General features: G+C 41.4%; 3 protein-coding genes across 6 annotated transcripts; 1 reads left to right on the top strand and 2 right to left on the bottom strand.

The window, feature by feature from the left end:
- The first annotated feature begins 2,860 nt into the window (after positions 1 to 2,860).
- LOC109907925 (serine/threonine-protein kinase 38-like) lies at positions 2,861 to 19,702 on the top strand. Of its 4 annotated transcripts, none has more exons than XM_020506227.2 (13): positions 2,861 to 3,099; positions 5,418 to 5,554; positions 6,909 to 6,960; positions 8,158 to 8,280; positions 8,385 to 8,468; positions 8,611 to 8,734; positions 9,117 to 9,271; positions 9,496 to 9,607; positions 11,448 to 11,509; positions 11,638 to 11,755; positions 14,828 to 15,047; positions 15,603 to 15,697; positions 15,956 to 19,702. In XM_020506227.2, exons 2-13 carry the CDS (start codon positions 5,424 to 5,426, stop codon positions 16,093 to 16,095), a joined length of 1,416 nt encoding a protein of 471 aa, XP_020361816.1. In that variant the 5' UTR covers positions 2,861 to 3,099; positions 5,418 to 5,423; the 3' UTR covers positions 16,096 to 19,702. The 4 variants fall into 4 exon arrangements, with proteins under 4 accessions (XP_020361816.1, XP_020361817.1, XP_031649963.1 ...); XM_020506228.2 differs by having other exon boundaries at positions 2,961 to 3,099; positions 5,392 to 5,554; XM_031794103.1 differs by having other exon boundaries at positions 2,961 to 3,099; positions 5,392 to 5,554; positions 9,496 to 9,598; positions 15,956 to 18,205.
- Positions 19,703 to 22,213: 2,511 nt separating this feature from the next.
- LOC109907924 (BTB/POZ domain-containing protein KCTD20) lies at positions 22,214 to 28,637 on the bottom strand. The gene is made up of 7 exons (XM_020506226.2): positions 28,435 to 28,637; positions 25,130 to 25,357; positions 24,877 to 24,979; positions 24,235 to 24,355; positions 23,673 to 23,870; positions 23,257 to 23,367; positions 22,214 to 23,167 (listed from the first exon to the last, which is right to left on the bottom strand). The coding sequence occupies exons 2-7, from the start codon at positions 25,261 to 25,263 to the stop codon at positions 22,866 to 22,868; spliced, it is 969 nt and encodes a 322-aa protein (XP_020361815.1). The 5' UTR covers positions 25,264 to 25,357; positions 28,435 to 28,637; the 3' UTR covers positions 22,214 to 22,865.
- A 609-nt stretch (positions 28,638 to 29,246) lies between these two features.
- LOC109907923 (mitochondrial carrier homolog 1-like) lies at positions 29,247 to 51,243 on the bottom strand. The gene is made up of 12 exons (XM_020506225.2): positions 50,866 to 51,243; positions 48,938 to 49,022; positions 48,741 to 48,847; positions 48,401 to 48,478; positions 47,928 to 47,985; positions 46,441 to 46,492; positions 45,035 to 45,094; positions 44,628 to 44,721; positions 42,859 to 42,906; positions 42,580 to 42,647; positions 31,460 to 31,535; positions 29,247 to 31,335 (listed from the first exon to the last, which is right to left on the bottom strand). The coding sequence occupies exons 1-12, from the start codon at positions 51,025 to 51,027 to the stop codon at positions 31,261 to 31,263; spliced, it is 963 nt and encodes a 320-aa protein (XP_020361814.1). The 5' UTR covers positions 51,028 to 51,243; the 3' UTR covers positions 29,247 to 31,260.
- Between the last annotated feature and the right edge of the window lie 1,443 nt (positions 51,244 to 52,686).

The raw sequence follows: 52,686 nt of genomic DNA, 5'->3' as shown, positions 1-52,686 counted from the left end.
GATAAGCCCTGCCTTATCTCATCTCACTGGTCACCATAGAAACACCCACCCTCCAGCATTTCACTGGTCATCCCCAAAGCCAACACTTCCTTTCCTTCCAGTTCTTTGCTGCCAATGACTGGAACGAATTGCAAAAATCACTGGAGCTGGAGTCTTATATCTCCCTCTCTAAATTGAAGCATCAGCTGTCAGAGCAGCTTACTGATCACTGTACCTGTGCACAGCCAATCTGTAAATAGCACACCCAACTACCGCATCCCCATATTATTACTTACCCTCTTGCTCTTTTGCACCCCAGTGTCTCTACATCATCTGCACATCCAGTGTTAATACTAAATAGTAATTATTTCACCTCTATGGCCTATTTATTTCCTTATCTCCCTACTCTTCTACATTTGCACACACTGTACATAGATTTCTCTATTGTGTTATTGACTGTATGTTTATTTATGTGTTACTCTGTGTTGTTGTTTTTGTCACACAGCTTTGCTTTATCTTGGCCAGGTTGCAGTTGTAAATGAGAACTTGTTCTCAACTGGCCTACCTGGTTAAATAAAGGTTTTTTTTTTAATTTTTTTTTTTTACCCCGAACCATGAAAAACAGGCCCAGACCATTATTCTTCCTCCACCAAACTTTACAGTTGGCACTATGCATTGGTGCAGGTAGTGTTCTCCTGGTATCTGCCATACCCAGATTCGTCATTTGGACTGACAGATGGTGAAGCATGATTATTCACTCCAGAGAACGCGTTTCCACTGCTCCAGAGTCCAATGGCAGCGAGCATTACACCACTCCAGCTGATGCTTGGCATTGTGCATAGTGATCTTAGGCTTGTGTGCTGCTGCTCGGCCATGGAAACCCATTTCATGAAGCTTCCGTTGAACAGTTATTTTGCAGACGTTGCTTCCAGAGGCAGTTTGGAACTCGGTAGTGAGTGTTGCAACCGAGGACAGACCATTTTTACGTGCTACGTGCTTCAGCACCTGGTGGTCCTTTTCTGTGAGCTTGTGTGGCCTACTACTTCGCGGCTGAGCCGTTGTTGCTCTTAGACATTTCCACTTGACAATAACACCACTTACAGTTGACCAGGGCAGCTCTTACAAGGCATACATTTGAAGAACTGACTTGTTGGACATTTGTCATCCTATGACGTGCCAATTTGAAAGTCACTGAGCTCTTCAGTAAGACCATTCTATTGCCAATGTTTGTCTGTAGAGATTACATGGATGTGTGCTGGATTTTATATATCTGTCAGCAACAGGTGTGGCTGAAATAGCCGAATCCACTAGTTTCCAACACTTTTGTATATATAATGTATTTCGAAATGAAAGGTTAACTTACAAATGTGTGTGTAATGGAACTGTGTTTTATGTAGGCTACACTTTCAATGAAGTAGCCTCGTAGGCCTATGCTTATTATCGTATGAATGTAGGTCACTAATTGCATGGAGAAGAATTGAGCTTCCTGTCGGGCACAAGGGCTGCCCCCAAACCCCTGTCATGGACCGTGTCACTGAGCAGAGAGCAGGGGTTTGGGTAAAGCCCTATTATTTTAACCTAAAAGCCAACAGGTCTAGCCACTAGTCTCTATAAGGGGGAAAGTGGTGTACTAAATTAACGTTATATCTGAGACAAATAGCCTATAACGTAGACGATGCCCCTGTTTTGGGATAACCTATGAATCCTTCATTCCTCCCATCCATAAAGACCGATAGATGGATAGTGAAGTGAGAAATTACGCTAGGCCACGAACCAAGTCATGTCAGATCAGTTATTATTTATTTATAGCCTATATAGCCTATCATAATTTATCTAATAGGCCTGCAGTATATTTAGATCAATGATTATTTCAAGAAAGGGAGAATGCATCCATGAATATATTGTAATGAAACAATCAAACAGCGCCTCATTTTAGCAGCGCATGCAGGAGTGGTCGTTGAGTTGCCTCTCCTCCCACAGACACATGCGTAAAACCCCTGCTTAATTGTTCATTTCTCCCGCAGCCGTTGGATAGGCCTATAATTTACTTTCACTTTCCCACTGTAATTTACGATATGCCTACAGGTTAAGGTACTCAATCTAGTGGGCCACTATAGTTTTATAATGGGCTGCAAAATAGTGGCGTTGTAGCGAATTTGGAGAGCAGCTTGCTTGACATGGAACATGTATTTTTCCAGGATCGTGTTTTATTTGGTGTGGTCACGTAGTCTACTAGCCTATAGTTGTTAGAAGGACAGTTTCCATAAGAGGGAAATACTACTGTCAGTAAAGCACCATGGACAAGATCGTTAATAGTTGCCATTATGCAAGGTGTTGGCCTTGGCTACACAGCAGAACGTTGTAGCGAATTTGGAGGGCAGACTGACAGGGACTGAACCCCAGTTTTCTTAGCATTCAGTGACAGTTCCAATAACGTTTTTTTGTTTGTTCTCTTAACGCACAATGAAGGTTAGAATAGTGTATGCGTATAGTCTGAAATGTCCAGTTATTAGATTATTCGATTGATAAACGTGAGTGCGCAGTAACGCCTGTTTGAACTAGTGTATTAGATCATTATAGGGATGGGAAATACTTGCTCTTTTAGAACATAATAACCATATTATTAAAAAGTAGGGGCAAAACAATAACATGGTTATTACTACCGAGTTTCCTTCTTAAAAAAGCCAATTCTAAATTATATTTTCACCAGGTCATCTAACTCAGGCATTGAACGTTGAAATGATACCAAGGAATGTGTAGTTTCGGTGGAGAAAGTTGTGTGTTAGTTGTGGGGGTACCCATGGGGCTGGAGATCAGAGGTGTCCGTTGAGAGAAAGTCATGTTGAGGTTGCTATAGGGTCAGGTCGTACAGGATGTGTCGTATGCTGAAGCAGTGTAGAGAGAGGTAGAGGAAGATGGGTACAGGGTGAGGATTAATGTGAGTAGGCAGAGACTAATAGAGAGAGTGACCGGAAGAAGAAGCGGTGTGGCAAATATCAAATCGTTGCGCTTTGCCTTGTTGGCCACCAAGCGTCATGATGAGTTTAAAGCGAAAGGGAAACACAAGGTTGAGCCACACACAGCCGAGCAGATAGAGAGAGGAGAGACGTTCCTGCGAAGGTAAGATAACAGAAGACAAACTTGCTGAGAAACCGAATATAATTTCTATACGATAACACGTCTACTAGTTTTGTGAAATTAAATGTTATGGTCAATAATATCTTCTAGTTGTCTCTTGGGCTAGTTACGTTACAGTAGTACCAGCCAGGCGTCAATGACTAACTATCAGTTGTAGTGTAGCCAGTTATCTAAGTGATATTTTTCCACTTTTACGCTGTGCTATTTTAGCTAGCTACCTTGGTTGAAGCTATGCCATCTAACCTTAGCTAGATTAAGCTAGCTACCTGGCTGTGGTTAGACAATTTTTTAAATGCATATACAATGTACTTTGGTGTGGAATTTAGCTAGTAATGTTAGCTAGCAAACAAACGTACTATGTTACGTTCTGATTGGGTTTGCGGAACTAGTTAACGTTACCTGGCAGCAGTAAACTGCTAGGCTAGATAGCAAGCTGTCTTTAATGCCACAACAACACAGGCTAGTTATATACCGCTAACTATCCAAGCGTGTTCCCTCAACTCCACGATGTAGATGACTACATCACATCAATAGATATACAAACGTGTGCAAAGTCAAATATGGGTTTTGATGGCTTGGTCAAAGATACTGATAACTAGCCGGGTGGACTGGTTGTAGGCTGGTCTCTTAGCTAGCTAACGTTACCTAGCTAGACACGCTTGCCTTGTGACAAGTTTGATAGTGTTGGTTAACTTGGATGGTATTTTACTTCAGCTATTTAGCCAATTGTCATTCATATGTGATGAAGCTCTCCACTTTGTACTTGTCATTGAGCTAGCCAATAACTCTAAACGGCTTGCTGTTACCTAGCTAGCTATTTACATGCAGCTAAAGTTAACGAATGCATCTATCCAGGGCAGACAGTCAACCTAAACCAGACTAGCTAGTTAGCTAGTAGATTCATAGCTATTTCTGGTTTAGCTAGCTACACGACAGACTTGCAGCTAGCTAGCCTATTTTATTTGTATATATTAAGTAGCTATTTGTGAGTAAGGCATGCTTGAGTTGTTTGCATGTCTTGTAGGACTTTCTAAACCGCTTGGACAGACGAGGTGACGTATCCTTTCTGCACAGTTTACACTCCATGATTGTGCGCACACAGCCTACCCGTCTGAGTCACAGTAATGCGCACCAGAGTTGGGTGCACGAAGTTGATTTACACACCATCATTTTAACTGCTCTGTCACAATATTATTGACCAGGCTTTATTGTAGTACTATACACATGGCGACTTTAATTCTCGTTTTATAGGACACCAGTCATTCCTTTTAATGACATTTTTCAGTGCCAAACGGAATGTCTGACAGAATTGAATTACCCTGACCTTCTAGCATCGGCAAGACACAAATCAAGGGCTTTGTATATGCTTGGAGCTCATAGCCAAATGGCAGACTCTTTCCACGTGCCCATCCTCATGCTACCTCAAGGGTACAGTGCCCCTGTTGCTCAGCCATGTAGAATGCGCTGAGTGGACATTGAGTTACAGTACAATGACTGAAAGAGACCAATTGTCTTTAACTCTTCTTAGCACCTTGTTTTAGAAAGAGCTGGTCTCAGCACTTTGAAAATGTTGTAGTGAAAGTTTTTAGAAGCAAAGTTATGACCCAGTGAAAGTGTTTGCAAGGGTATGCCTATAGGCTGGTGTATGTGAATGAAAACCAGCACAATTACAAGGACTATGAAGACTACAACTTCCTTTGGATTTGAAGTTAATCATGCCAGTGTACGCCTATTTGCAGTTCTTTCTGTCTATCATGGTTGGCAACAGGTGGCTGACGGGCTAAAACCGGCCTGCAAGTGAGCCTTTTTGGTTGAGAAAAAAACTAAAATCACCAGGAATTCAGCAAAAATGACCAATTTAGGATTTATTTTCCCAAATATTATCTAAAATAAAATTGTCAATGTAAAAGGTAATCAAAAAAACACATCAGGATATTATTTTTGATGATATAGGTATAGTTTTGACAAGATCACAGTATTGTTTTTGCGCTAGTTGACTGTACCTGCACTAAAACTCAATTTTTTTTTTTTTTCATAGCTTGTTCTCAATCTTTTTTAAGTAGGGAGCCAATTTGTTTTCAGCACTTATTTCCCTGACAAAATTCATTTTCTCATGTTCTCTCATCCTTCTGCAGCAGACATATGGTGATCAATATGTTTGGAACATCAAATCGCAATAAAATCACAGTATCAAATCGCAATAGATATAGAATCGCGATACATTTAGTATCGGCACCTAAGTATTGTGACTCGTATCCTGGGGTCGGGGTAAAGTCCCCCCTTTCCTGTGCATCCCTTAGGTAACCATGGCAATGATGGGCCAGAGTTCCTGCTCCTCGATGAGTAACCACACCAAGGAGCGCGTGACCATGGCCAAAGTAACCCTGGAGAACTTCTACAGCAACCTTATCGCCCAACATGAGGAGAGAGAGATGAGGTAGGCCTCCGACTGCACACGCATGCATCCGTCTGGGTTGAGCCAATGGGCAACGTTCTACCAATGCTTTCCACCGACAGCCATCTTTTCCAATTTCTCTATTGCTACATTCTTCTTATGCCTTATGACATTCAAGGTGGCGGTTGCTAACTTTGGTATTTGTGCTTTATGAATGTGTTGTCTGATGATTTAGACTAAGAAATGGTGGCCACTGCATTATATCTGTAGAAGATATTCACATTTTAACAGTAGCTTTTCCCTCCCCTGTCATTTTTATTTTTTATATTGGGCTGATGACACTTGTCTGTCTTGCTTGGTAGGCCTCTATGCTCTTTCTAATGCAAATTGTCTGCTGTCTTTCATGTTACCCCCCTGGCTCTCTTTGATGGAAACCACACCCTGTCTGTGTGCGCTCTAGCACACTGAGGTCATTTCAGTTTCGAGATAAAACAACTGATGTGTGAAGAATGAATGTGGCACTGACTGGGGCTTTTTTACTTTTTTTAAATGTATAAATTGTGATCTTGGAAAAAGTAGGCAGAGGTTGAGTGCAATAAACCAGAATGTTTCATAAATTCTTGACATGATTTCAAAGTGTATGTAAAGGACCATTTCTGTTCAAACACTGTCACCTGAGTAATTATCAAACAAGCAGCTGATGGTGGAGACATGACAGTTGGCTACTGTCAAGTAGCGGTCTGAGTCGGTTTCGCCCTCATGGCCACAGGAGTACCTTGTTTGTGTCGACTTCAAGAGGAAACTGATAAACAGTGAACATGACACAGTGGCACCAATCCAACCCCTACTAGCACATAGCCCTATTAATATCACTGGCAACCAAAGGTTACGCGGTGGTCTCTTATCTCAGCGGCTTCAGAGCAGAGAAGGAAATGACACTACTAATATGTAAGTCCCTGGGTCGCATTCATTAGTGCACACCGTAGCAAATAATTTTGCAACGGAACACTAAAACAAGCAATTCTTATGTTCTGTGTTTGTTCCTAGTGAATATGACCCTTATGTTGTGGTGATGGGGTTGGTCCATAGAAAGCATGTGGGTATAAGGACCGAACGACACCTGTCTGTTTTTCTGGAAGGATACTACTCAATGGCGCAATAAACTCTTAGTCCCTTAAACATTTTGCTAGATGAGCCAGTGAGGGTTACTCTTTCTCTCAAGGTAGAGATGTGTGGCTGTGTTTATATGGTGCACTTAATTGGTGTTAAAGGAGAATAATTATGTGGCTCAGCTGGAACTAATCTCCACTCTCAAAGCAGTGTCAGTTCTTGAACAAAGTATCAACCCAACACATTAGTTGAATGAAAGTGAATTATTTTTGCATTTCTGTTCCAGGCAGCAAAAGTTGGAAAAGGTGATGGACCAAGAGGGCTTGGTTGATGAAGAGGTGAGGTGTACTCGCGCACACACCCGGTTTCCGTTATGAAAATGTGTTGCCGGACATTTGACCGGGAACATTTAAATAAAATGACAGTACATTTTAAAAATGTACTGGACCCATATGCATTGAGTGCATAACCTTTTATCAGGGCGTCCACCCTCGGTGACAAATCATATTTAAAATATGGGAATTCATATTAACAGAACATGCAAGTCTAGGTTGCAATGGTGTGCAGTCCTTACTGAATTCTGATGTGCACTTTGAACATGTTAGAATGGACTTTTCCTCAGCCAAAAAGATGAGTAACTAACAGCAAAATCACTAGCCAATGTCAATCTACTACAGTACAAAATTTTAGGCTACATATTGTATTGGTCAGCTTATCGAGAAATGGTCTATTCCAAACACACTGGGACAGTCATGTGACGATAGATCCTAAATTCATACAACAAGTAGACCTAGGCTACATTAAAAAAAATAACTTAAAGCTATGAGTCTGATGCAACAGATCAGAACATTTAGCTTAATGTTGAATAACTATTTCTTCACATAAGCGCAGCAATGCGGGCAATGCAGTAGACTCCAGTCGATTGGTAGTTCCATAATGCAATTAGCGGGAAAACAATGAAGTATATGTTTTCAAAATGCATACTTCCTCCAGCTCATTGCAAAGTGATGTGACGTGCTGATGAAGCCTGCCTTCCATTGCCATTTGATGCCGTGTTCAAAACAACTCAAATCAGGCTTCAGTGCATTCAAGACAACTGGGAATAAAAACGAGTTCCGACTGGGGTGGAAATAATTTTGAATGGTCTTCAACTCGTAGTTCCAACTCTGGAATCGGGCCTCTTTCTAGCGCTCCGATTTTCCGACCTGAAGATCACTGACATGATTTGACCACATATTTTCGAGTTCCCAGTTGTCTTGAAAGCACCACAAGATGCTGCGCTTACGCTGTCTGGCAGATTTTCCACTCAAAGGCTCTCTGCTGTACGCATGTGATAAGGTAACGAATATGCTGTACACACGGGCAAAAGACCTATAGACTTTTAAGCATCACCAGTCAAATGTATTTCCATCAATGAATAGGCTAAAAAGCATTATTCTGCTTTCAATATATTTTTCAGACAAAAGCCGGCTAATGGAAACTCTGACAGACAACAAACCTTTTGACACTAACCATTGCCCCCTCTACCTGTGCAGAAGTGTATCCGGCGTTCTCATCACGCCAGGAAAGAGACCGACTTCCTGCGTCTCAAACGAACCCGTCTGGGCCTGGAGGACTTTGAGTCCCTCAAGGTGATTGGCCGAGGAGCTTTTGGAGAGGTAGGCATCATCCCTTTTGTATAAACGTCTTTTATGTAGCCTTGCAGAGTTTCAGCTTATTATTCAATACACTATTGGCACGTTCTGGTCCTCTTTGTCCCCAGGTGCGTCTGGTGCAGAAAAAGGACACTGGCCATGTGTACGCTATGAAGATCCTCCGTAAGGCTGACATGCTGGAGAAGGAACAGGTGAGAAGGAAGGAGTAGGGGAGGTATACATCGATGGCCAGCAATTTCTCTCAAATATCCAAAGCAGTGTCTTTGATACAAACATGAGTGCCTGTCATGCAATTGAGAAAATAAATGTATGGTGCCGTGCGTGTATTCGTAGGTGGGTCACATCCGTGCCGAGCGAGACATTCTGGTGGAGGCAGACAGCCTGTGGGTGGTCAAGATGTTCTACAGCTTCCAGGACAAGATGAACCTCTACCTCATCATGGAGTTCCTGCCTGGCGGTATGACCCCCCCTCCCCGAAAACCTGAACAGTCTCCACACTAAGGCACTATTGTCCAGTGAGCAACTCCCAGATTAGCGAGTCTTGCATGTGTATTTAGACCTTGGGGCTTGTATTCATAGTGTTTCAGAGTAGGCATGCCTACTCCAAAACTCGGCACTCCTAATCTGAGACACTTTGAATAAGATCCCAGTAATGAGAAGCAATGTTGCAGAAAGACCTGTTTTGTATAGAATAAGCAACCTGCCATCGTCCAAAATGCACAGAATTGTTTAACACATTTCTATCTGAAATTCCACCAAAACAAACTAATGCCTCACTGAATACGCCTCAAAGTCCAGTTGCAATGTGGTGATTTTTAACATGCCGCTGCCCTCTACAGGTGACATGATGACCCTGCTCATGAAGAAGGATACTCTGACTGAGGAGTCCACTCAGTTCTACATCGCTGAGACAGTGATAGCCATCGACTCCATCCACCAACTAGGCTTCATCCACAGAGACATCAAACCTGACAACCTGCTACTAGACTCCAGGGTGAGTTTGAGCACGGACTTGGAGAGACACAAATATGAGCTCAGACTGGTGGTTTGGATAAGGTGAATTCGACCCAGTTGTGCACAAGGCACCAAACTGAAGAAAACGGACTAAACTTCTCCAATAAGAAATGCTTGTTTTCATTTTGTGGTGCAGAAAGTTTTTGCTTTGGTGTGCAATAAAGAATATGATCGTGTACTGAAGGTGCCTTTTGCTTGTTCCAGGGCCATGTGAAGCTGTCTGACTTTGGTTTATGCACGGGTCTGAAGAGGGCCCATCGTACGGAGTTCTACAAGAACCTCAACCACAGCCTCCCCAGTGACTTCAGTAAGCAAAGTCAGGCATCTCCAATCAATCCATTACTTTACATACTAACACCCTGTATCACTTTGTTTGCAAACATTCAAATGACAATGATGAAATATTTGGGTTATGATGGAGTAAAACGGATGCACTAAGCTCAAAAGGAATTTATAAATTCTATTAATTAGAAATGTATTTGAACAGTAGGAAATGTCCCAGATTGAGCCTTTTTAATGTTTCTCTACAAACCTGGTTCTGATTTCAAATGTGCTTAAAAAAAAAGAAATTAAGTTAAGAACTTAGATTTGTTTTTAGGTATGTTTTTATATTATATAAAAGGTGTTTAAAAAAAAAAAAAGTATTGTTGCATTTACCAGTGTGTACATATTTGTTGTTGCATGTTTACAATCCTTACTAACAAAGTTATTGAATATATCCTGATTGTAAATCACTGGATTAGAGCTGATAAATGACAAGACAAAAACAGGTTTTTAGAAATGTTTGCAAATGTCAAAAAAAAAATATCTTAAATATCACGTTTTACGTAAGTATTCAGACCCTTTACTCAGTATTTTGTTGAAGCACCTTTTGCAGCGATTACAGCCTTGTCTTTGGAATGGCGCTACAAGCTTGGCACACCTGTATTTGGGAGAAACTTCCCATTCTTCTCTGCAGATCCCCCTCAAGCTCTTTCAGGTTGGATGGGGAGTGTTACTATACCGCTATTTTCAGGTCTCTCCAGAGATGTTCGATCGGGTTCAAGGCCGGTCTCTGGCTGGGCCACTCAAGGACATTCAGAGACTTGTCCCGAAGCCACTCCTACTTTGTCTTGGCTGTATGCTTAGGGTTGTTGTCCTGTTGGAAGGTGACCCTTCACCCCAGTCTGCTGTCCTGAGAGCTCTGAAGCAGGTCTTCATCAAGGATCTCTCTGTACTTTGCTCCGTTCATCTTTGCTTCGATCCTGACTAGTCTCCCAGTCCCTGCCGCTTAAAAACATCCCCTCAGCATGATGCTAGCACCAGGTTTCCTCCAGACATGACGCTTGGCATTCAAGCCAAAGAGGTCAATCTTGGATTCATTAGACCAGAGAATCTTGTTTTTCAAGGTCTGAGAATCCTTTTGGTGATTTTTGGCAAACTCCAAGCGGGCTGTCATGGCTACCGTCTGGCCACTCCAACTTTGGAGCTCGTTCAGTGACCATTGAGTTCTTGGTCACCTCCCTTGCTCAGTTTTGCCGGGCGGCCAGCTCTAGGAAGAGTCTTGGTGGTTCCAAACTTCTTCAATTTTAAGAATGTTGGAGGCAGCTGTGATTTTTGGGGACCTTCAATGCTGCAGAAATGTTTTGGTACCCTTCCCCAGATCTGTGCCTCGACACAATCCTGTCTCGGAGCTCTACGGACAATCCCTTCGACCTCATGGCTTGGTTTTTGCTCTGACATGCGCTGTGAACTGTGGGACCTTTTATATAGACAGGTGTGTGCCTTTCCAAAGCATATCCAATCAATTGAATTCACCTAAGGTGGACTCCAAACAAGTTGTATAAATATCTTAAGGATGATCAATGGAAACAGGATGCACCTGAGCTTAATTTCAGGTCTCATAGCAAAGGGTCTGAATACTTATTTACATAAGGTATTTCTGACTTTTTATACATAATAACAAAGCGAACAGTTCTTTTTATGGGGTATTGTGTAGATTTAGGACGTTTTATAAAAAATAAAAAAATTAAGTTATCCATTTTAGAAAGACTAATGTAAAGTGTAGGTCTGAATACTTTCCGAATGCACTGTATCTTAACCTGAAGGTGAATTAAACCGGTTGAACCACTATGTAAGTTGCGTCATTTTATAGAACTGTTAATTTTTCTTTACAGCATTCAATAACATGAACTCAAAGAGGAAAGCAGAGACATGGAAGAGGAACAGGAGACAGCTGGTGAGAAAATAAAGCTAGATGGGAAGGCAGCATATTCTACAGACACACTTGTATTGGTGTGGTCTTATAGTCACATTTTATACAATACTATGAAGCCTTGAATCAAGTTTTTTGCTCTCTCCCTTTAGGCCTTCTCTACTGTGGGCACCCCTGATTACATCGCCCCAGAAGTCTTCATGCAGAACGGATACAACAAGCTCTGTGATTGGTGGAGCCTGGGAGTCATCATGTATGAGATGCTGATAGGTGAGATCTCATTGACATGTTCTACTTGGAGCCTCCTCAAAGCCATTGATGGTAGTATTTGGAAATTGTCTTTCAAACATACACTATATGACCAAAAATCTGTGTACACCTGCTCGTCGAACATCTCATTCCAAAATCATGGGCATTCATATGGAGTTGGTCCCCCCCCTTTGCTGCTATAACAGCCTCCACTCTTCTGGGAAGGCTTTCCACTGTTTGGGATGGACTCTACCTTTCTTAACTACAAAGAGTCACTCATTGGCCCCATTACTAAGGTCACCAACACATCTATTGGTCTCTGTGTGTTTCCAAGGGTATGGAAGTCGGCCATAATAACGGCCATCTTTAAATCAGGCGACCCTGCTGACGTGAGTAACTACAGGCCCATTACACCTGTGGTGTCAAAGGTTGTTGAAAAGTGTGTAGCAGAACAACTGATTGCCCACCTCAACAACAGCCCCTTCACATTACACTCCATGCAGTTTGGCTTCAGAGCGAAACACTCCACAGAAACGGCCAACTGCTTTCTTCTGGAAAATGTGAAGTCCAAGATGGACAAAGGGGGCGCTGTTGGGGCTGTGTTTCTGGACCTAAGGAAGGCTTTTGATACTGTTAACCATGAGATTCTCATCACAAAATTGTCCAAGTTTAACTTTTCCCCTGATGCCATGAGATGGATGAAATCATATCTTGAAGGCAGAACTCAGTGTGTCAGAGTGAGCAATGAGCTGTCGCCCACTCGTAGCTATGATGTGGGCGTGCCCCAAGGGTCAATACTGGGGCCCCTCCTGTTCAGCCTGTACATTAATGATCTGCCTTCTGTCTGTACTGGGTCTGAAGTTCAAATGTATGCAGATGATACAGTGATATATGTGCATGCAAAGAGCAAACAACAAGCTGCACAAGAACTCACTACTGTAATGGTCCAGGTTACAAAGTGGCTCAGTGACTCGTGTTTGCATCTCAATGTGAAAAAAACTGTTTGCATGTTCTTCACAAAGAGGGCAACAGATGCTACTGAGCCAGATGTCTATGTGTCAGGGGAGAAGCTCCAGGTGGTATCCGATTTTAAGTACCTTGGCATCATACTTGATTCCAACCTCTCTTTTAAAAAGCATGTGAAAAAGGTAATTCAAATAACCAAATTCAACCTACCTAATTTCCGATTTATACGAAATTGTTTGACTACAGAGGTAGCAAAACTGTACTTCAAATCTATGATACTCCCCCGCTTAACATACTGCTTGACTAGTTGGGCCCAAGCTTGCTGTACAACATTAAAACCTATTCAGTCTGTCTACAAACAGGCTCTCAAAGTGCTTGATAGGAAGCCCAATAGCCATCATCACTGTTACATCCTCAGAAAGCATGAGCTCCTGAGTTGGGAAAATCTTGTGCAATACACCGACGCATGTCTTGTATTCAAGATCCTTAATGGCCTGGCTCCCCCTCCACTCAATATTTTTGTTAAACAGAAAACCCAGACAAATGGCAGCAGATCCACAAGGTCTGCCATGAGAGGTGACTGTATAGTTCCCCTAAGGAAAAGCACCTTTAGTAAATCTGCATTCTCTGTGAGAGCTTCCCATGTCTGGAATACACTGCCATCAGACACACATAACTGCACCACATATCACACTTTCACAAAATGGTGAAGACATGGCTAAAGGTCAATCTGATTTGTGAACATGGTCCCTAGCTGTGTGTTGCCGCTTTCCATGTTGTCTGTCTGTAGCTTGTGAGGTGTGGAAACACTTTGTTTCTTTTATGAATTTTGTCTTGCTGCTTTTTGTTTTATGTTGCTCTGTCTGTATGCTATGTCTTGCTTGTTCTATGTTGCTATTGTCTATATTGTAATTGTTTTTAATAACCTGCCCAGGGACTGCGGTTGAAAATTTGCCGGCTGGCTAAAACCGGCACTTTTACTGAAACGTTGATTAATGTGCACTGTCCCTGTAAAAATAAAAAATCAACTCAAACTCAAACTCACTAAATGTTGGAACATTGCTGCAGGGACTTGCTTCTATTCAGGCACAACAGCATTAGTGAGGTCGGCACTGATGTTGGGCGATTAGGCCTGTGTCGCAGTCGGTGTTCTATTTCATCCCAAAGGTGTTCGATGGGTTTGAGGTCGGGGCTCTGTGGAGGCCAGTCAAGTTTGCCACACTGATCTCGACAAACCATTTCTGTGTGGACCTCGCTTGCTGCATGGGTGCATTGTCATGCTGTAACAGGAAAGGGCCTTCCTCAAACTGTTGCCGCAAAGTTGGAAGCACAGAATGTCATTGTAGTTTCAGAAGGGAAATCTTAACGCTAAGGGGCCTAGCCTGAACCATGAAAAACAGCTCCAGACCATTATTCCTCCTCCACCAAACTTACAGTTGGCACTGTCCATTGGGGCAAGTAGCGTTCTCCTCGCATTCGCCAAACCCCGATTCGTCCATCGGAATGCCAGATGGTGACGTTTGATTCAGCACGCCTGAGAATGTGTTTTCACTGCTCCAGTGGCAGCGAGCTTTACACTACTCCAGCCGATGCTTGGCTTTTCGCATGATGATCTTAGGCTTGTGTTCGGCTACTCGGCCATGGAACGCCACTTCATGATGCTCCCGACGAACACTTATTGTGCTGACGTTGCTTCCAGAGGCAGTTTGGAACTCAGGGAGTGTTGCAACCGAGGACGGGATATTTTTACACTCTTCAGCACTTGGCGGTCCCATTCTGTGGGCTTGTGTGGCCTACCACTTTGCAGCTGAGCTGTTGTTGCTCCTTCACAATAACAGCACTTACAGTTGATCGGCGCAGCTCTAGCACAGCAGAAATTTGACCAACTGACTTGTTGGAAAGGTGGCATCCTATGACGGTGCCACGTTGAAAGTCACTGTGCACTTCAGTAAGTCCATTCTACTGCCAATGATTGTCTATGGAGATTGCATGGCTGTATGCTTGATTTTTTTTTATACACCTGTGTCTAATATAGTGCGTATTATGAATGTCACAAAATTATGCCATTCCTATGCATTTGGCCATGCCTAGCATATGTGTTGATCCCTTGTGTGTATTATGCTCCAGGCTATCCCCCGTTCTGCTCGGAGACCCCCCAGGAGACCTACAGGAAGGTGATGAACTGGCGGGAAACGCTGACCTTTCCCCCGGAAGTGCCCATCTCCGAGAAGGCCAAGGACCTCATCCTCAGGTTTTGCTGTGAAGAGGAGCACAGGATTGGAGCGACGGGGGTGGAGGACATCAAGGGCAACGCCTTCTTCGAAGGGGTGGACTACGACCACATCAGGTAGGAGGGCTTAAAAGAATAGTTCAAACCCAAAACTTCTGTGTTGGCTACATTTTTTAAAAATCATTTAAGACTCTAGGTTTCAGAAAATGGCAGTTATATGTTTTCAAATGCAAAATTCTCCAACTTTAAGTTGACTGCCCCCCCCCCTGGAACTCTCCCATATCCTGTCAAAAAAAAGCCCTGATTGTACATATACTTTCTAAAATGTTGATCTAGTTAGACTTATGGGTACTTGGCTGCTCTTCAGTAGCTATCTGTACAGCCTACTATTCCTATGGAGGCAGTCTTCTGCCAACATCATTATTAGGCAAACCATGAATTAGCACGTTCCTATTATTTGAGCATTGTAGTTGTGTGTGTGTGCTGTGAATTGGTACTTGTAAAAATGATTCAAGGTTGACCGGTCTTTGTATTTTCATCCAAACAATAAAAAATAAAAAAGTTTATTAGCTGGTTATTTACCAACCTCCATAATATCCTGGCTAGCATTTTCTGACATTGTAGCGGTGGGAACAGTCCCTTTGTAAAACAAGTCCCGTGTTGTCCCTACAGAGAGAGGCCCGCTGCCATTCCCATCCAGATCAAAAGCATCGACGACACGTCCAACTTTGACGAGTTCCCAGACTCCGATATCCTCCAGCCAACGGGTACGTTGCTTATTGTCACAACACCAGTGGCTGTCAGTAGTCATAGATCGACAGGATCATGTTCATTAGGTCCCTCCCCGTTTTTTTTGGTTCCTTCTGTTCTGTTTGGTTCCTAGAGTAAACATTTTCCCTTGCAAAATGTTTTGCAATAGTCTGCGACTATTATTCTGCGACTAATGAATACACCCCTGGTAGTCCCTCCCAGGTTGTCAGTTCTCTTTCATTTGGTACATTTTATCCTTTACTTTTCCTCCTCAGCTGCCCCTGTGGTGTCTAACCATTCTGAGGCAGACCTGAAGAACAAGGACTGGGTCTTCATCAACTACACCTACAAGCGCTTCGAGGGCCTCACAGCCCGAGGGACCATCCCCTCCTACATGAAGACAGGGAAGAGATGAATAATTTCTTTGTTCACTCACTCACTCTACCTGCCCCTCAGACTGGCATTCAAAAGGAATACACCATGGAGCCCACTGACCACTCCTCTAGCTCCAAAAGACACTAAATTAACCTTGTTTTGGGCCCTTCCTGCTGAAGGGACGTTCCTCCTTCCCTTGCATGGGACTTGAAGGGCTCTGTGTAGAGAAGTGTGTTCCCATTATACTGTCTGCAAGCTCAATTCTTCATGGAATAATTGTTTTTCTATATGGAAACTCATGCTGTTCCACCCCAGTATTTAATTTCCCATAGCTTTTTTTCAAGTGGGATCCACCAAAGAGCAGTCTTGGAGATGTTATTTCCTTAGTTCCTTAGTTTGGGGAACATCTCTCAGATCTCCACTAGCATCGGTCCAACTCGGCCAAGACTGATTCTCTATGCTTCATTATTCCACAGGAACGAACCAAGATACCAGCATAACGGGTCACCCTTGGGGCCAGAGCCAGTTGTCACAACAGCGGACCACACTCAACCGGCTATACCCGCATTCCGTCACTTCTCCCGTCATAAACGGGCTTTGAAGTCTTAGCGGAGCAGCCAATTATCAAGGGCCTGGGATCCAATATGCCTTGCTTTTCTGTCAAAGGGCTAGCTTTTCTCTCTTCAGTCCTTTTTCAACAAGAGAAAAATGCTCCACACACAATCATATTCTCCATCTTTAGAAATTAGGTCCCCCTATTAAAACTATTAGAAATGGAGTGTCATTTGACGGGAACTAATGAGTTTTTAGTAAGCTCTCTGAAGCATCTTGGGTGCTAGGCCTTCCGACAGGTTGCCTGTTGCAACAAGGCAACTCTTAACCAAAGAAATTATTATTTTAGGGTTTCAATGTAATTGCTTTGTCCCCATGTAATTGTCACTTCAATACCATCAATGGTAGAGCTGTTTTTATACATGGATTTATGCAAGTGTTTATAGCAATATAATCACCTCTCTGGAATATGATTCCATTTGAAATGGAACTACACCTCCCAGAAGCCCACTTGTTTAGATTCATTCTTGATTTGACAATCATCCACTTTTGAAGGGTAGCATTCATGTTGTTCTGAGTTTTTATTATTTGCCAATAACTTTTTCTGGATATGCATATCCTTTAGCTGGAGCGCAAAAAATCCGACCCATTTCTTTGGTTTACTTTTAAATGGACCTTTTTGTGGTAGGGCTAGAAGTAAGGCCAAGACATCAATCTTCTGTTTGTTCTCTCTTTCCTTGTTGTTAAAAAAACAACTTCCTGACCATTGGTCTGTAGGGGCTTGGTAGGTGAAGTGGCAGGCAGGGCAACTTGGTTCAGTGGAGCTGGAAGGAACGGGGAATAGAAAAGGAGCACCTTTTTAGATTGAGGGACTCTGTCTCTGTGTACTCTGACCCCAGGTTCGGATCATTCACGTCACCTTTCACTTCTTGTCTTGTCTATAGTTTCCTCTTGCTGTCGCTTGTTTTTTTTCTTAGCAACTGAGCTTTTGAGTAACATTTTTTAAACATTTCATTTGTCTCAAGTTTTGTCAAGGATATGTCACCTGGAAGTTCCTTACTTTTCAAGAGGTGTGAGGGAGAAACTCTGACCATAATTCTACCCAGGGCTATATGTGACTGTCCTTAAAACAAAATCCCAAATGCTGTGTCATTTTGAATCGAATGTAATCCCCAAGGTGTAGTGGCAGATTAATTTCATGCCATGTTAATTCCAAAATGCTGAATGGAATGTAGCCACAGCCACCATTAGTGGTAGGTTTCTGTCACTCAGGGAAGATGTCATCTGGTCTTTTCTTAAATACCTGTATGGTGTTCTGGGTAGTTTAGAGTACTTGCTGAAATTTAATAGCCAGATTATTTATTTTTTACAACTGAGCGACAGCTGATTCGAGACTGGTCTCTAATCATTTTACTGATGCTTGATGTCCAAATGATTCTGTAATGCTGGGTTTAAAAACTATTTGGGCGGATGAGGTGGGAATGTGCATATGACTTTTTAAATGATTGTATTGTTAATTTATGCTGCTTGGTGTGTGTGATTTGCTTGTCTTCAGAGGAATGGTTGATATGCTCAGTAAAAATGAGATGTTTGATTAACCCACACTGATAACCTCAAGTTATTTCTAGATGTCACCCAACGGTGTGTATGCTGTTCTTTTTCCCCAGGCATACATTGTGTGTGCCAGTCAAAAGTTTGGACACCTACTCATTCAAAAGTTTTTTTCTTTCTTTTTTACAATTTTCTACATTGTAGAATAGTAGTGACAGCATCAAAAATATGAAATAACACACGAAATTATGTAGTAACCAAAAAATGAGATTCTTCAATATAGACATTCTTTGCCTTGATGACAGCTTTGCAGTCTTGGCTCAACCAGCTTCAACTGTAATGCTTTTCCAACAGTCTTGAAGGAGTTCCCACATGCTGAGCACCTTTCGGCTGATTTTCCTTCACTCTGCGATCCAACTCATCCCAAACCATCTCAATTGGGTTGAATTCAGATGATTGTGGAGGCCAGGTCATCTGACGCAGCACTCCATCACACTCCTTGGTCAAATAGCCCTAACACAGCCTGGAGGTCCGTTGTCCTGTTGAAAAACAAATTGTAGTCCCACTGTGTCCAAACCAGATGGGATGGTGTATTGCTGCAGAATGCTGTGGTAGCCATGCTGGTTAAGTGTGCCTTGAATTCTAAATTAGTGTCACCGGTAAAGCACCATCACACTTACTCTGTGCTTCACGGTGGGAACCACACATGTGGAGATCTGTTCACCTACTCTGTGTCTCAAAGACACTGCGGTTGGAACCAAAAATCTCACATTTGGGCTCTGTCCGAAGGACAGACTTCCACCGGTCTAATGTCTATTGCTCGTGTTTTCCCAAGCAAGTCTTCTTTTTGGTGTCCTTTTAGTAGTGGTTTCTTTACAGCAATTTGACCATGAAGGCCTGATTCACGCAGTTGAGATGTCTGTTACTTGAACTCTGAAGCAATTTTTTGGGGCTGCGATCTGAGTGAGTGGTGAAGCTGGTAACTAATGAACGTATCCTCTGCAGCAGAGTTAACTCTGGGTCTTCCTTTCCTGTGGCGGTCCTCAGAGCCAGTTTCATCACAGCGCTTGATGTTTTTTTTCTCTCAACTGCACTTGAAGAAACGTTCAAAATTCTTGGTGTTCTGTATTGACTGACCTTCATGTCTTTTAAAGTAATTATGGACTGTTTCTCCTTGCTTATTTGAGCTGTTCTTGCCATAATATGGACTTGGTCTTTTACCAAATAGGGCTATCTTCTGTATACCACTCCTACTTTGTCACAACTGATTGGTTCAAACGCATTAAGAAATTCCACAAATTAACTTTAACGATGCACACCTGCTAATTGAAAAGCATTCCAGGTGAAGCTGTTTGAGAGAATGCCAAGAGTGTGCAAAGCTGTCATCAAGGTAAAGGGTGGCTACTTTGAGGGATCTAAAATATATTTTGATTTAACACTTTCTTTGGTTACTACATGATTCCATATGTGTTATTTCATAGTTTGTCTTCACTATTATTCTACAATGCAGAAAACTGTCAAAAATAAACTCTTGAATGTGTCAACTTTTTTGGTGTGTGAACATTTAATCAAAAGTAGGGGGTTGTAATTTAATGGGTGTGAATATTTGACAATGAATAACTAACCCTGCACTTAATGTCTGTCTGATTTGTACAGCAAAAGAATGGGCACCTCTGAAATCTTCCGTCTTTAGAATTTTGTAGAGAGTGTTTGTTTTGATGGACCAGTGGAATTAATGCCATTTTACTGGTTGAACAAGCAAGCTAGCCATGTGCAGGACTTATACATTTTCTTCTGGAAATTGTTTTGACTACAAACTAACCACAACTTAAATTGGCACTTTTCTGTAGTTCTATGAGGTGGAATTATGGAAACGCAGTGAACTAACAGCTTGCGGCAAAAGGCTAGAATATTAATTATTCCTAATTTGGCTTCCACATTTTGCTACTCAACCGATTCACTGTTAAGTGGAACCAGTTTTTAAAAAATCCCCCCCCCCCCCAATCCGAAAAGAAGGGTGAGGTTATCCATTTTTGGCTTTTGTGCAAGGCTAACCTCCAATACAAAGGAGGCTTGGGGGAAAGTTAGCAGGACCAACCAGTTTCTCAAGCCCCATCATGAAAAGTCACCCAGTCATTGCTCTGTATCACTCAATATATTGAAGAATTTCTTACAGGGCTGAGTTGTCATGTATGCCACAGTTTAAACAGCAGACACTAGTCTTGTAATATAACTTACCTTCCAGCTGTGGAAACTGTAGTCCTCAATTCCACCAGTGTTTTTCAGAGAATTCCTTACCAATGTTCCACAAAGGCACTAGGCAGTATCCCTAAACTAGTAATGGCCTACTTGTACCATTAGAGGCTGAGGAACCGACAACGCTACATGTTCGAGATGTGCAGGGTGTTCTGTTCATTTTGAATCACCCACCATGCATCCTTTTTGAACATGGTAGCCACTTAACATTGATCATACAGCAACTTTTAACCCAATCTGACGTCTGCATTGGGCCATGCAGCATTTACGGGGATATGGTCTCTGCAGAAGTCAGGGAATTCATACTTCTTGCACTTTGCCGAGCAATGCAGAGCTTTTGTTAAGGAAGTGAGTTTGTTTATACAGAACCTACCGTCAACCAACCATGTAAACGTGGAGCTATACGGAGCCCTCTGTATTGTTACAAAATTTGAGAGGCACAAGGCGACGCAGTATGGTGCTCAATTTGGCCTCTGCATGCCTCTGGAGGCTCCGCAATTGCGTCACACCATCCATACGGCGCCTCCGACCACGTTTTCGAATCAGGCTTAAATGGGCTTTTAGTTATATTGTTTCTCCCTTCAAAGAGCACATTTAGCCAGTCAATGGCAGTCCGCTTGTTTCACTGATGGTAGCAATACTGACCTGCTATGTATTTTTTTTTCATTCCTTGTCTTTTAGGGGTACAGTTGGTTTAGATTAGTGAAGAAATATCAGTTTTAGGGTTTCCCCCTAGATTGCAGCTTTGTAACTGCAGTTGACTGGTATTTGATGCAGAATAACTGCAGTGTAAAGATTCCTCGCGAAGGATGCTCCAGTGAATCCTACTGTTTTGAAATCAGCCACAACCCCTCTGAAATAGCTCGTATTCCTCAAAGTATGTACACATTTTTTTTAAGCCACCTTTTTCTCTATAGAATGTCTAGCACATCTAGTTAAATTTATTGTTATGACTTTACCCATGTATTTTTGGATTCCACCCCTCTAACTGTAATTTGTCTGATACACTATGGAGAAGGACTTGTAAGAAACAAGTGCCTTTGTTTCCACATTTCCTCTCTTAGTTTCCGTCCCTCTGAAGGTTTCAAAGGGAGGGGGTGATGTACAGTGCGTTCGGAAAGTATTCAGACCCTTTCACTTTTTCAACATTGTTACGTTACAGCCTTATTCTAAAATTGATTAAATAGTTTTTGCCCTCATCAATCGACACAATACACAAACATTTTAGAATAGAGCATCCAACCCGGAAGCCAGCCGCACCAATGTGTCGGAGGTGCACGGTGTTCCCTATCGACCTGGTCAGCGTGCACTGCGCCCGGCCTGCCACAGGAGTCGCTAGTGCGCGATGAGACTAGGATATCCCTACCGGCCAAACCCTCCCTATGGACGTCGCCCCATGGACCTCCCGGGCACAGAGCCTGGGCTTGAACCCAGAGTCTCTGGTGGCACAGCTAGCGCCTTGCGCCACCCGGGAGGCCTACGACTCTTTTTAACACCCTTCATCCACCTCCAACCTACCTCCCTGGAGCCAATTTCTTTATTTTACTCTCACTTGGAAACTCCACCCACTAACCTGTCACTAAGCTCTGCCCACTGAGCTTTCATGCAACCAATCAATTAATCCCAGACTACCTCTGGTGATGGTCATGAAGCTCTGATCACATTCAGATCTATACCACCTGTTTAAACATGTGGACAAGATCAAGACACATGTTAGCACAAGGTATAAAAGGGGCTAAAGAAAAAACTGCAGCATAGCTACTTCCCATGTCACATCACATCACATTTGTCATGAAAAATATGTATAATGCTCTTTAATTACTCAAGGCACACATTCATCTAGCCTACAACTGATTATAGGATCTACAGGCTCAGGGAGACAGTGTAACATGGCAGACGCATCAACATGTTGAACGTGGCACACATTCATTAGGTCATGTTGCCATGGGAACATGTCATTTGGAATGGAATGTAAAACAAATTGGCTTCATTCATAGGCCTACATCTCATTTGCATGCCTACAACAGAGACTAAAACAGCAGGTATTTTAAATGCATACCATCACAGACGACACATAACGTCATAAAATGTGCATATATTGCACATGTATGTGTATAAAAGCTATCTCTGAAATAGTCATATGACATTCAAAGCTATCCACCAAAATGACGATTTCGCATTCCAAACAATAAAAGTGCCTAGTTAGAACTGTAACATAGCCCTCTGTATGGGAGGACAGTCTTGCAGTTATCAGAGGTGCAATATATCCAACATGGCCAACAATACCTTAACTTTTAATGTGCCCCCTGTTGAAGACAAGCACTGTACTCTTGCCAATATGCTTGCTTCCAAGGGAATAACGACTTCCACTGGTTTGAAGGGAATAGTCCAAGAGCCTCTGGGATGAGATGGGTAGCAGCAGATTTGAGGTGGGGGTGTGGTCCGAGAGTCTCAGCTTTCATTGGTTGCAGTCTGGGGGAGTTGAGAGGGCGCTGGCCCGTTGAGCCTGTCCAGCTCATCCACCTGCGGGGAGGGCATGGTGCCCCCCCAGGCCGCCCCACCTCCGCCCCCCTCCCCTGGCACCGCAAGGTTGGGCACGCTCTTGCTGCGGACGCACTGGAAGTCAACGTGACGGCTCTTCCCTTCCTCCTTCTCCCAGGACAGCTGAATGAAGGGCCGCTGCACGTAGTTGTAGATGACCTCTGACCTTCCTCCCGGACGACGCTTCACTTTCTCCTTATAGGTTGGGTACCCTGGGACACAGATCAGTGGAAATCCATGTGTAATGTATATCAATTCATATTTTACTGGGGGTAGCTTGGGTAGAACAAGCCCGACTCACCCTCAATGCCTATCCGGATGTTCTTCAAACCTCTCTCCTTCAGCAGGGTTTTAGCAACGTCTCTGTTCTCGATGTACTTGAAGAAGCGGTAGAGTTTGGAGCTGTACAAAACTGGACAGAAGAGAGAGAAACATATTAATTCACTCAACACTGAAGTTGTTCCGGCGCACAGTTAGGCGATATGGTTAGCTAGCTACCTAAGGTTAACAGTTAATAAGCAACCACTCCTACGTACACTCTTGACAGAAACCCTAACACTGCTGCGTCAAAAACATGCTTCCAAAAATGACGAGGTGTCTCCTGTTGCGTAACCTTTTTAAATGTGACCAATTTTGAATTGACATGGATTTTGGAAGTTGGTAATTTTTCAGAGTACTTTAGGATTTGTGATGTGTGTGTTGTGACTGATGCCTTACTTTGGGAATACTCCTCTCCCATGGGTGGAGGGTGTTCCTCATCCCAGTCCACAATGTCATCGTCGGCCAAAACCACGATGTGGCACTCCCTCTCCCCTCCCTGGGCACATGACACCATGGCAGGCACCACTAGCTCCTCCAGGAATCCCTCAAACTGCCTCCGTGCCCCATAGTTGGACAGCTCATGAAGCAGGGCACCTGGGAACAGAAAGAGACAGTCACTTGACCAACCTCACTATCATGATAATCAAGTGAAGGATGTGTCTTTGTTGAGACTGCAGGAGGTTTGAATGCTATGAAGTCATTTTGCAATCATTCTCAAACAAAATATTCACTCAAAACATTTAGTACCTCAACTTGTTCTTGTTAAGATTCATAGATGTGGGTATCCTTGTGACGTGTTGTGCTGTCATAAGAGTTGCTCATACTGGTAAAGATATATTTGTAATGGCTGCTGTACTGCATATCCCATTCCTTTTGCCTGCCACTACCCCTACCTTGGGCAATCCTGTAATCTGGTCATTTTACACATGGAGTACACATAATGGGTGGTTATACTCACTGAGGTCGCGACACTTGACTGTGCTGGCACTGAAGTTGATACAGAGGTAATCACAAGCCTCTCTCAGCTCCGACACTGATACGCCATCAGGACACCTCATAACACCCGTCTGATAAAAGTTCTAACGGAGAAATACACATTGGAATGAATGAACTGACTGTTTTTGGTACCTCTACAGCTGTGGCAATATCTGTCATTTCACTGAGATGAGAGACTGGCTTTAAAAATGCCAGCCCCATCACAAGTACTGGAAGAGAGCTTTTAAGTTTTGCACTTAAAAGGTCTCCAGAAGTTAGTTGAGTCGAGGCTATAAAGCATACACTGAGTTTACAAAACTATAACAACACTTGTTCTTTCCATGACATAGACTGACCAGGTTGAAAGCTATGATCCCTTATTGATGTCACTTGTTAAATCCACTTCAATCAGTTTAGATGAAGGGGAAGAGATGGGTTAAAAAATGATTTTTAAGCCTTGAGAAAATTGGGACATGGGTTGTGTATGTGTGCTGTTCCTTTGAACAGGGTACGTAGTAGTTGCCAGGCGCACAGGTCTGTGTCAAGTACTGCAACGCTGCTGGGAAAGGTTGGGTTCCACTCAACATTAGGACAGTGTTCTTATATTCAAGTTGTGCCAACTTACCAGTATGACCTGAAAGATGCTGGCACTGATGCCCTCTGTCAGTTCATACTCGCCCTTCCCATTGGGCCTGGTGAAGTTGTGCTGTCGCGCTGGGCCAAACATTCTGCAATGACAACTTGAAAAAATGTAACCCAAACCTTGATACCTTAACCAACTATGTTTTCTCTAAGTAACATTTTCATGTCTGTATGTACTGTACATTCATAAGTAAGTGAAATAAAATATAGTTATTTAAGTTAATTTCCCACTATACCTTCCTAGCATGGTGTTGGGGTGTGCAGTGAAGGTGGCGGGGTCCACTGCAAAATGGCTACCGTCCACAACCAGAGTCACCCTCTCACGGTGAACGGTACCCAGATCTGTTCTTCCCTCTTTCAATCCGCTCATCTTTCGGCGTCTCTTTACCTCTAGCCGTCTCTCCCTCTACTGTGGGTGGACCTGGCCACTTGGAGATCACTGTAGGATTGGCTGTTTTTAAGATCTGTAAAAAAATGAATTACTGTGGAGGATGCCATTGTGAGCTGCTCTGAGGTCTGTTCCAAAATCAACAGGATTCTCATGATTTCATGAGAGAATATTGAATGGGCTGCAACGATATTAGCATGAAAATGCTTTAGAATCCAGACTGTCAAAATTCCCCTTAAAAATAATGACAGTGGTAGTCATCACCCCAAAAAACGTATAAAATGTAATACATCGTTCACTAAATCTCTAGAGTTTAAACCAACATTAGATGAAGTTCTGTTGTACGAGAAACTAGCTATTCTACATTTAAATTGACTTTAGGCCGATTGACTGTATGTGATTTCAAGAATGAGTTAATCAAGGCTACATTACAGTAGCCTATTCACATGGCACTGCTGTTACATGAGCAGCATACAGTGCCTTCAGAAAGTATTAATACCGCCTTGACTTATTCCACATTTTGTTGTGCTACAGCCTGAATTAAAAATGGATTACATTGATTTTTCTCTCTCACCATCTGCACACAATAACCCATAATGATGAAGTGAACATGTTTTTAAACATTTTAGAAAAGCCTTTTGAAAATCAAATACAGAAATATCTCATTTACATAAGTATTAACATCCCTGAGTCAATACTTTGTAGAAGCACCTTTGCCAGCGATTACAGCTGTGAGTCTTTCTGAGTAAGTCTGTATGTCTGGATTGTGCAACATTTTCCCATTATTGTTTACAAAATTCTCCAAGCACTGTCAAGTTGGTTGTTGATCATTGCTAGACAACCATTTTCAGGTCTTGCCATAGATTTCCAAGTAGATTTAAGTCAAAACTGTAACTCGGCCACTCAGGAACATTCACTGTCTTCTTGGTAAGCAAATCCAGTGTAGATTTGGCCTTGTGTTTTAGGTTATTTTCTGGTGAAATGCAGACTGCTTTTGCTCTAGGATTTTGCCTGTGCTTAGCTCCATTCCATAAAAAAAATGTATTCTGAAAAACTCCCCAGTCCTTAACGATAACAAGCATACCCATAACATGATGCAGCCACCACTATGCTTGAAAATATGGACATTCTGTAATTAATTCTGTAAATTAGGTTATTATTGTGGAGTGGCTAAAATGTTGTTGATCAATCCTCAGTTTTGTCAAATCAATGCCATTCAGCTCTGTAACTGTTTTAAAGTCACCGTTGGCCTCATGGTGAAATCCCTGAGCTATTTCCTTACTCTAAATCAAATCAAATTATATTGGTCACACACGCGTTTAGCAGATAATATTGCGGGTGTTGCGAAATGCTTGTACGGGTGTATTGAAATGCTCTATGGCAACTGAGTTAGGAAGGACTCCTGTATTTTTGTAGTTACTGGGTGTTTTGATACACCATCCAACGTGTAATTAATGACTATCCCTTTGAGCATGGTGAAGTTAATGGCTGCTCCCCCCCCATCTACCAATAGGTGCCCTTCTTTGCAATTCATTGGAAAACCGCCCCGGTCATCTGTGTTTGAAATTCACAGCTCGACTGAGGGACAATTATCTATATGTGTAATTTACAGAGATGAAGTAGTCATTCAAAAATCATGTCCAACACTATTATTGCACACAGAGTGAATCCATGCAACTTATTGTGACTTGTTAAGCACATTTTTTACTGCTGAACATATTTAGGCTTGCCATAACAAAGGGGTTGAATACTTACTGACTTAAGACATGTCAGCATACATTTTTTTATATTGTAAACATTTTGAAAACATAATTCCACTTTGACATTATGGGGTATTGTGTGTAGGGCAGTGACCCCAAAATATAAATTTAATCCATTTGAGGTTCAGGCTGTAACACAATTTTTTTGAAGTCATAGGGTGTGAATACTTTTTGAAGGCACTGTAAAAACGGAATGTGCAGTTACAATTATGAAACATATTTCGTGAACAGCATAAATATTGAGTTTGTCCCGGCCCCTTTACCAACCAGAACCAACTTGTACATTCCTGTTCAGCTAGACAAGTCTACATTACTGTCCTCTGAATCATCAGTCTAGCTGTCTAAAATAGAATTGAAAGTTAAATAGCCTAGACTCTCATAAAATAATTATTTGTTTAATAATTACCATAAATGTATATGTAATATCAAATGTGTTACCATAGAATTACGAATTAGAATACTAGAACATAAACCTTCTTATGGTGGTATAAAAGGTCAGCCATTTTGGTAAGGGAGTTAGTCAACCATGGTCAGCCATTGCTGTGATAAAATAGTGTAAAGAAGATTATCTGCACTGTATGTTTGTTAGCTAGCTAGCCTGACAGTTTTAGAGGAATGATTCCATAAATTTGCTAAATAACTGCCAACATTCCAACATTCCATTCAAGCAATGCAGTCAATCCATTACCATACATTGGCTGGAATCCGCCGAAATGTATGGTCAGTTTACATATATTTTAGAGGCTATTTATACAGAAAATGTGTCCCAAAAAAATAGTTTACAATTTATATGACAATATTTTACGTTGACAATAATATTACACAATTTCTGATGTCTGCCTTACTTTTATTTTCCTGCATAAGTAAAATCAGGAAATGAATAACCTATGACTATTGCCATTCATTGCAACTAGACTGGGTTGGATTTCTCCCTGACCACAATGGCTGCCATTTTTGGACCATTCTGGAACGTTTAGGGTTTATGACAAGCCCGCTCTAGTAATTAAATAGGATATCTATGTGTGTTACAATCTACAGTATCGCCGGAGTTCTAGAACGTAGTGTGGAACCTTTATTGTGAGAACACCATGTGACTTGTAATACAGTCGCATTGTCCCTGGTCATCATTCATAAATAGGTCTACATTAGTCGATAGGCACATAATTGTCCTGAAGGAAAGCCCTAATTCAGATAACTAGTTTAAAAACGGTCAGTCAGCTATCTTTCTACTTTCGTCTCTTCGTCCAGCCATTCCTTAGTCAAATCATTGATACATTAGCTTCGTTGCTTACTCTGAGAAAATACAAATATTGCATAGTCACTTGGACTAACGCGACAAGTTGCTACATGTTGCATAGACATAGACTACTGTACCTAAAATATAAAAACTTACGCCAGTTTCATGCCCTCGGTCCTCCGGTCGGTTCAATATTTCAAATGTGCCATGGTGCCACCTCATGTGGTTTCAAGTAATTTGAAAAACCTTCGCCATGACTCAAATATGCTCCATTTAGGTTCTTTCCTTGTACTGTACAAACTGAACCAATGATGGCCAGAATACTGCGCCTGTCATAAGGGGAAGTCTTCTAGCCTCAGCTGCGCAAGAACCTGAATGCGGCACTGAACGTGTTTGTCAATACATTTGTATCTATATTGCCATAGGTTCATATCAATGTATTTGAGTTAAAATATTTTTTCCTAGTTCAGGAATAAACTAATTATAAAGAATTTAATAACCTCAGTGTAACAACAAAGTATAGTGCCTCTACCCTTTCAAATGTATACATATACGAATTTTGGATATCTGCTTGGATAAACACATTGTTAAATGATATATAGCATGTATCAACTATATATTATAGTTGTTACTCATGTAAAATATACAAAATCCTAGAGATGGAGCTGCCCAGAGATTTCACCTTAGTGTCATCATTAGGCCAACAGTCTGGCAGGTTGCTAACATGTTGCCCAGGGGTCTTGAACAGTCTAAAACTCTTCTTTTCAATCCATCTTCTACTAAATCCTTGCAAGAGCTCTGTTGGTCTGGCTATAAATTGTAAGTTTAACATGCTCATTTTACTTTTTTTTGTGTGCTAGGATCAGAAACACGCAACCTTTTTAGATTTGTTGCAAGGTGAGTGCCTTGTTTATGTTATTTCACCAACAGGGACAACCAGTTCTTTTGGGGTTTTGAACATCATTCATGGCAAGACAGGTCACCGCTGTGACCCACTGGGTAAAAGAAAGACTGCTTTGTGCAGACTGGACATGTAGAACAACTCCTGGCATGCACAATGGATTTTAACTGGTCAGATAGATTTTATATTACAAATGGGTTTAATGAAAAGCTGATGAATGATTAACTATGCAGGGAACAAAAAGTATGTGTCTGTCCCATCTAATACATTTACAGGAAATTACCACTCTTTGACCCTCTCATTCAAGCTGCTGCCTGGCACAAAAATGTGTGTGTGTCTGCCCAGTTGGTCACAGAGAAATGACTACTTGTAGACCATCACATCATCCATGTAATTTCATTTTTTAAAATATAAAACCAGATCAAAGGATAGGTTTAAAAACAAACACAGATACTGTAGAATAGACAAGAATGCCAGGTTTCATATTATTTCAGGGAAATAGACATCGGAAATACAAGGTCGCAAAGCAACTGCCTCGCCATTGCTTCTCCCTCTTTCGGAGATCACAGTTTACAGGGAATGTTTGACTGGAACACACACACACACACACACACACACACACACACACACACACACACACGAGAGTGAATGCTCATGACATTTTGAGAAGAAAAAAAAACATACAGAAAGATTACAGCATTGGACATCATTCTCAATTACATGGTATAAAGATGCACACATCATAAACCCACTCACACACTTGGCAAAGCAGGTCGCTTCTGCAAGCTTTTTCCCACACATTATTTCAAGTAGACATGATTAGAGCAATCCATTGCAAAAAAAAATCTGGAATAAGGACAAAAACAGCCTATACCAAACCCGGTCAAGATCATTTTGTGGTTAACACTGATCATGGGGGCAGGGGGAGACACAATATGATAATGTTAACTTTTATTTATATGCTACTACAAGTGGTTAACTGTAAACTATCAGGTTAATTGGGATCTTCACCTGCAGTCAAAAAGGAACTCAAACAGAAATGGTTGGTTCAAAGATCAGGCACACACCCTTAGCCTGAATGCAAAATGTATCGTAATATGCATAATATGCTCAGCCATTGTCATCACATAATTTAGCATTTCTTTGTCATTGGTAACACAAACATACCCATCATTTTGCACCAGTTAGATATATCACTTATTTGATATATTATACATTAAGGACAGTTGTCAATATGGCCACAGAGAAAATATTTTTGGGATGGCAGGCTAAGTTTTTAGACATCACTGAAAACCACTGGTTGCCCTCTGAATTCCTCCCATTTCATACTCCTCATGGCAGGCGAACACTAGAGCTGCAATTTGTAAGAATTTGCGAGAAACCAGTTGTCTAATTAATCTTATGGTTGAAAGGAGAGTACTCCAGTTATTGTGGGTTTATGATGTTCCTGAATAGGTATAATTCTTGGTTAAAGCACTTCTGATAGGAGACAAAGGATCCCCTTTGAATGCAACAACACTTATCATGCTTCTGGGAAGAAGATCATTTGAAAAATAAACATCAAATCAAATCAAATCTGGCATATTTCAATAGATGACGTTATCAACTATCCAATTCCAAAGCTTACATAGAACTTAATTAAACTGTATATAAAAATAAATAAATGGCTATATGAAGTGATAGATTTTAATTTAAAAAAATAAAAAATAATTGTGCAACTTTAGGCTGGGATAGTAAAAGGAGATTATACTCTCAGCATTCAACCAAGAGGACATCTATTGGATAGCATTTTGATTTGCTCACATTAATTCTCCAACCTCTTACTTTTGAGTGGTTACACTAATACTTAAGATTAAAAACCAAATTAACAAAACAACTTCTTTTGTAAGTAACTTTGATTCAGCAAAAAAAAAAAAAGATCAGTAGATCACCAAGCCCATTGAGATCTTGCTGCTCCTGCTGTACCCACCAGGGTGTTTAAGGTGAGGGGAAGGTTTGACTTGGTGGGCTGTACGTTGGTCTCACTGAGGTACCAGTTAGGAGGGAGAACAGTGGCACAGGTTGTGCGGCGGTTTATGACATCACTCCTCAGTCAAGGCCATCGCTTTCACAGGTACGCGGCGGAAGAAGAAGCTGGATCCTCGGAAGAGATGGCCCTGGTGGGTGAGGCACAAAAAGACAGGTTTCAGATGTGCGCTACCAGAGAAAACAAAAATATACTCACACACAAATACAACCAGTATCAGTGGGTTCCATTTGCTCCACATAAGTGGACTGTACCTCATGGCTCAGGTGAGCCCAACAGCGCACCCAGGACTTGAAGATGGGAGAGTTAGGGGGAACACCAGCCACTAAGCTGTGAACACACAAGGCAGAGATCCATTAAAAGCTGAACCCACAAGCTAAAGGATGGATCTAATGGACGTCAAACAAATCAATAGAAACCATATCCCATCAAGTCTATGTATTGACTTCATATGAAAGTTGAGACAGATACAACATTATTACTATTTTCAACTGGCACCAGCTATAGTACAGTTAAGTACAGAAAACGGACCATAACAAGGGCATAATCAGTGGTACTTTCTACTGTTGTTGTGCTCTTGAGTTAAAGAAGCTGGGCTTGCTTCAGTGAGAGATCACTGACTCGGGTATGCTTGGAACCCTTACAAACGGAATTGAATAATTACCTACGTAATAACAAATGATATATGATGTACAGTAATCTTGTCCTCCAGCAAATAATACTATGACACTTTGTGACAGATGTTGTACACAGACAGTTGGGAATTGAACAGTGATAACTAATCAATTTATTATTCTTATTGCCTGCATTTAAAAATGTTCAGCTAAATATATCCACTCTAGCAATGGTTTAGTTTTACCAACCCCAACCAATCAACTATATGATAAAACCCAGACACTAACTCGGCCAGAGAGGCCAGAAACCCCCCACTCCTTTGGCCCCCACTCACTACCCCTCATGCTGACATGACAGCACCGCCCACACCCCATTACCTCCAATGCTTACATGACAGCAGCCCCTCACACCACTACCCCTCATGCCGACAGGAGAGCACCCCATACCCCCCCGACCACTACCGCCCCATGCCGACAGGAGAGCACCCCATACCCCCCCTCGACACTACCGCCCCATGCCGACAGGAGAGCACCCCATATCCCCCCCCCCACTACCGCCCCATGCCGACAGGAGAGCACCCCATACCCCCCGCCACTACCGCCCCATGCCGACAGGAGAGCACCCCATAGCCCCCCGCCACTACCGCCCCATGCCGACAGGAGAGCACCCCATACCCCCTGCCACTACCGCACCTTTGATGATAGAGCAGTAGGAATGCAAGGATAACATCTAAAGAAAAGACAGGAATGTCAACAGGGGAGGGGCTGCTGTATATATTCAGAGACATTCCTGTTTAAGCTCAGAGGATCTCATGACAAATGAAGTAGAAGGGCTGTGGCTGCAGGTTCACCTGCCTCATCTGAAGCATCTTCTTTTAGGGTGCTGCTATAGGCCACCAAGTGCAAACTGTCAAAATCTGGTGAATGTGTGTGTGATGTTAGATACGGTCTCTGATGCGAACAGAGACATTTACTTTCTTGGTGACCTCTCAAGAGGAAACTTTTTACTGTGACTAATGCCTGTAACATGACAGGTTATCACTCAACCAACTACAGTGTATGCCAATAGTGTTGGTTCTGTGTTATCCATATTTTCACAAATGCTGCAGAGCTTTGCTACAACGCAATATCACTCCCCATTGGCTGTGGTGACCACAACAGTGTAGCAATAACAAGGAAAGCCAAAGTAACAAAGGCAGGGCCTAAAGTTTTTAAGAGATCATACAAAATGTTTTCTCAGGACTCTTTTGTTGAAGGTGTAAAACATTTATGTTGGTCTGATGTGTATAAGGAGGAGAATCCAGATGCAGCACCTGAGAGTATTTGTAAAATTATTCTTGACAATTTCTTCACAAGTGTGCACCTGTTAAGAAACTAACTGTGAGAACTGTTAGAGCCCCTTGGATCGATGATGAATTGAAAAATCGTATGGTTAAAATAAATTATGCAATAAAGGTGACAAACTATTCAGGCTGCACAGAAATTGTGACTAAACTTAAAATCAAATCAAACTTCATTTGTCACATGCACGGAATACAAGTGTAGACTTTACTGTGAAATGCTTACTTACAAGCCCTTAACTCTTCTTGAAGTGCACTGTTGGTTAAGAAAATATTTACCAAGAACATTCAAATAAAAAGTAACACAATAATGAGGCTATATACAAGGGGCACCGGTACTGCATCAGTGTGCGGGGATATAGGATAGTTGAGGTAATTTGTACATGTAGGTAGGGGTGAAGTGACTACGCATAGATAATAAACAACGAGAAACAGCAGTGCGCAAAAGAGAGGGGGGGCGGGGGTCAATGTAAATTGTCCGGTAACGATTTTATGAATTGTTCAGCAGTCTTATGGCTTGGGGGTTGACGCAATAGCACCAAAAATGGCTTTGGTGAAACCGCTTCCGTTAGTGACGCCTCTGTTAGAAACACAACAATCTAACGAAGAGGAAGTGTGGATGACTCTGATGAGGGAGTTAGAGTTGCCTAAGTAGTGACCACAAAGAGCTGAGTACTCAAGGTCTAACTACTGAGAAAGGGTATATACACTGTGCTAAAAGGAGAGAACAGGGTCACAACCTAGAGTTCTGAACTAAAACTACCACCGTTACCAATTGGAAACCGTAGTTCGTTTTATACTTATACGCTCGTTGAAGTACCTTAGTCCTTTCCTGACTATACTATTCAAAGTACCATACCTACAACCTGTTAGGATAAACGTGTCTACCTATCACTAATCCACTGGAAAGTGATGTAGTTAACTACAAAAATACACGGTTCTAGCCGGTCGACTGAATACGAGTCTACAGCGAAAGCTACTACGTACTGAGTGTCGTCCAGTGTAAGCGATAGAGTTCCAAACTTAGGAACATAGCCAAATTCTAAATTCCTGTCCAGATCAACTCCGGGCACAGTATCTACCCTCCTCAGGATCGACTGACTTTAAATATAAAAAATGCATGGATAGACACAATGTACCACTGATAGGAAAAAGTTAGGAATTACTCTGTAAAACTGTGGTTGATGTTAAAAGGGTACTTGCTTGACAAGCTTTGTTGCTAAACTGATGTAATTGAGTGAATAAATGACAACAAAACAAAAAGATTCCATTGGGGAATCAAGAAGGAATTGGTCTAAAAAGAAATTAACTGTGAGATAATTATTCCGTACAAGAATAGTTGGACTAAGTATATAGGCTATCGACGAAGGACGAAAGAGGACGCTCACAGGGTGAGAAGTACCCTAGGCTTATAGAAAGGGGAGAGAAGACTACCATAAAGGGAGAAGTTTAACTAAATATCTAAAGAGGAAAAGGTATCAACACTGAGATATAAAGAACCAGATAGGTTAGGTGTAACTGAGTTGTTCTTAAATGTGCTTCGCTCCAAGATTCCACGCAATAGAAATAGGTATTGTTCGGATACACAAAGGTGAATATGGGTTTCGTTCGGGAGACCTCAAGTTTGGTGACAAACCAGCTAACTGAAATCGAAGGCTTAGAAGTGACAAACCACAGCTAAGTTGACCCATCCGCAACAGGGTAGAAGCTGTTGAGGAGCCTTTTGGTCCTAGACTTGGCGCTCCGGTACCGCTTGCCATGTGGTAGCAGAGAAAACAGTCTATAACTTGGGTGATTGGAATCTCTGACAATTTTCTCTGACACCGCCTTTTGTATAGGTCCTGGATGGTAGGGAGCTTGGCCCCAGTAATGTACTGGGCCGTTCACACTACCCTCTGTAGCGCCTTACGGTCAGATGCCGAGCAGTTGCCATACCAGGTGGTGAAGCAACCGATGGTGCAGCTGTAGAACCTTTTGAGGATCTGGGGACCCATGCCAAATCTTTTCTCCTAAGGGGGAAAAGATTTTGTCGTGCCCTCTTCATGACTGTCTTGGTATGTTTGGACCACGATAGTTCGTTGGTGATGTGGACACCAAGGAACTTGAAACTCTACCCGCTCCACTACAGCCCTGCCGATGTACCCAAATTATAGAGATAGATATACACTACCGTTCAAAATTTTGGGGTCACTTAGAAAGGTCCTTGTTTTTGAAAGAAAAGCACATTTTTGGTCCATTAGAATAACCTCAAATTGATCAGAAATACAGACATTGTTAATGTTGTAAATGACTAATATAGCTGGAAATTGACAATTTCTCATGGAATATCTACATCTGCGTATGGAGGCCCATTATCAGCAACCATCACTCCTGTGTTCCCAATAGCACATTCAAGTTTATAATTTTAAAAGGCTAATTAATCATTAGAAAACTCTTTTGCAATTATGTTAGCACAGCTGAAAACTGTTGAGCTGATTAAAGAAGCAATACAACTGGCCTTCTTTAGACTAGTTGAGTATCTGGAGCATCAGCAGTTGTGGGTTTGATTACAGGCTCAAAATGGCCAGAATAACTTTCTTCTGAAACTCATCAGTCTATTCTTGTTCTGAGAAATGAAGGCTATTCCATGTGAGAAATTGCCAAGAAACTGAAGATCTCATACAATCTGTGTACTACTCCCTTCACAGAACAGTGTAAACTGTCTCTAACCAGAATAGAAAGAGGAGTGGGAGGCCCCGGTGCACAACCAGAATAGAAAGAGGAGTGGGAGGCCCCGGTGCACAACTGAGCAAGAGGACAAGTAAATTAGAGTTTCTAGTTTGAGAAACAGACGCCTCACAAGTCCTCAACTGGCAGCTTCATTAAATAGTACCCGCAAAACACCAGTCTCAACGTCAACAGTGAAGAGGCGACTCCGGGATGCTGGCCTTCTAGGCAGAGTTCCTCTGTCCAGTGTCTTGTCTTTTGCCTATCTTAATCTTTTCTTTTTATTGGCCAGTCTGAGATATGGCTTTTTCTTTGCAACTCTGCCATTTGATTTAATCAGGCTATCTTTTTGAAATAGCATCTAGACCTACTATCTCTAAGAGTGGGCTAAATGCTGATTCTGGAATTTTACAGATTGACTCCGAAGATGGTAGTTGCATTTTGGCAGTTCACAGAAAAATAAGTCATTGATGGCTTACTTGCTACTGACACCAGGAACACCACAGGGTCTGACCAATTGGAGCCCGGTAAGCCCAAGTGTGCAGACCCCCTTATTGCTGGCTCAGTAACCCATATCGTAAATCTAACAATGTTATCAGGAAATATTCCTAAATTATGGAAAACAACATATGTGCTGCCACTACATAAGGGTGGGGATAGTGGTGATCTTGATATTTTATCATCCCAGCTCCAGGCTTCCATATCTAGCTAAGATTCTTGAATCTTTGGTAAATAAGCAACTAAACTTTATCTGACCATGGTATTTTGAATATAAATACATCTGTGTTTAGGCCAGGGCAAAGTAACTACATTAGTTGTTAACGATATTGTCAATGGTTTAGACGCTAAAATTAATTGTGCTGCCTTGTTTGTGGACCTGTCAAATGCGTTTGATACATGCTTTTTTATTGAACAAGTTGTCCTCGATTGGCCTGGGCTCTAACACCATGTCATGGTTTCACAATTATCTTAGTGACAGGACTCAGGTCATAAAGGTGTTCCATAGGGGTCAATACGAAGACCTGTTATTTTCATAATTTATATCAAATGTAAAAAAAAATCAATTTCAATTTAATAGTAAGATAAACAGAGACCTATGTTACAACACTTTAACTGTTCAATGACAGGCTCAATATGCACTATACACAGGAAAGTAATGCACCAGTTCTAAATCTCTGTTCCAAGAACATTAAATCCGTTCTGACAGGCTCAATATAGACTACATATGAAAGTAAGGCCCCACAGTAACAATCTCTCTGTCTGTTATGAGCTCAATATTTACACTGGAAAACAATGTACAATACTCATTCAGTCAATGTGATGGCTGTGACTCCACACTTCCTGCAAGTGTTTTGTAATCCGGCTCATAGTCTGAGACGGCTAGTCTAATGCAATCTGTTAGATGTGCAGTAGTAAGGCGAGTGCAGTATTTGGACTTGATGATTTTCATCTCTGAAAAGGCCATCTTACAGAGGTACGTGGATCCAAAGAATATCTCCACCTTAAGAATGCAGAATGAAAGGAGTGAATACTTCGCTCTACTCACAAGTCCTTGTCTCTCCATCTAGCTTTCAACTCAATGTCACTTTGTAAATCAAGTATCTCCATGTCAGCTCCCGTTGGTAAAGCAAACCCCTGCATTTTAGCTGACAGCTTTTCAATGTCAATGAAAGGAAAGGGATTGAAATAAAAGCAACAACTTTCTCCATCTGGTTTACCTCCTGAAATCGGCAGTCGAATTTTGAAGCCAGCTTGTTCAGATCGGCATAGAATTGTTCATGATGAAAGGCGTTTTTGTCTTCAATGTTTTGTGACACATTTTCAAGGTTTGGGAAGTGTGTCAGCCTCCAATTCCTTAGCTGGGAGGTCCACAAACCCAGCTTGACCTTGAATACATTCACTGCGCTAATCATGTGGGTCTTTCGGTATTTCCCTTTCAGCTCAGTTGAGCTGGTTCAGTTTTGCTGTTAAATCTTTAAGGAACCCCAAGTCAAGCAACCATGAGTCCTCTGACAGCTGTTCATACTCCTCGTTTCCAGAAAATCTATAATCTCAGGCACCAAATCAAGAAAATGCTGGAGCACCTTGCCGCGACTCAAGCACCGCACATCAGCATGGAGAATCAGATCTCCGTATGCAGAATATTTTCAGAATTCTAGAGAGGAGTAAACTAATAAACACTTAGGCTACCGTCAGTTTAAACATCTTATACACATTTTACAGACACAATCTATTTTACAATAGTTATATTTTGTTTGTTTTTTAGTCCTTCCTCTATTTCTGCTGTCCATCCAGTTTGAGGGTGACTGAAAGATGAACTTAGGTCCACACTCTGGTCGGCTGTAGTAATGCTGTCAAGTTGGTTGCCAACCGCCAAATAAAGTCCAAAGAAGAAAAAGAAGGAAGAAGGAGAGATGACGAGAAACAAATTATGTTTACAGTTTTATCTTTAGATTACATGTCGGAGTAGAGGACCTTGTGCATGTCAGGTAAAATAACAACCCAATGTTTATATACTAGTGCTGGGCGATATGGCCAAAATATTATATCACAGTATTTAAAAATAAAAAAAAACGGTATGATGGCATTTTTAGTTTTTGAATAATAAAAGTTATACATTTGCTTTATCAGTAGCGAGTGATCCTACAGTCTATTGCAGTGGTAGAAAAGGTACCCAATTGTCATACTTCAGTAAAAGTAAAGATACGTTCACAGAAAATTACTCAAGTAAAAGTGAAAGTCACCCAGTAAAATACTACTTGAGTAGAACTGGACCATTTTCCTGTCCTGCTAAGCATTCAAAATGTAACGATTTCTTTTAGGTGTCAGGGAAAATGTATTGAGTAAAAAGTACAGTATTTTTTTTTAGGAATGCAGTAAAGTAAAAGTTGTCAAAAATGAAAAATAGTAAAGATACCCCCAAAAATTACTTAAGAAGTACTTTAAGTACAAATACTTTAAGTACTTTACACCACTGCTCAATTGAGATAATTTCCACACTGCCATGTAGGGCTGTAAGATATGGGCAAATAATCTACGATTTATTTTTAACCAAAGGTTGCAATTGTGATTTCACTTGCGAATTAGAGCAAAACTGTTGGAATCAAGGAAATAGAGAGACTATTCTAATTCTATAGTTAGAATATAATAGTGGGCACTTTGAATACAGTGTTGTTTGAGATGACAAGGAATTGAAATGCCAGGGAGGAGTTATTGTGACATGGTAGGAACTAAAGTGTTGATAAGTATTTCCTAGTGGACCCTATAAGCTTTGGCTACGTTGCATGTTCTCTCTTAGCTACTTCATGTAGCTAACATATTCTTGCTTTGCATATTTCTCTTTGATTTAGAAGATACAGTTGCACAAACAACATGCTGATTTAGGTCTACACCATCACTGGTATTATCAGGCTGTATTAGCTTGCTACGTTTGCTCTTACTCAGTACATGTATTAGCTAGCTAGCTATTAGTGGTTAACAATTAGCGTCAAGATTTAGGGCAACTTGCTAAGAAAAGACAAACTAGATGTTTGCTGATGTAAGAAACACAAACTATTAGTGTAATTATAGAACGCTAGTGGATTTAGAAGCAAAGTGATAAAGGCATTGTTGTCATCAACATTGTTGCATGTGCTGCATTGACCATGCAGACTGAACGCAAGTGTCTCGTGAGGAACATCAAATGCGCATCTTGAGTGATAGGGGGCATGGCTAGGTCTGTTGGAAAGTGGCACGGAGAGAAAGAGTGGAGAGAGATCACTCAAAGTAGCAAAGTAAACTATAAAAATTTATAAAGTAAAAACCCAAACTGGTCCCTGTATCAATACTGGTATATCATAAAATACGGTATACCGCCCAGCCCTATTATATACCAGGACAAATTAGCTAGCAATAGCAAGCTAGCTAACTAAAAAGCCATAAATGTTTAATGCTTTTTGACCTGTCCGCAAATTAATATAATTGGTTCAGAGTTTGTTTTGATATTTCAACCTACTTGTCCTGATCGCTTCTGGTGTGGGTGAACAAAATCAACTTGCGAGCTATGGTGGTCAGCATGTGAGAAACAAAGGTTCATGAAATTGACAACCTACTAACATCAGAAAACATTCATATCCTGGCCATCTGTGAAACACACTTAGATAATTAATTTGATTATGCACTAGTAGCTATATATGGTTATAGAATATATAGGAAAGATAGAAATGCAAATATAGGAGGTGTTGCTATGCATGTCCAGAGTCTTATTCCTGTTAGACAGAGGATCTCATGTCAGATTATGTCGAAGTAATATGCTACAGGTTCATCTGCCTCACCTAAAGCTTATTCTTATAGGAAATTGCTATAGACCACAGAGCAATAAAAGTTAGGATTTGGACTATATGTGTGAAATGTTGGATAATGTACAGTGCATTAGGAAAGTTTCCTTGACTTTTTCCACATTTTGTTACGTTACAGCCTCATCAATCTACACACAATACCCCATAGGGACAAAGTTAAAACAGGTTTAAAGTTTAAAAAAAACTTTTTTTAAACTTATTTACATAGGTATTCAGACCCTTTGCTTTGAGACTCGAAATTGAGCTCAGGTGCATCCTGTTTCCATTGATCATCCTTGAGATGTTTTTACAACTTGATTGAAGTCACCTGTGGTCAATTCAATTGATTGGACATGATTTGGAAAGGCATACAAGGTCCCACAGTTGACAGTGTATGTCAGAGCAAAAACCAAGGCATGAGGTTGAAGGAATTGTCCTTAGAGGTCCGAGACAGGATTGCTTCGAGGCACAGATCTGGGGAAGGGTACCAAAAAATGTCTGCAGCATTGAAGGTCCCCAAGAACACAGTGTCCTCCATTATTCTTAAATGGAAGAAGTGTGGAACCACCAAGACTCTTCCTAGAGCTGGCAGCCCAGCCAAACTGAGCAATCGGGGGAGAAAGGCCTTGGTCAGGAAGGTGACCAAGAACCTGATGGTTACTCTTACAGAGCTCCAGAGTTCCTCTGTCCTTCCAAGGACAACTATCTCTGCAGCACTCCACCAATCAGGCCTATATGGTAGAGCGGCCAGACTGAAACCACTCCTCAGTAAAATAAGAATTACAGGCCGCTTGGAGTTTTGGCAAAAGGCACCTAAAGGACTCTCAGACCATGAGAAACAAGATTCTCTGGTCTGATGAAACCAAGAGTGAACTATTTGGCCTGAAAACCTAGCGTCACGTCTGGAGGAAACCTGGCGGTGAAGCATGGTGGTGGCAGCATCACGCCATGGGGATGTTTTTCAGCAGCAGGGACTGGGAGACTAGTCAGGATCGAGGGAAAGATTAACAGAGCAAAAGATCCCAGATGTAAACCTACTCCAGAACGCTCAGGACAACGACCCTAAGCACACAGCCAAGACAATGCTGGAGTGGCTTCGGGACAAGTCTATGAAGTGTCCTTGAGTGGCCCAGCCAGAACGCAGACTTGAACATCTATGGAGAGACCTGAAAATAGCTGTGCAGAAGCGCTTCGGACAGAGTTTGAGAGGAGAAGAATGGAAGAAACTCCCCAAATACAGGTGTGCCAAGCTTGCAGCATCATACTCAAGAAGACTCGAGGCTGTAATCGCTACCAAAGGTTCTTCAAAGTACTTAGTAAATGGCCTGAATGCGTTTTCTAAAAAGTTGTTTTTGCTTTGTCATTATGTGGTATTGAGTGTAGATGAGGGGAAAAACAATTTCATCTATTTTAGAATAAGACTGTAATGTATCAAAATGTGGAAAAAGTCAAGGGGTCTGAATACTCTCCGAAAGCACTATGTGATATCAACAGAGAGGTATATTTTCTGGGTGACCTAAATATTGACTCGTTGTCATCAAGCTTCCCACTCAAAAATAAGCTTTCAACTGTAACCGACGACTGCAATCTGGTTCAGGTTATCAGTCAACCTATCAAGGTATTTACAAACAGAACAGGAACAAAATCACCCACGTGTATTGATTACATCTTTACTAATGCTTCTAAAATCTGTTCTAAAACAGTATCTACACCCATTCAATGTAGTGATCATAGTATAACAGTCATATCTAGAAAAAACAAAGTTCCAAAGACAGCCTAAAGTTGTGTATAAGCAATCATACAAGAGGTTTTGCAATGACTTCTATGTTGAAGATGTGAGAAAATATTTGTTAGTCTGTATCATGTATGAAACTGCACCCATCAAGAAACATAATGTTAGAAATGCCAAATCCCCATTGATAGATGATGAATTGCTGAGCGGAATAAGGCAAAGGGAATAGCAAAGAAGTCCGATAACACAGCAGACTGTCAAACAGAGTAAATTGAGAATTCACTTAAGTAAACTAAACAAAAGGAAGAAGAGGCTTTACAGAGCCAGACAAAGTTCTCTCTTCGATGAGATCGCAAGCACTTCCCAACAGGAGCATCATTTTGATCTCAACTGTGCTTCATTACAACTAATCTTGATGACCATAAACACCCCAAATCAACATTTCAGCCCAATCTTTTCAACAAGAGCAGCAGCATTTTGATCTTCATTATACCTACCAACAGAATATTTTAAGCAGACAATCAAAGCTCTATTTTTTCAACGAGAAGCGGGCACGTTTTTGCACTGTATTGTGAGTGCTCTGGTCATCTTGAGTTAAAAACATTTCAACTTTTTTAAACAGACAGAAAAACTGAGGTGTGATTCCCAGCCTTACTAATCACTTACCCACAGTTGTTGACTGCCATCAGGTCTGCCACCAGCATAAATGGGTATGTCAACACACTCACTGCAATCTGAAGACAGAGGTAGGGAGATCAAACATGGGACAACAAGGTGAACACAACTGTCATAGGTGCAACACCATCTGATTAGCATTGTAAAACAAGGAGGCTTTTAGAACTGTGATAAACAAGGGAAACAGATACTCAAAATAGCCCCACCGCCACAGTTCATTCATTAAAAAAATAGTACAATGACATGCAGAGGTTGTGCAGCTGAACTTACCCCCATCACAAACTTAGTGTAGCTTCTCACTGCTGGGGCTTGGCTGAACTGCAAAAAGGTGTGAGAGGGAAGCATTTATAAAATAATGGTTAGGCATTTTCTGAGCACAAAACAGCTTGGAAATATGCACAAAAAAAACTCTGTGAAAATGTATTTCATGCGATGCACTCACTAGATCCAGTATTCCATACTCTTGTTGTCACCTTTTGCAAGGGTTTTGTGGACAGAAAATGTTCCAATTTAGCGTCATCATGTTGGTTTTCTACTGTGCTCCGTCATGAACATACTGTATTCCAACACATGATGTCATGATCTCTTCTATCATCCCCGACTCTGGGGCATCTGCCCTAAGCTATTATATCTTGAACCAGTGTTGAGCGGGCCAGATGTCAACTGGATACCCAGTCATTGCTGGATTGATCAGACCCTCCAGCCCAGTGTTCAGCTGAAAAGGTATCAACCCCTACTCTGTACCCCATTGTCACTGGATTACCAGACCCTGCCTCAGATAGATTCAAGGAAGGCCTTGATCCCTGGACCATCACCCTCTGTGCACATTCACTTTAAACAGAATAGCATGATGATGATATTTGACTATTCCTATCCATTTGAGATCATTAAAAAGTAGAAAGAATACATTGCATCCAGACAGGGGATGGAACCGATTAGGGAACAGAACCCGAAAACATCATTTTTTAAGGAATAGAAACGGAACGAAAGTGATCCATACTGTTCCGGAACAGAAACTTTATTTTAAAAGCATGAGAACCAGTTAATAACGTTTCAGACATTTTTTTTTTTTAATAGTCCCACAAATAAACACAAAGCGCCTATGCAAAGCCCTTACTCTGTCACTCAGAAACATATTCCAGTGCCAGCTGAAAATCTTTGCCTGTGTGTGTGGGCGCGTGTTTAGGCTACCGGTCCCTCCCACATCCGAAGCATAGGCTACTATACTGACGTTACGAGTGTGATTCAGAAGATAGGGATGTAGATTTTTTTATTAGTTTGAGATGAATGGATTAAAGTTTCAAGTTGGATTTATTAACTACAAAAAGGTAGGACGCGTTTTTAATTCTGGTGCCACTGTGTATACACACAAGCTTTTAGCTAGCTTGCAAGCTTGAGCTAGCAAGTTACAATAAAAGTTACTTAATTGAAGCCGCTATAATTCTGTAGACCTAATTCAGATAATGCATGCCATAACAACATGTCAAGCCTCATCAACCCTCTCTCACCACATGCAAAAATTTCAGTCGCATCTTGCGCCATATGCTACACTTGTCTGTCCATCACGCATGTAAACAACTAGTTTGCCTGCTCTATCCACAGATTAAATTACTTCACAAATGAGCTAAAAACTGTTGACTTCACAGGTTAAAAAGCTACAGAAAGGAATGATATAAACCAGTACTTTTCTTTGGTTCGAACCGGTTCAGAACTGTATTTTGCTGGTCGGAACCGTGGAACGGAACAAACAAAGTTTCTGTTCAGAATGAAAAGCTTATAAAATACATTTGGTTCCAACCCCTGATTGCATCTGATGGAAACTCATGTCCGTTACTGGACAAAGGATGAAGTAGAATATGTTTTAAGAATTCTCTTCATGTTATTCAAGAGTGGGTAACAAGACAAGTAGGTTATTGTATTCTTCCTACCCTTATGGCCTCGTCAAGTATCTACAATTTCTCACAGGGGTTTACAACCGAGGTTATTTTAGTGACAGCTGATCTTAGACCAGTGCTTAGAGGTGTCTGTACTGTGCTTACATTGTTGTCCACTGCGTAGGTGTTGATGAAGTGGGCCAGGAGGTTACAACACCACAGGAAGATGACCTCACCCAGGACATGGGGCATAACCCCCCTGCAAACACACCAATAATAGACAAGGCCATAAATATAGTACAGGCCAAAACCATTTCAAAGGTTTTGAACCAGTAATATTGAGTCATACCATGATTTGAATTTGGTTTGCTGAGGTAGTATACATAAAGGATAATAATGTCCTTCAACCTATAGTGCTACACAAACTAGGACACCCACATAAACATTGCGGTCATGTAGTCAGTGAGAATGATGGTTAATTCCAAAGAGTAAATGTGTCTCACTCCTCCCACTTGTCTAACTGCTAAGAAATTAAATTACTTTACAAAGTGGTATGAAAAAGCATGACTTACGCAAAGAATCCCCCAACGCCCTCCTCCTTGAAGATGTTGGCTATGCAGCTGAATAACCCCCTTCCAGAGTCAATCCCAGAGGAAATAAAGACGAAGTTTCAGCCAAGTGTTAATAATTTACGTGTTTAAAACCTCTGAGTGCCTCTAATGCAACTAAGCTATCAATTCTACCACTTCAACCTATGTAGAACTCTAATATAGCATTTTTGCATAATAAGTAAACATTCTGCATTACACCATGTCAGTAGAATCATTAAGTTGCAGTAATGACATTCTTCCCAAATGTTTGATGAATTCAGGTAAGTCAAATCAATTAAAATTTTATTGGTCACATACACGTGATTACCAGATGTTATTGCGGGTGTAGTGAAATTCTTGTACTTCAAGCTCCGACAGTGCAGTAATACCCCCCCCCCCAAAAAAATTACACTACATATACGCAATACACACATCTAGTAGGAATGAATTAAGACTATATACATATGGACGAGCAATGTCAGAGCGGAACGGACTAAGATACAGTAGAATAGTATAGAAAACAATATATACATATGAGATGAGTAAATGCAAGATACGTAAACATTAAGTGAATGAGATACCGTAGAATAGTATAGAATACAGTATATACATATGAGATGAGTAATGCCAGATATGTAAACATTATTAAAGTGACTAGTGTTCCATTCCTTGAAGTGGCAAGTGATTTCTAGTCTATGCCTATAGGCAGCAGCCTCTAATGTGCTAGTGATGGCTGTTTAACAGTCTGATGCCTTGAGATAGATGCTGTTTTTAAGTCTCTCGGTCCCAGCTTTGATGCACCTCGCCTTCTGGATGTTAGATGCAGTGGCTCGGATGGTTGATGTCTTTGATCTGTTTGGCCTTCCTGTGAAATCGGGTGCTGTAGGTGTCCTGCAGGGTGGGTAGTTTGCCCCCGGTAATGCATTGGGCAGACCGCACCACCCTCTGGAGAGCCTTGCGGTTGGTGCAGTTGCCATACCAGGCGGTGATACAGCCCGACAGGATGCTTTCAATTGTGCATCTGTAAAAGTTTGAGGGTTTTAGGTGACAAGCCCAATTTCTTTAGCCTCCTGAGGTTGAAGAGGCTCTGATGTGCCTTCTTCACCACACTATCTGTGTGGGAGGTCCATTTCAGTTTGTCAGTGATGTGTACCCCAAGGAACTTTTCCACCTTGTCCACCGCGGTCCCGCCGATGTAGATAGGGGGAGTGCACCCTCTGCTGTTTCCTGAAGTCCACGATCATCTCCTTTGTTTTGTTGACTTTGAGTGAGATACTGTTTTCCAGGCACCACACTCCCAGAGCCCTCACCTCCTCCCTGTATGAGTCAACTACTCTTTTTGTAAATTTGCATACAAAATCTGAGGTATGCTGCATGTCACACCTTACCTGTACTTGATCTCTCTCCCCACAAACTGGGCCATGCAGCGCACTGAGATCACTAAAAACAGGACAACTGAACATCAGGGGAGCAAACATTGTTACAGTGCCTAGTGAAAGTCTACACACCCCTTACAGTCTTCCCATTTTGCTGCCTTAAAATTAAACAAAAAAACATTTGATTTTGACCGGTAGTGTACAGTATATCCATTGTTTTTGTAAAAAATTGCTCAAGCTCAGTAAATTTGGTTTTGGGGGTGGACTGGACCATTCAGGAACACTCAACACCTATTGGAAAGCCATTCTGGTGTGTCTTTGGCATTAACATTTGTGTAATTGTCCCGCTGAAAAATACAACTTTTGTAGGCTACAAGCAAACGAGAACACCACTTGTCTGATACTGACCGATCAAAGGGTAGCTGGCCCAGCGGCCGCTTGAGAACTCTCAGATAGAGCACGTTATGACGTCTTGCCTGGGTTTGTTTTGTCGCCCCTAAAGTTTGATATTTTATAATCACAAATGATGTAATTGAGACTTACTGACTCTGGCTTTAACGGTCTTGTTGAGTAAAGGTTAAATAAAAAATAAATACAATAAAAAAAACTGAATGGATGATTTGGAGTGGATTTCTTTAACACAGGCTTTCATCTTTCACTTTGTCATACAGGCCAGTAATGTGGCGTGAATGCAATGTTGTTGATCCTTTGTATTTTAAAATATTGTGATGGCAACATCAAGTTATGGGTATCCTTGTCACCTGCATGGACTTGGGAGTTTATCAGGATCAAAATAAATATAAAAAGGAGCAAAGCCCAGGTAAAAGATTAGAGGAAAACCCACTTCAATCTTCTGTAAACCTAACCTACAATAGTTTCATTTTTCAGCTAGACCGTTACACAAATGTTAACGCCAAAGACACACTAGAAAGGCTCTCCAAGAGGTATTGAGTGGTCCAGTATCAATCATTACTTAAATTTGCTTGAAAATCAGAGACAATATTTGAATATTGCTGTCCATCAATGATTCCCAACCAAATTTACTCATCTTGAGCTGTGCAAGAGTTGTGCAAAGTTGGTAAAATCTTATTCACAGCTGTAATGGCTGCCAAAGGTGCTTCCACAAAGTGTTAACTCTGGGCGTGAAGACATACACAATCAAGACAAATATACACATTTTTTTTAATTATTATTATCAAATTCAAAAGTTAGACATTTTTCTTTCACTTTGAAAATGTGGAGTAGGTTGTGTAGATCGGTAGGAAGAAAAAAACAAATATACTCCATTTTAGATCAAAGGCAGCAAAATGTGAAGTCTTTGCAAGGGGTGTGTAGGCTTTCACTAGTGACTGGATCTGCAGAACATCACAAGGAAACTAAACCTTAGAGCTAACAAATAAATAAGGCCAATCTGCAGTGTCCACTAAAATACAAAGCTATGAACTCCTTGCAAATAGAGAAAATAAACAGACAAAAACAGCAATAGCCTTAGGACTTACCATGGAAGGGATGAGTGGCTATCCTGGATAGGCACTGGATGACCATCTCATGTGAGGTCTTGAGAGAAAGAGGGAATCAAACAGTGCAGCGGGCATAGTTATGCAAAACTGCTACATCTAATCCGTTCAGAAATCACCAATGTAGGCTATACTGGAAGCTAGTGCAAACACAAAGATAAGACCAGCAAATTAAGAATTTCTCAACATAATGTTATACTTTATCAACTAAAACGTAAGAGTGGATTTGTTCAAGTTGTTGTTTCAAGTTATTTTATTTATGAGTTTATTTAAATAGGAATATACACACACACAGTTATCGTAATCATAATACTTAAAGAATGTTTAGGAAAGGGAGAATGATATGATTCACAAAACTATTTCTCACAATTTACTAAACTCAAATGGCTTTACATAGACCCACCTGACATTTGATACATTCCTTTTATGTGCCTTATCGCACTTTGACCTCTCACCTCTTTGACCACATTCCTGAGGGAGGTGTTCAAGTCATCTCTGTCAGATACATTCTCTACCTCCTCTGCTGGAATGGTCTGGAGAGAAAAAAGATGTCAGGTCTTCAATAACTACATAAATGAAGTACTTCCAGCATTCTGTCACAGAGGTATTATTTCATTACATCTGTCTCTCTCATTTGATAAGGATACTCTGACTGTACGTTAGCAAGCGCCAATGATTGGTTGGATTATAAGCTTTTGTGGCCGAGTTGCGCATTTCAAAGACCGATTGAGAGCAGTTGCAATATGTTACTACTGAGTATGAACTACCTCTCCTCTGGGTCTAGGATTCCTTCACCTGTTTGACTTTACTCCGGACCATGGTAGAGATGGCACTGGACATAATACGAGGGGACAGACCTCGGAAGAGTCCCCTCTTTCCATCCACCCTTATGATGTGCTGTGCTGTGGACAGATAGACATCACATTCCTGTCACCTCTTCTTCCCCATTCAGGGTGAGGAATTAGGATGATAAGCCATTAAGACCCACTCACCATAGGAGAAGAATCCAGGGAGGTACAACACTTTCCTCCCAAACATGGTGGTTCCGACAGTTGGGGTGAGGGGCTCATGTCCAATCTACATTTACATTTTAGTCATTTTTAGCAGACGCTCTTATCCAGAGCGACTTACAGTTAGTGCACTCATCTTAAGATAGGTTGGTGGGACAACCACATACAGTATCTCAGTCATAGTAAGTACATCAGCAAAGTCAGTGCTAGTAAGAAGGAAAAAAAGTAAAGTGCGAGTGTTAGTTCACGAAAGGCAAGGGTGTATTTTTTTTGGGGGGGGCAGTATGTCCAACTGGCTTCACAACCAGATACCATATGTATGGCATTGTGTGGGTGAGCGTTTTGCTCATGTCAACATTGTGAACAGAGTGCCCCATGGTGGCGGTGGGATTATGGTATGAACAGGCATAAACTACAGACCAAAAAACAAAATAGCATTTTATCAATGACAGATATCGTGACGAGATCCTGAGGCCCATTGTCGTGCCATTCATCTGCCGCCATCAGCTCATGTTTCAGCATGATAATGCACAGCCCCATGTTGCAAGAATCTGTACACAATTCCTGGAAGCTGAAAATGTTCCAGTTCTTCCATGGCCTGCATACTCACCAGACATGTTTGGGATGCTCTGGATCTATGTTTATGACAGCGTGTTCCAGTTTCCACCACTATCCAGCAACTTCACAGCCATTGAAGAGGATTGGGACAACATTCCACAATCAACAGCCTGATCAATTCTATGCGAATGAGATGTGTCACGCTGCATGAGGCAAATTGTGGTCACACCAGATAATGACTAGATTTCTGATTCACGCCCCAATTTTTTTCTACGGTATGTGAAATCCATAGATTAGGGCTTAATGAATTGATTTCAATTGACTGATTTCCTTATATGAACTGTAGCTCAGTAAAATCTTTGCAATTGTTGCATTTATATGTTTGTTTGTATAGCTAGTTGTAGTGTTAGGAACTTGGCATGCACTTGCAGTTAGAAGAAGGGGTGGCATCTTGACAAGTACAGTTATGAAAAGAGGGCAGGTCGCCAGGCAGGCTATTTTAGCATAGCTTTTTTTTTTTTTTTTGTGTATACATGGCAGCTAAAAGTTGAATTGTGTATACCAATAAACAAACAATAACAAATATATCTAATTGTGACAGGACCTTGAAGGGATGATGATTTACATTAACATTTAATGTAAATAATATGAAAATATTGCTTTCCCCAGACACACTTACTTATGTGAGAGAACATTGCGGTTTATTTGAGGTTAGGCAAAGGAGAGATGATGCCCTATGACACCCAGCTAGCCGGTGTTATGCCGAAAATCTCCCCCCTGCCAGAATCCCCCCTTCTAATTTTCTTAAGTTTGTGGCTAGTGTCCAATACTTTCTGTGGCACACATCAGAGTCAAATACTTTCTATAGAACAAACTTCACGTAGGCAACCGAAATTAATAAGTAATGTATGCGTGTTATATTAAACATAGAAGGGGGAGTAAAATGTTGGCAAGCAATAAACATTTCAGAACAACTATGGCTGAATTATTTTCCTTACACTTTCAAAGATACTAGTCGAATAAGATATGGGGGGGGGGGGGGGGGGGGGGCGCCACATAAACAAATAGCCAAACCGAAAACTGCAGACAAATGCTTTCTGCTACTAAGATCAGTGAAATGTATGCTAAACTGACAACGGAGTGTAGAGCAGAAATCTCAACTAGCAAGCAAGTCGTAGAAGGGGGAGAGGATTTTCGGCACAACACCGGCCGGCGTCAAGCAAACTCAAACGCCCCAATGAGGTGGCACTTCAAAGTGATAGCTTTCGCGCTTGCTAGCTAAATAATTCATAACTCAAACGAAGTATGTGGATTTAGTTAGATAAATTGAGTTTGCAAGTTTAGCTAGCTACCTGAATTAGCAGTTTGACGTACAGCAGCGGGTGTGTGATCGCTGTCACCCCGGCTCCGAGAAGCACGATTGCTGTGTCCACGGCCGTCGTGGACGCATCCCGGTCAAATTTGGGCTCCCTTTGAGCACCTGTCTCGCCCGACAAGTTCTCCGGTGTCACCATTTTTACGGCGGTATTGAGAATTTCGGAGACTGTGTAGGAAATGAGATGAGCAAAACAAGAATATAGGCATGTCACGTGATTCCTCGGCGCACCAAAACACAGGAGGCGGGACTACTTTTCATCCATGTGGAGAGGGAATGAGCTGCATGCACTTTTCTATCCAGCAGATGGCAGTGTTTGTCAAAGACAATTGACAGTGCAATACGCAGGTTGGCATTTATTGCGATGACTCATTTGTATTTATTTATTTATCCGTTATTTTACCAGGTAAGTTGACTGAGAACACGTTCTCATTTGCAGCAACGACCTGGGGAATAGTTACACGGGAGAGGAGGGGGATTAATGAGCCAATTGTAAACTGGGGAATGAGGAAGCGCTGCACACTGGACAGTAGCTGGCACCGCCATAAAGTCATAAAATCTTTTTTTTACCCAACCACACTGCTAACCCCATCTACCTTAACCTAACCTTAAAATACGATTTAAAAGAAAAGCTCAATTTTGGCGCTAGCAAATACCACGACCAGTTAGTTATCAAAACTCAACTCCACCTCGATATAAGAGAATGCAGTTGAGCGTTCCTCAGCCAACTACCATTTGTTGTGATCTGACTTATGGAAAAATAGATCAATATATAATTAAAAACCGTTGAAGTCCTGCACCTTGGAAAAACTGTAGGACTATTTCTGCATTTCTGGGAGGAGGAATGTCAAGGGTTTTAAACTGCCAATTAAATAGGATCTATTTTTAAGTGTTTTCCTCCTATCTTGGTTATTAAATCCAGTGTTTCTTTAAAAACATATGATAGGCTACTCTTGTATAACAAATGGAATTAACTGTTTAACAGATGCCTCACATTTCTCAAAAATAAAATACACATCTGAACAGTTTAAAGATTATAGCAAATAATGCCATCAAGCTTTCAGTAAAGAAATACAGAACAAACGTACTCTCAGAGGATGAAAAATGAACTGTGCCTCAGCGCCTGGGACTCAAACCGTGATCCCTGTGAATGTAATTTCCAAACTTTAACCATTACATGAAAAGGCTCAGATCTGTTGACGTGGTCACTAGGTATAAGTTTGCTATAGTATTAAGGTCCCTTAGGTCAATATAGTATTTTTAACAAGGTGGTCCACTTGTGTTTCTCTATTTTACTTGCTCCCTCACGTCACTTTGCAAAAAAATACATATCTGATAAGCAAGTTTGTATGGCCTTACCCTAGTACTAAGTTTCATACACATAACACCAAATGATTAGTACATTAAATCCCAGACCATGATAAATTATCCATGTTCCACATGAATGGTTATGGGAGATATAGGGAATATAGCTACACTAAACAAAAGTGTAAATGTCAACAAGCCAATTGAGCAATCAACCAATCTGTTCAAACCAATATTCAGGTATTACACAATCAACACAGAATTCATGCAATACTCTTGAACGTTTACACTTATTCAGCAATTAATGCTGAATCATCCCCCCCACTCACCTCTTAGTAGTAAACAATGATTGTTCTGGGTTTTAAAGCTGAATTCCACATTGTTCATGTATAAGTGAGAATAAACAAGCTGATTGCCATGACAAAGGGAATGACACTTAAACTGTGCTTGCTTAGACACACAAATAAGTTAGGACATTATAGGATGAAAGTAA

Source organism: Oncorhynchus kisutch, linkage group LG17, assembly GCF_002021735.2.
Source record: "Oncorhynchus kisutch isolate 150728-3 linkage group LG17, Okis_V2, whole genome shotgun sequence".
Classification (NCBI taxonomy): Eukaryota; Metazoa; Chordata; class Actinopteri; order Salmoniformes; family Salmonidae; genus Oncorhynchus; species Oncorhynchus kisutch.
The sequence above is the reverse complement of the archived record's forward strand: the minus strand, read 5'-3'. Positions and strand labels throughout refer to the sequence as shown.

Excerpts from the sequence above, each read along its gene's own strand:
- LOC109907925 (XM_020506227.2), top strand. The coding sequence starts at position 5,424 with ATGGCAATGATGGGCCAGAGTTCCTGCTCCTCGATGAGTAACCACACC. Across the intron at positions 8,735-9,116 it reads CATGGAGTTCCTGCCTGGCG|GTGACATGATGACCCTGCTC; the intron begins GTATGACCCCCC and ends TGCCCTCTACAG. Across the intron at positions 11,756-14,827 it reads CATGTATGAGATGCTGATAG|GCTATCCCCCGTTCTGCTCG; the intron begins GTGAGATCTCAT and ends ATTATGCTCCAG.
- LOC109907924 (XM_020506226.2), bottom strand. The coding sequence starts at position 25,263 with ATGAGCGGATTGAAAGAGGGAAGAACAGATCTGGGTACCGTTCACCGT. Across the intron at positions 24,980-25,129 it reads CCCAACACCATGCTAGGAAG|AATGTTTGGCCCAGCGCGAC; the intron begins GTATAGTGGGAA and ends TTGTCATTGCAG. Across the intron at positions 23,871-24,234 it reads AGTCAAGTGTCGCGACCTCA|GTGCCCTGCTTCATGAGCTG; the intron begins GTGAGTATAACC and ends TTCTGTTCCCAG.
- LOC109907923 (XM_020506225.2), bottom strand. The coding sequence starts at position 51,027 with ATGGTGACACCGGAGAACTTGTCGGGCGAGACAGGTGCTCAAAGGGAG. Across the intron at positions 42,648-42,858 it reads ACACTAAGTTTGTGATGGGG|ATTGCAGTGAGTGTGTTGAC; the intron begins GTAAGTTCAGCT and ends CTCTGTCTTCAG. Across the intron at positions 31,536-42,579 it reads ATGGCAGTCAACAACTGTGG|CTTAGTGGCTGGTGTTCCCC; the intron begins GTAAGTGATTAG and ends GTGTGTTCACAG.